This window comes from Macaca mulatta, chromosome 2 (assembly GCF_049350105.2).
Source record: "Macaca mulatta isolate MMU2019108-1 chromosome 2, T2T-MMU8v2.0, whole genome shotgun sequence".
Classification (NCBI taxonomy): Eukaryota; Metazoa; Chordata; class Mammalia; order Primates; family Cercopithecidae; genus Macaca; species Macaca mulatta.
Window position 1 is genome coordinate 88028973 of NC_133407.1, and position 72089 is coordinate 88101061.

General features: G+C 36.4%; 2 pseudogenes; one reads left to right on the plus strand and one right to left on the minus strand.

Moving 5' to 3' along the window:
* Positions 1-4640: 4640 nt before the first annotated feature.
* LOC144339560 (18S ribosomal RNA) lies at positions 4641-5103 on the plus strand (annotated as a pseudogene).
* An 8626-nt stretch (positions 5104-13729) lies between these two features.
* LOC100425311 (etoposide-induced protein 2.4 homolog pseudogene) lies at positions 13730-33334 on the minus strand (annotated as a pseudogene).
* Between the last annotated feature and the right edge of the window lie 38755 nt (positions 33335-72089).

The following is a 72089-nucleotide window of genomic DNA, read 5'->3' on the forward strand; positions in this document are numbered from 1 at the left end:
TCCACCCCGACTACCCTCTGCTATAGAAGGCCCAACTCCAGTCTCAGCCCTACTCCATTCCAGCACCATAGTCGTCGCTGGGGTATTCTTGCTTATTCGCTTCCATCCTCTAATAGAAGCTAATACATTAATTCAAAATCTTACATTATGCCTAGGGGCTATTACTACCCTTTTATAGCCATCTGTGCCCTCACACAAAACGACATTAAAAAAATTGTAGCCTTCTCCACCTCAAGCCAACTGGGTCTAATAATGGTCACCATTGGCATTAACCAACCATACTTAGCATTCCTACACATCTGCACCCATGCCTTCTTCAAAGCCATACTTTTTATATGCTCCGGATCCATTATCCACAACCTAAACAACGAACAAGACATTCGAAAAATAGGAGGCCTATTCAAAACAATACCCCTCACCTCAACTTCCCTAACCATCGGCAACCTAGCACTCATAGGAATACCCTTCCTCACAGGCTTCTATTCCAAAGACCTCATTATCGAAGCCGCAAATACATCGTACACCAACGCCTGAGCCCTATTTATTACTCTCATTGCTACCTCCCTAACAAGCGCCTACAGTACTCGAACTATCCTCCTTACCCTAACAGGACAACCTCGCTTCCCAGCTCTAACAAACATTAACGAAAACAACCCTGCTCTACTAAACCCAATTAAACGCCTCACAATAGGCAGTATAATCACAGGATTCCTTATTACCAATAGCATTCCCCCCATCTCACCCCCCCAACCAACAATACCTCTCTACTTAAAACTCTCAGCCCTATGCGCAACTGCCCTAGGCTTCCTGACAGCCCTGGACCTCACCCTTATAGCAAACAAACTAAAAATAAAAAACCCATCACAAACATTTAAATTTTCCAACATACTAGGATATTTTCCCACCACAATTCACCGCATAATCCCCTATCAAAATTTACTTATAAGCCAAAACTTAGCCCTCCTTATATTAGACTCGACATGACTAGAGAAATCTATACCTAAAATAATTTCACAAATACATATCACTGCTTCCATAACTGTAACCACCCAAAAAGGCATAATCAAACTCTACTCTCTCTCTTTCCTCATCCCCCTTACCCTAGCCCTATTCCTAATAATATAATCTATTGCCCCGAACAATCTCAATCACAACGTATACACCAACAAATAACGTCCAACCAGCAACTACCACTAATCAACGCCCATAATCATACAGGGCACCCGCACCAATAGAATCACCTCGAATTAGCCCTGATCCCTCTCCCTCAAAAATCACCCAATCACCAGTATCACTAAGACTAACCACCACTACTACCGCCTCATCCAAACTTAAAACCCATAGAACTAACACCACCTCCATCATTAACCCCACTAAAAGGCCCCCCAGAACCTCAAATCCCGAACCCCAGGTCTCAGGATACTCTTCAATAGCCATTGCCGTAGTATAACCAAAAACAACCATCATACCCCCCAGATAAACCAAAAACATTATTAAGCCCATATAAGCCCCCCCACAATTTAAAACGATCACACAACCAACTACACCACTAACAATTAACGCTAAACCCCCGTAAATAGGAGAAGGCTTGGAAGAAAAACCCACAAACCCCATAACTAATAATACACTCAATGTAAACAAAACATATATCATTGCTTCCATATGGACTCCAACCATAACTGATGATATGAAAAACCATCGTTGTACTTCAACTATAAAAGCACTAATGTTTCCAATACGCAAATCCAACCCAATCATAAAAGTAATTATTCGTTCCCTCATTGATTTACCCACCCCACCTAACCTTTCCATATGATGAAACTTTGGCTCGCTTCTCACAGCCTGCCTAATTTTACAAATCATCACAGGCCTATTCTTAGCAATACACTACTCACCAGACACCTCCTCTGCCTTCTCCTCAATTGCACATATCACCCGAGACGTAAACTACGGCTGGACCACTCGCTACCTCCACGCCAATGGTGCCTCTATACTCTTTATCTGCCTCTTCCTACACATAGGCCGAGGCCTCTACTATGGCTCATACCTCCTCCTAAAAACCTGAAACATTGGCATTATACTCCTTCTTATAACCATAACAACAGCTTTCATGGGCTATGTCCTCCCATGGGGCCAAATATCATTCTGAGGGGCAACAGTAATCACAAACTTACTATCGGCAATCCCATATATCGGAACTAATCTCGTTCAATGAGTCTGAGGTGGATACGCCATTGATAGCCCCACCCTCACACGATTCTTCACCTTGCACTTTATCCTACCTTTCATCATCGTCGCCCTCACAACCGTACACTTACTATTCCTACACAAAACAGGATCAAACAACCCCTGCGGGATCTCTTCCGACTCGGACAAAATCGCCTTTCACCCCTACTACACAGTCAAAGACATCCTAGGTCTAGTCCTCCTTCTCTTCATCCTAACAATGCTAACATTACTCTCACCTAACCTCCTAAACGACCCAAATAATTACATTCCAGCCGACCCACTAAATACCCCCCCACATATTAAGCCAGAGTGATACTTCCTATTCGCATACACAATCCTACGATCTGTCCCTAATAAACTAGGAGGCGTATTAGCACTCTTCCTATCAATCTTCATCCTAGCAATCATCCCCATACTTCACAAATCCAAACAACAAAGCATAATATTCCGTCCACTCAGCCAGTTCCTATTCTGACTCCTAATTACAATCCTATTGACCCTCACCTGAATTGGAAGCGAACCAATAACCCAACCCCTCATCACTATCAGCCAAGTAGCATCCATAATATACTTTATCACAATTTTAATCCTAATACCACTGGCCTCCCTAATCGAAAACAACCTGCTCAAATGAACTTGCCCTCGTAGTATAAATCAATACACTGGCCTTGTAAACCAGAAATGAAATATTCTTCCTAGGGCAATCAGAAAGAAAGTATCCAACTCCACCGCCAACACCCAAAGCTGGCATTCTAACTTAAACTACTTTCTGTACTCTTATGTTGCATAGACTTCATAATATAACTCTGGCATCAACTCACTTATAATACTACTATGTAATTCGTGCATTACTGCTAGTCAGCATGTCTATTATATAGTACTATATATGCTTGACTGTACATAACACATATTATTACATATCAACCCAACATCTCGAAGAGCATGCTTACAAGCAAGGACTCTAATAGGAACCTCAACAGTAATATGCAATATGGCTTCTCCAAATCCAGCCTGTCCTCCCCACGGATACCAACTAAACCAGTCCATGTAAATCGTTCATAGTACATTAAGTCGTTCATCGGACATAGCACATATCTATTAAATAATCCTCCTCACCACGGATGCCCCCCCTCACTTGGGAATCTCTTACTCACCATCCTCCGTGAAACCAACATCCCGCACAAGAGTACTACTCTCCTCGCTCCGGGCCCATAACTCGTGGGGGTAGCTATACTTGAGCTGTATCCGGCATCTGGTTCTTACCTCAGGGCCATGACAACCAAGATCGCCCACACGTTCCCCTTAAATAAGACATCTCGATGGATCACGGGTCTATCACCCTATTAACCAGTCACGGGAGCTTTCCATGCATTTGGTATCTTTTATCTCTGGTCCGCACGCAACCCCATTGCAGAATGCTGACTCCCACCACATCCCGTCCTGAATGCGCCTGTCTTTGATTCCTAGTACATGCAGTCATTGATCGCACCTACGTTCAATATCCTAGTTCCACGCAAACCTTAGCAAGGTGTTATTTAATCCATGCTTGTAGGACATACCAATAATCATCTTAGCAACGCAACCACCACCGCGTCATAAACCACAGTAACATCTCATCAAACCCCCCAACCCCCATCTCTGACCTTCATCCAAAACCCACTCTTGCCAAACCCCAAAAACAAAAGTCTTAATATATCCGATCAGAGCTTGTATTTTCATCTTTTAGGTGTGCACGACTCCAACTGCCACCCCCTCAACTAATAAGTATTTACTTCACTAAACACTCTCAACACCAACCCATAACAAATTCTCTCCACACAACCCGAAAGAAATCACCTCACAATTATACCAACACCTCTGTTTATGTAGCTTAAACCCACCCAAAGCAAGACACTGAAAATGCCTAGATGGGTTTGCACACCCCATAAACAAATAGGCTTGGTCCTGGCCTTTCTATTAGCTCTTAGCAAGATTACACATGCAAGCATCCTCGCCCCGGTGAAGACGCCCTATAAATCATCATGACCAAGAGGAGCAAGCATCAAGCACGCACACGCAGCTCAAAACGCTTTGCCTGGCCACACCCCCACGGGAGACAGCAGTGACAAATATTTAGCAATAAACGAAAGTTTAACTAAGCTATGCTATATTTAGGGTTGGTTAATTTCGTGCCAGCCACCGCGGTCATACGATTGACCCTAGCTAATAGAGATCGGCGTAGAGGGTGTTTAAGATCTGACACAATAAAGCTAAACTCCATCTAAACTGTAAAACCCTAGCTAATGTAAAATAAACTACGAAAGTGGCTTTAAAGCTTCTGAACATACAATAGCCAAGACCCAAACTGGGATTAGACACCCCACTATGCTTGGCCCTAAACCTCGGTAGTTAGACAACAAAACTACTCGCCAGAACACTACAAGCAACGGCTTAAAACTCAAAGGACTTGACGGTGCTTTACATCCCCCTAGAGGAGCCTGTTCCATAATCGATAAACCCCGATCCACCCCACCCTCTCTTGCTCAGCCTATATACCGCCATCTTCAGCAAACCCTGATAAAGGCCGCAAAGTGAGCGCAAACGCCCCCCCGCCGCAAAAACGTTAGGTCAAGGTGTAGCCCATGAGACGGTAAAAAATGGGCTACATTTTCTGTATCAGAAAATTTCACGAAAACTCTTATGAAATCTGAGAGTCCAAGGAGGATTTAGCAGTAAATTAAGAATAGAGTGCTTAATTGAACCAGGCCATAAAGCGCGCACACACCGCCCGTCACTCCCCTCAAATATATTTAAGGAATATCTTAACTAAACGCCCTAATATTTATATAGAGGGGATAAGTCGTAACATGGTAAGTGTACTGGAAGGTGCACTTGGATAAATCAAGGCATAGCTTAATATAAAGCACCTGGCTTACACCCAGAAAATCTCAATACCACTTGATTGCCTTGAGCCAATACTAGCCCTAAGCACAACCAACACTAATACCAAACCAACATAAACCAAACCATTCACCTACACAAAGTATAGGCGATAGAAATTTTAATCTGGTGCTATAGATATAGTACCGTAAGGGAAAGATAGAAAACCACACAAGCACAAAACAGCAAGGACTAACTCCTGTACCTTTCGCATAATGGATTAGCTAGAAACAATTTCACAAAGAGAACTACAAGCCAAATTCCCCGAAACCAGACGAGCTACCCAAAAACAGCTAAAAGAGCGCACCCGTCTATGTGGCAAAATAGTGGGAAGATTTTTGGGTAGAGGTGACAAGCCTACCGAGCCTGGTGATAGCTGGTTATCCAAGACAGAATCTTAGTTCAACCTTAAGCTTACCTATAGAACTACCTAATCCCCCTGTAAGCTTAATTGCTAGTCTAAAGAGGGACAGCTCTTTAGACACTAGGAAAAAACCTTACGGAGAGAGTAAAACCCTCGATTACCATAGTTGGCTTAAAAGCAGCCATCAATTAAGAAAGCGTTCAAGCTCAACACCAACCCCCTCAAAAATACCAAACACATAACTGAACTCCTCACACCGCATTGGATTAATCTATCACCATATAGAAGCAATAATGCTAGTATAAGTAACATGAATACTTTCTCCCCTGCATAAGCCTAAATCGGACCGAAAGCCTCACCGATACTTAACAGCCAGGCATAGCAAGCACAAACAAGCCCATGCTACCTTCACTGTTAACCCAACACAGGCATGCCCCAAGGAAAGGTTAAAAAAGTAAAAGGAACTCGGCAAACTCAAACCCCGCCTGTTTACCAAAAACATCACCTCTAGCATTACTAGTATTAGAGGTACTGCCTGCCCGGTGACACACGTTTAACGGCCGTGGTACCCTGACCGTGCAAAGGTAGCATAATCACTTGTTCTTTAAATAGGGACTCGCATGAAAGGCACCACGAGGGTTTAACTGTCTCTTACTTTTAACCAGTGAAATTGACCTGTCCGTGAAGAGACGGACATAAGATAATAAGACGAGAAGACCCTATGGAGCTTTAATCTATTAATGCAATCAAAAACCACACAAACCCACGGACCTTTAAACTACTACACCTGCATTAAAAATTTTGGTTGGGGTGACCTCGGAGCACAACAAAACCTCCGAACAACACATGCTAAGACCACACAAGTCAAAGCGAACTAAGATTCATAATTGATCCAATAATTTGATCAACGGAACAAGTTACCCTAGGGATAACAGTGCAATTCTATTCTAGAGTCCATATCGACAATAGAGTTTACGACCTCGATGTTGGATCAGGACATCCTAATGGTGCAGCAGCTATCAAGGGTTCGTTTGTTCAACGATTAAAGTCCTACGTGATCTGAGTTCAGACCGGAGCAATCCAGGTCGGTTTCTATCTATTGTACACTTCTCCCTGTACGAAAGGACAAGAGAAATAAGGCCCACTTCATAAAGCGCCCTCATTACATAAATGACCTAGTCTCAATTTAGCAAAGTACCTCACATTCCACCCGATAACAGGGTTTGTTAAGATGGCAGAGCCCGGTAATTGCATAAAACTTAAAACTTTATTAATCAGAGGTTCAACTCCTCTTCTTAACACCATGACCACAATAAACCTCTTACTTCTAATTATACCTACATTAGCTGCCATAGCATTCCTCACACTCGTTGAACGAAAATTACTAGGCTGCATACAACTACGAAAGGGGCCCAATGTTGTAGGCCCATACGGACTGCTACAACCCTTCGCTGATGCAATAAAACTTTTCACTAAAGAACCCCTAAAACCCTCAACATCTACCACCATCCTCTATATTATCGCACCCGCTCTAGCCTTCTTCATTACCCTTCTCCTATGAACCCCCCTCCCCATACCCAATGCTCTAATCAACTTAAACCTAGGACTCCTATTCACCCTAGCCATGCTTAGCCTAATCGTCTACTCCATCCTATGATCAGGATGGGCATCAAACTCAAACTATGCCCTAATCGGAGCCCTACGAGCCGTCGCCCAAACAATTTCATACGAAGTCACCCTCACTATTATCCTATTATCAGTTCTACTAATAAGCGGCTCATTTAACCTCAATACACTCATTACAACGCAAGAACACCTATGACTCCTCCTACCGTCATGACCCCTAGCCATAATATGATTTACTTCCACACTAGCAGAAACAAATCGAACCCCTTTTGATCTCATAGAGGGCGAATCAGAACTAGTATCAGGCTTTAACATTGAATACGCTGCAGGTCCATTCGCCCTGTTCTTCATAGCCGAATACATAAACATCATCATAATAAACGCCCTAACAACCACAATTTTCCTAGGCACATTCTACCCCATCCATTCACCAGAGCTATTCACAACATGCTTCACCACCAAAACACTCCTCCTAACTTCCCTATTCCTATGAATCCGAGCAACATACCCTCGGTTCCGTTACGACCAACTTATACACCTACTATGAAAAAACTTCCTCCCACTCACACTAGCACTACTCATATGATCTACCTCAACACCCATCGCAATCTCCAGCATTTCCCCTCAAACCTAGAAATATGTCTGACAAAAGAGTTACTTTGATAGAGTAAATAATAGAGGCCTCAACCCTCTTATTTCTAGGATTGTAGGTATCGAACCTACCCCTGAGAATCCAAACTTCTCCGTGCTACCTCATACACTCTATCCTAAAGTAAGGTCAGCTAAACAAGCTATCGGGCCCATACCCCGAAAATGTTGGTCATATCCTTCCCGTACTAATTAACCCACTAGCTCAACTCATTATCTACACCACAATAATTACAGGCACACTTATCACAACACTAAGCTCACACTGATTCCTCGCCTGAGCAGGCCTAGAAATAAACATATTAGCCTTCGTCCCAATTCTAATAAAAAAAACAAACCTCCGCTCTACAGAAGCTGCTATCAAATACTTCCTAACACAATCCACCGCATCTATAATTCTCATAATAGCAATCATCTCTAACAACCTGTTATCGGGATGCTGAACAACAACAAATCACATTAACCAACCCCCATCCCTAATAATAACAACCGCCCTTGCCATAAAGCTGGGGATAGCCCCCTTCCACTTCTGAGTCCCAGAAGTCACCCAAGGGACACCCCTAACTTCCGGCCTACTCCTCCTGACGTGACAAAAACTGGCCCCCATCTCAATCATATACCAAATTCACCCATCAATCAACACCCACGTCCTCCTAACCATTTCTACCCTGTCCATCGCAGTGGGCAGTTGAGGAGGTCTAAACCAAATACAACTACGCAAAATCCTAGGATACTCCTCAATCACACACATAGGTTGAATAATAATAACACTAGCATACAACCCAACTATTACAATCCTTTATTTAACTATATACATTATCCTAACAACCACCATATTCCTGACCCTTAACCTAAACTCAAGCACCACAACTCTCATACTATCCCGCACCTGAAATAAATCAACCCACCTAGCACCACTAACAGCACCCATTCTCATATCTCTAGGAGGCTTGCCCCCTCTAACTGGCTTTCTACCCAAATGAATTATCATCCAAGAACTCACAATAAACAACAACTTCCTTATCCCCTCCATTATAACTATCATAACCCTACTTAACCTATACTTCTACATACGCCTAATCTACACCACCACCCTAACACTACTCCCCACATCCAACAACACGAAAATAACATGACAACTTGAAAACACAAAACCCACACTCCTTATCCCCCCACTCATCATTACCTCTACCCTCTTACTACCAATCTCTCCCCTAATCCTAGCCACCCACTAGAAATTTAGGTTAAACAAGACCAAGAGCCTTCAAAGCCCTCAGTAAGTAAAAACACTTAATTTCTGAGACACATAAGGACTGCAAACACCTACTCTGCATCAATTGAACGCAAATCAACTACTTTAATTAAGCTAAGCCCTTGCTAGATCAATGGGATTCAAACCCACAAAAACTTAGTTAACAGCTAAGCACCCTAATCGACTGGCTTTGACCCACTTCTCCCGCCACAGGAAAAAAAGGCGGGAGAAGCCCCGGCAGAAACTCTAAAACTGCTCCTTTGAATTTGCAATTCAACATGAAAATCACCTCGGGGCTGGTAAAAGGGGGATTAGACCCCCATCTTTAGGTTTACAGCCTAATACTTACTCAGCCATTTTACCACTTTTTCCACTCCACTTATGCTCATCAACCGTTGACTTTTTTCAACAAACCATAAAGACATTGGAACTCTATATTTACTATTTGGTGCATGAGCTGGAGTCATGGGTACAGCCCTAAGCCTTCTCATTCGGGTTGAACTAGGTCAACCTGGCAGCCTACTAGGTAACGACCACATCTATAACGTTATTGTAACAGCCCATGCATTCATTATAATTTTCTTTACAGTCATACCTATTATAATTGGGGGCTTCAGGAACTGACTAGTGCCCCTAATAATCGGCGCACCCGACATAGCATTCCCCCGCCTAAATAATATAAGCTTCTGACTCCTCCCCCCTTCTTTCCTACTATTAATGGCATCAGCCGTAGTAGAAGCTGGCGTTGGAACAGGTTGAACGGTATATCCCCCCCTAGCAGGAAACTTCTCCCACCCAGGAGCTTCCGTAGATTTAATTATCTTCTCCCTCCATCTAGCAGGTATTTCCTCTATCTTAGGAGCTATCAACTTCATTACCACTATCATCAACATAAAACCACCCGCAATATCCCAATACCAAACCCCTTTATTTGTCTGATCAATCTTAATCACGGCAGTCCTTCTACTCCTCTCTCTACCAGTCTTAGCCGCTGGCATTACCATATTGCTAACAGATCGCAACCTCAACACTACTTTCTTTGATCCTGTTGGAGGAGGAGATCCCATCCTATATCAGCACCTATTTTGATTCTTTGGTCACCCCGAGGTCTACATCCTCATTCTTCCTGGTTTTGGAATAATCTCCCACATTGTAGCTTACTACTCTGGAAAAAAAGAACCGTTTGGGTATATAGGTATAGTTTGAGCCATAATATCAATTGGGTTTTTAGGTTTCATTGTATGGGCCCATATTTAATATAATTAAATATTATATTTAAGGTTGCATATTTAATATAATTAATAAAGATATTCATTGTAGTGCAGCTGAAATGATGCAGAGACAAGATGAAGGAAGAGAAAAACCAAGATTCTGGAAGGATCATCCATATTGCCAGGAATGTTGATTATAGGTAAGAGTCAAAATGCAGAAGTGAACAAGGGAAGGCAGTAAATAATAAAGTTAAAAGGAATGGCTGCCAAAAATCCTAGTGAGGAGATGGCAAGGAGGGAAGATGGTTGAAGGTTGCATATTTAATATAATTAATAAGGATATTCATTGTAGTACAGCTGAAATGATGTAGAGACAAGATGAAGGAAGAGAAAAACCAAGATTCTGGAAGGATCATCCATATTGCCAAAGATGTTGATTATAGGTAAAAGTCAAAATGCAGAAGTGAACAAAAGTCAAAATGCAGAAGTGAACAAGGGAAGGCAGTAAATAATAAAGTTAAAAGGAATGGCTGCCAAAAACCCTAGAGTTTGGAGACAAAAAGGGAAATAAATTGCTTAAAATAAGCAAAAATGATCAGGGAGGATTTGTATCTCAATGCTGGGACCTAAGGTGTGCAGATGGTGAGAGGAGAAAAAGAAAGCAAGTAAGCAAGCTTTATGTGAGAGGGCTTGATCAGGGCTGAGTGGACTAACGTGGGGCAGGAGAGGAAGCTTCAGAGATATGGTTAAGAACATAAAGGACATTGCTGTTGATAGTGATCATTGGCCACCAGAAGAAAAACTCAGAAAAGGAGGAAGCAATTGAAATTGGGTCAGGCAAATGTATGCACAGAGTGATAAGGGACTGTGTGGAAGGGCCTTTACGCTTGGTTTGTTGTAGTAAGTAAACAGGAATATGATCCATGAAGGAGTTAATCCTCTCAACATCTTAGGGAAAGCTGGCTCACCAATTTCAACTGAAAGTGCAGGGCCACAGACAACTTATGCAAGTCTTGTGGGTATAAATGTGCTAAGTTTAACATTAAGGAGCTCATTCTGATGGCTTTGTAGGGTTGTTCCTAGTAGAATATAGAATAGATTCAGCAAAAAAATCACCATAGTTATTACGTGCAGGACTCCTCAAGAGTGGCCTCATGTGAGTTCAGAAACAAACACAGTATCTAGCAGAGAGTGATACTCAATAAACACTTGTTGAATGAAGAAAAGTCATATATATTCTTCAACTTTAACCTCCTAGTTGAAATCTGCTGGCTCTAAACCATTTACTCCAGCTCTTCTTCCAAAGCCATTGGCCAGCACTGTCCAAGTGCGCCACTGTTGGCCTGGCTGCCACGATCACTCTGCGGTGACTCTACAGTCCCTGAGTTCTAAGGCAGGAATGGAGAGAATGACTCTGTCTTTGCCCCTCCTGTCTGAAACAGCCCTGGTTTCCTTAGCCTTCTCAAGATCCTTCTTCAATCCATGCACTGTAACATCATTCTATGCTCTAATCGGAGGGACATTATATTCTCAGCCATTTCCTTCTTCCCTTCCCCTTACAACTTTCTCTTCTGCATGCTCTCACTCTCAGCTCCTGTTCTTTCTAGTACCATCTTTTCTTTCAACATCAAATGATGCAAATAAACAGTTTGGAAATCACTTGCCAAATACATCTGTTTCTTGGTTAGATGCATGAGAGTTTATCAAGAACTTGTTATTTGATCAAAATATCTAAAAAGAAAAGTGCCTCCTCTCTCATTCTTCTGTTTTCTTCTATCTAGTGTATATGATAGGGGACAGAAACAAGTTATTGCTATACATTATTTCTTTTTGGGGGGAAGGGGAAAACAGCTCACATTTAATTGGGACATTTTAAAATTGTACAAGTTTTTTTTTTTTTTTTCTTTTTTTTTTTTTTTTTTGAGACAGAGTCTCACTCTGTCACCCAGGCTGGAGTACAGTGGCGCCATCTCTATCCCCTGAGTTCAAACGATTCTCATGTCTCAGCCAGCCTCCTGAGTAGCTGAGATTACAGGCATGCACCACCACAACCAGCTAATTTATTTTATTTTTAATAGAGATGGGGTTTCATCATGTTGCCCAGGCTGGTGTCAAACTCCTGGCCACAAGCGATCCACCCACCTCAGCTTCCTAAAGTCCTGGGATTACAGGTGTGAGCCACTGCATCCAGCCGAATACTTTGCAAGTATTTTGATACCTGCCCCCCATATTTAGTCTCTTAAAATGACAGGAAAACACCAACCAATCACAGGTTTAACAAGTTTACCCTTTCCATTTCCATTTGTAACACCTAGTATTCCTTTGAAATATGAAATAGACCTGGCAGTGGCCAAGAGTAACTTTCTGCCTCCTACCCTAAACAGAGTTGAAAAACTCAGGTCCTCTAGTGCTGTGTTGCAGTGGCACTTGTCCAGAATTGGTACCTCCCCATAGTTGGCGGACTTAAAATGTAACAGTGAAAACAGATTTTTTCCCCTTCACGGGAAAGGAAAACAAACAAACAAGCAAACAAACAAAAAACACTGTTTAAAATCCAGCAGATTTGGCTGTGAGGTCCTTCCTCCTGTCCCATCTCTTCAGGATTTTTTTTTTCCATTGGAGCAAGAGAGATGAAAACCTAACCTGAGTTACAAGATAAACGAAACAAGACTGCAGTGACCAGAAGCAACTGGGATTGTCCTTTACCTTCCACACCCAATGTATGTGCTTCACAGCAAAATGACAAAAATAACAAATCCACAAAATACAACAGCTAGAATTACAAGATCGATTCATCCAAGGGTGGTAGAAGGCAGGAAGGAAAGGTAGAAGGGTAAACATCACAGGGAGAAAACCAAAATATTCAAGTCAGTCCAGGCATAGGCATTTGCAAATGATAGAAAATAGCTGCAGAAAAACCTGTGGTCTGTGGTCCTTTCACACTCAACGGTGGTGTTAAAAATCCACACACTGGGCTGGGCACAGTGGCTCACGCCTATAATCCCAGCACTTTAAGAGGCCAAGGTGGGCAGATCACCTGAGGTCAGGAGTTCGAGACTAGCCTGGCTAACATGGTGAAACCCTCTCTGTACCAAAAATACAAAAATTAGCTAGGCGTGGTGGCAGGCACCTGCAATCCCAACTACTCGGGAGGCTAAGGCAGGAGAATCGCTTGAATCTGGGAGGCAGAGGTTGCAATGAGCCGAGGTAGTGCCGCTGCACTCCAGACTGGATGACAGGGCAAGACTCCATTTCAAGAAATAAATAAGTAAATAAATAAATAAATCCACACACTGGTGCCAGGAAGATCCTGCCTTACAGGCACCAGAGACAAACATTCCAGTTCCTCAGAGAGAAAGGAACAAGCAGAGGGCCCTTGGCAGAGTGGGTCCTGACTTCCCTTGCAGGGGTAGGTGAACAGGGAAGAGAGCTGCCACAACCTTCTGCAATCTTGCCCATCTCCTTTGGATGGCAGGAGACTCAGCGGCCTGCAGCAGCCTTCAGTTTGGCAGGAGATAGAGGTGGTGATGGGAACTTCTCTGCAGAATTTGAGTTGCTCAAGAAAGACTGCAGGTAGACTGCCTTGTGGAAGAGTCTGTTGCTTAACAAGGCCACCAAGGAGAAGAGGCACAACTGGAAGAGGCTGATAATATATGAGGGCTGCATTGCTGTGAGAAAAGCCAAGGGCAAACCAATCCAAAGCAGTAAGGACAATTCCTTTCTGTGTTAGACAACCGCTGATGCATTTCAATTCCTTTATTGAACCAAGGATATTCGAAGCAGTACAGAGAGAGAGAAGTGACATGTGCAAGAGGCTAACCAGCTGACCAACAAAATGTATGGGAAGGAGATTCACAAACATTCCCTGAATCAGGAAAAGAGCCTACAGCAAAAGGGTGAAGACCATGTCATCAAAAGGGTGAAGACCATGTCATCAAAAGGGTGAAGACCATGTCAGCAATTCCCACTAGGGAATGGGTGAGGCTTTCTCCCTAATACCTCAAAAGCCAGGTCAACTGTATCCTGACATCAAATGGCATTCACAGCTTTGCAAAGCACAAACCAGTGGATAACCCAAAGAGCACTGAAAATTGTCGTGAGGAAGAATTCCAGCCATAAGCAAACATCTCCATGTAATGATCAATAAATCAGTCAATAAATCGGGCTGTTACTGACTGAAGCACAGGAATAAATATCCCATAAAACAAGAGGAGATTGAAGCCCATTCCAAGGGCAACACTGTAAAATTCTCCTAACAATACGTGGCTCACTCTCTTGCTTCTGCTCTATACTCTGGGCTCTTTTCTGTGCTAGGAGGCTACTTGACCTTCTGGGCACAGTAGTCCCGGCCCTGGGAGCACCCTGGCAGGGCTGGCAGTCAGGGTTGGAGGAGCTTATTAGGGCAATGGTGGCAAGGGGACCAGCCAGAGACCCGGTGGTGAAGCGGCAAGTCCTTCATGATGAAAGATTTGGGGGCACTTCTCTCTCCTCTGTGTATTTGATAATATGGGTGGTGAAGAGATGGCTGACTGACTGTCAAACCATTCTCCAGGACCTTGACAGGGGAATCAAAGACTCCATTTGGGGTGTTTTTACCATCTCAAAACTAGATGCTCGAATCCAGCAATAGGGAGAGGCGCAATGTCGAAGAAAGGCAAGTAGTGTCCTAGCCCAGAGAAGGGCCCAGGTATGCATTATTTCTTAAGGCAATTGCATAGCAGAGATTTTATTAGGATTTGGAATGTATTCACCTATTTTTGCAACATTACCGTATTTTACTATTCTGATAGCGATGCCTACCTAGAGGAGTTGTTGGGGTGAAATACATGAGCCAAATTAAAACATATTTCTTAACTAATGATCAGATCTAGATAAACTTAATGTGGTAGGAATTTTTAACTTTGTAGTAATTTACTTCAACTCTTAAGTAATTCATAGAGGTGAGGTGTTTATACAGTAAATTATACAAATGAACATTTTTAAAATGAAATAAAATAGAATCTGATGAAAACTAATCCTTAGATATCAACAAAATATATTTTTATTATTTGCAAAACCAATTTTTTAAATTAAATGCCTGATACAATTTATGCTATGATATGAAAAGAAAATTTGGTTCCTTGTTTTTTCCTAGAACTATAATCATTATTAAATTCATATAAATTATTTAACAATAAAGAACATAGAAGATTAGAAATATCATTTTAATCTAATAATTCAATGAGGTTGTAAAAACATAAAATCTTATGTATTGGGAGAAGTCATTTAACTTTCTATGTCTTTTCTTTCCTATTCAAGTTAATACTATTGACATATTCACAAGGTTGTTGAAAGGTATGAGCAACATAAAAATTGTAAAGTAGTTTAGAAATACGAAGTGCTATGTAAGTGCTTGAAGATGGCTATGCTTCTGTGAAGAAAGTCCAAATTTCTATTTATTTTATCAGTACAAAATGAAACAGTCTCCTATTACTTGAGTGTTATGACAGAGAAATCAAATGCAAATTCTTTACATAATGAAGAAATAGTTGACTTAAAATGAATGATGACATGAAATTTACATATTTCAGCTTTTACCTGACCTTTTCATATTATCTAAAATCTTTCCCTACAATAAATGGCTACTTAGTCATCTAGAAAATCAAATTTAGTTAGGCCAAATACTTTGTAATAAAACTGCCCCATAAACTAAACTGTCCTCCGAAGAAACTATTCATGAAAAGAAATATGAGTTGAAATATTGTCCTTGGGGGAATAATTTAAACTTATCCAGATAATTATTATATTGATCTTTGCAAAAAACCCTTTAGTCAGTTGGCCCAGAGTGTGGCCCTAGCTGACTCCTTTAATGCTGAGCCTCAGCTTCCACAATTTCAAAAGCAAGGAGAGGGGTAAAACCTGCCCTAAATCTCACAAGGTAATTGGAATGTGATTAGATATGTGGGTGTTTAACATATTTCATATATGTTTACATGTAAAGAATAAAGATGCTGAAAAACTATGGCTCTCGCTGCTTTATTATTTTGACTTTGAATCTCTCAGGAAAAGCAAAATATCAAGTTGTTAAATTTACCTTACTTGCTCCCTCTCTCCGGAGACAAAAATTCAAAATAGAGAAATTCAATTAACAAACATATTTTAATTATTCTTCATTTACTTTTTTAAAGAAAAAAACAAAGAATTAACTAGTAGACATAGATTCATATAATAAAACATTAAAGCCTAGTGAGAGCCTATCAACTTTGATGATATGTTGCAAACTGTGCAAACATTATATTTAGTTTTTAACTAGTTTGTCTCTACTGAAGTTTAGTCACATACATTGGCACCCCAAGTCCTGTTTGACTTTGCCACCCTTAATCATACCCGTAAGTGCTAGATGTGGGTATTTATGAACTGACAAAGGAAATTTGAATTTTTGGTATATATCTCAGTAGCCAACTTAATGAATGTATATTTCCTGAGTGAGCATTCTTTAGAAAATTGAATTCAATTTATTCAAACAATATAAAGGGATAGAAAACAAAGAAAAAATAATCCTAGGACTGTGGATTTAAAAGCAACCACTGTTAAGTTGGTGTGTGTGTGTATATATATACACACACATATATATGTATATGTGTGTGTGTGTTCATATATGTGGGTAGTATATAATAAACACAATAGTGTATTATTTTATTTGTACAAAAATTAGATTATCTTATAGGTGTTGCTCTGTAACTTACTTTTTTCATTTAACTGCTCATAAATCTGTCTTTCTATCATCTACCTATTTGTCTTCATGAGCATCTTTTACAATTACTCTTCCAATCCAAACTTCTACAGTGGGGTGTAGTAAGAAACAGTAGACAGCAAATCTATGAATGTCAATTCTCAAAGCCCAGGACAAGAAACGGACATCAGGAAAGTTTGTCATCAGATAGCAAGACCCAAACCAGCAAGCTCAAGTTTGGGGGAACACTGTGGTCCAGTGAAGAGAGTATGGTAATAATAAGAGCAGCTCAGCGATAGATGATCAAGACAGTTTGTGTGTGTGTGTGTGTGTGTGTGTGTGTGTGTGTGGTGTGTGTTTTATTAAACATAGAAAATTGGGTAGAAACCTAATTATCAAAATTCAAATCTGAGGCTGTATGCAAAGCAGGTTGGGGAAGAAAGACATCCAGATTCAGGAACAAGGAAGAACTCTAACAGAGAAAATTGACATTCTCCTCTTTCCTCAGATATATTAAGCTCTTCCTCACGCAAAGCTTTCAAATATGCTTTTTCTTCTGTCTAAATATATTCCTCCTGCCATTTCTTACTTGACTTCTCATTCTCCATCATATACTTTTCTCTGAGGAGTCTTCCAGGTTTCTGTAAGCTAAATTAGGTCCCCCTAACATCCTTTATTACCAGTTAGCTTTTGATGCATAACAAAATAACCCAAATTTAGTAGCTTAAATAAAAACTATTTATTTCACTCACAATTCCATGTATCAGTATTTTGGCCTGGGTTCTGGTGTATGGTTCTTCTGCTAGTCTCAGCTGGGCTCACTCCTATCTCTAAGGTCAGACACAGGTTCTGAGATCAATTGGCCATTTGACTTAGACCTGGCTGGTCCTGAATGCCCTGATTCACATATTTGGGGTTTGGCTATCTGGAAAATGGAACTTCTTAATTCTTCTCTATAGTCTCGTGGTGGTTTCAAATTCAACATATGGCAAAAGAGAAATCCTCAATATGCAAATACTTTGCTTGCATCATATTTGCTAAAGACTTATTGGCCAAAGTAAGGTATATGATTCACCTAAGTGAAAATTAGACTTTATCTCTATATGATATAATCTGCAATGTACTATTATAAGAGCATGAATACAGAAAGAGGAAGTATTTGTGGCTATTTCTACAATCTACTAAACACTATCTCATAATATCCTAAAATTTTTCCTCAAAGTACTAATATTTATACTTTATTTGCCTAATTATTTTTAACTTATGTTTCTACTACTGGACTATAAGACAATGAATATTACATGAACAGAAACCATTTCTATTTTTCCCAAAACTATTTTAAGTGCCAAGCCAAGAGTCCGCTTGATAGCAAGTCGTTTGTAATTAGTTATTGAATAGATGCATAAATGAATCAGAATTAGGGCATAAAATTAGGGTTTGAAATCTAGCATTGGTATCCCAGTCATGAATCTCAGACTGCTGCATCACAGATGTCTATTTCTTAAGATTATTTGGTTTACATAAGAAAAAAATGCATTCATTCTTATTTAATCCATTTGTATTTCATTTACAGTGGAATATGAATCGTAACTGATCGGTAAAGGAATATGTAACGAATAGATTTGTAAGAACTATAATGTCAAACATCTTTTTTTAGTCAAACATCACTGTTTAGGCTATAACACTAAGGGAGGAGACCACCCCTCATATTGTCTTATGGCCAATTTCTGCCTCCAAAGAAAGAAGTAAAAACTAAAAGGCAGAAATGAAATCCAGAGGCAGACAGCCCGGCACCACACCCTGGGCCTGGTAGTTAAAGATCAACCCCTGACCCAATTGGTTCTGTTATCTTATAGATTACAGACATTGTATAGAAATGCACTGTGAAAATCCCTATCTTGTTTTGTTCCGATCTAATTACCGGTGCAAACAACCCCCAGTCACGTACCCTCTGCTTGCTCAATCAATCACGACCCTCTCACATGCATCCCCTTAGAGTTGTGAGCCCTTAAAAGGGACAGAAATTGGTTACTTGGGAAGCTCGGCTCTTGAGACTGAAGTCTTGCCGATGCCCCCGGCCGAATAAACCCCTTCCTTCTGTAACTCGGTGTCTGAGGAGTTTTGTCTGCCATTCGTCCTGCTACAACACAATCATGGGCTACTGGAGCAACAAGTTTGAAATAATCGTACAGATACGACAACAATAAAATTAGGTTTTCCCTACTAAAATCGTCATTTATACTTGCCTTTAAAATACTTTATTAATCCCTTTTTATTTTATCATCATCAGATCTAGTAATGAAGTTTCTGTTATATTAACACTGTAGGCTCCATTTATTAGCCCACTGAGATTTTTTGAGATGAAACTTCTAATTTTGAATATCTTGTCTGGTTTTAATAGCTGGATTATTTTAACAATGACTTGTTTCCTACCTCATAATATTTTTAATAAGAATTGGGTATGTGGATGTTTCTAAGATATTAGTTCCATTTCTTTTTAAAAAATTCTATTTCAAAATAACAGTAGATTCTCCTATGACCTACCCATATAGGGCATCTACTCAAATGGGTGACTTCTTTATATGCACTAATAGTCCTGTGCTCTCAGTTATTTCTCAGGACAACTGTAATCCATATAACCAACATCACCTTAACCAACAAGAAAATAGAATTCAGTTAAAATCTCATTTGTCAGTAATCTTTTCTGTTACCCTATCTCAAATATATTTTTATGATTTGAAGATGAACCACTATAGTGCCAGTATTTTTACCAGAGGCCTACCTAATAGCTCTAAAATACAGTTTGCTTTTGATAGTCTTAGTACAAGTATATATTTATAAAAACCTCTTGAGTATTTGAGACACTGAGTTCTCCTTTTCAGTTTTGTTTTGAGAAACAATCATTGTCCGTAGCCAAACTGCTTTACCTGCAGTTTTATTTTATTTTATTCACACCTCTATTTGGATGTAAATATGACTAATATTAAAATGTTTTTATAAATTCTGGTGAACATAGATGCAAAAATAAAATACTAGCAAACTAAATCCAACAGCATGTTAAAAAGATAATACACCATGTTCAAGTGGACTTTATGCAAGAGATGCAAGGATGGTTCAATATATGCAAAACAATAAATGTGATACATCACCAATACCCTATGATCATCCCAATAGATGCAGAGAAAGCATTTGATGAAATTCAGCATCCATTTTAATAAAAACCCTCAACAAATCAGGCATAGAAGGAACATACATACATCAAAATAATGAAGGTCATATATGGAAAATCCACAGCCAATGTTAAACTAAACAGGGAAAAGCTGAAGGCATTCATTCTAAAAACTGGAACAAAAAAAGGATGCCTGCTTTCACCACTGTATGCTACCTAGTACTGGAAATTCTAGCCAAAACAATCAAGGAAAAAAAAAAAACGAGTCTTCCAATTTGGAAAAGAGAAAGTAAAATTACTTTTGTTGGCTGATAATATGAGATAACATTTGGAAAACCCTAAAGACTCCACAAGAAAACTCTCAGATTTGATAAATGAATACAGTAAAGTTTCAGAATACAAAATCAATGTAGAAAAATCAGTAGCATTTCTAAAAACAAATAATAATCTTGCTGAGAAAGAAATCAAGAAGGCAATCACATTTACATTTGCTACAAAATAAAAATAACATATCTATGAATATTATGATTATACTTAACTCAGGAGGTAAAAGATCTCTACAAAGGAAACTATAAAACAATGATGAAAGAAATTGTGGATTACACAAACAAATGAAAAAGCATCCCATGCTCATGGATGACTCAAAGTCATTAAAATAACCATACTGCCCTCAAAAATCCTCAGATTCAATGCCATCTCCATCAAAATAGGAATGTAGTTTTCACAGAATTAGAAAAAACAATCCTAACATTCATAAGGAACCAAAAAAGAGTCTGAATAGACAAAGCTAAAAGAACAAAGCCAGAAGCATCACATTATCTGACTTCATTTATACTACATGGCTGTAGTAACCCAAACAGCATGGTACTGATATAAAAATAGACACACAGATCAGTGGAACAGAATAAAGAAGCCATAACTAAAGGCACATATTTACAGCCAACTCATATTTGACAAAGTTGACAAGAACACACGACAGAAAGCACACTGTTTTCAATAAATAGTGAAAATTAGATTGCCATATACAGATGCGTAAAACTGGACCCCTATCTCTCAGTATACACAAAAATCAACTCAAGATAAAGACTTACATGTAAGTTTTTGACTAATAAATTTAACTTTCAAAACACTAGAAGGAAACTTGGAGAAAACTGTTCTGGACATCAGTCTAGGCAAAGAATTCATGACTAATACTTCAAAAGCACAAGTAACAAAAACAAAAATAAGCAAATGGTTCTTAATCAAATTAAAAAGCTTTACAGACAAAGAAATAATCAATAGAGTGAAAAAAATCTGCAGAATGGAAGAAAATATTTGTAAACCACACATCTGAATAAGGAGATACCCAGAATTTACAAGGAACTTGATCAACTCAATAATAACAAAAATAACTCCATTAAAAAACAGGCAAAGACATTAATGGACATTCAATAAAAGACATACAGGTGACCAACAAGCATATGAAAAAAATGATTAACCTTACTAATCATCAGAGAAATGTAAGTCAAAGCCACAATAAGATATCGTCTTACACCAGTCAGAATGGCTATTATGTAAAAGACAAAAAGTAAATTTTGACAAGGATGTTGAGAAAAGGTAACACTTATTCACAGGTGGTAAGAATGTAAATAGGACAACTGCTGTGGAAAACAAGTGTTATGGAGATTTCTTAAAGGACTAAAAATAGAACTACCATTTTATCCAGCAATTCCACCTTGGGTATCTACCCAAAGGAAAATAAATCATTATATCAAAAAGACACCCACACTCATATGCTTATTGCAGCACTATTCACAATAACAAAGATATTGGCTAAAGAAAATGTGATATATATTTATGAACACAATAGAATGCTATTGAGCCATAAACAAGAATGAAATTATATCTTTTGCAGCTACGTGGATAGAAATGGAGGCCGTTATCTTAAGTGAAACAACTCAAAGAAAGTCAAATACCACATGTTCTTATTTATAAATGAGAACTAAATAATGTGGATACATGGACATAGAGTGAGGAAAGATGGACACTGGAGACTCAGAAAGATGGTCGATAAGGGGGACAGATGAGAAATTATTCAATGTACATTATTGGGGGTTGGATACACTAAAAACCCCAACTTCACCACTACACAATATATTCATGTAACAAAATAATACTTGTATCCCATAAATGTACACACATAAGGTAAAATAGAATAGGAAACATCAAAGTACAAACTGCTCAATTTATCCATTCAATTAATGTGCTCCTTTCTAGATGACACTATCTTTTAAGTTGTTTAATTATCAAAACAAATTGAAGTGCATTTTGTTCATGCAGTGTATCTGATTTTCAATACAATTTACATCGGATGAGAATTATATACACCAAATACAATGAAGACAAAAGTTTGAAATATATATTATCCTGGCTTTTTGGTTAACCAGAAAACATGCTGATACAGCTTGGTATGAAAGGGCTGTAAATACCAGGACCTTACAATAGAATGGAGTCTCCACCCAGTGCCCAGTTACTTTGCTCTGGATTTCAAGTCTTTTTACTTGTTTTTATTTGTTTGTGATTCTTCTTTGAATAAGAGGGATAGACAAAAAATGATATGCTTAATGATGGAGGCAGGGCTTAATTTCAGTTTGGAGTAAGGAGAACATACAAGGAGGAGACTCCACAAGAAAAAAAAAGAGAGAGAGAGAAAGAGAATAGGTTCAGAATTTCTGGAAAAGACATGAACTAGTCTAGTCAACATAAATGAATTAAGATACTTTAATACTTTTTCCAAGGACAAGAAAATTAGGAATGAATTGACTCTGCTGCATACAGGAGGTGAAGAGTAGGAGATGGGGAAAGGATAACTTTATTCATCAAAGAGAGGGGAGAAACAAGTCTAGTAAAGGGGTCCCTATCAATGGGGCCAAGTGATTATGGCCAAGAACAAGAGGAAGTGAGATTAGATTGACTTTAGAGAGAGAATGGGAATGAGATCTTTCAGGGACTCTATTCTAACAAGACTCAGACTTCTCTGTGAGCTAGGAAGTCATTGGAAAGTTCTTCCCAGTGATGTGATTTATCTATCATTGGAAAGTTCTTCCCAGTGATGTGATTTATCTACATTTCTAAAAGAAAAATTCTAACTGATGGTGTGAGAATAAGTTGTTTAAAAATAAAATTATAAGACCATGACTCAAGAAACAGAACAGGGTTACAAATATACCAACTAAACTTCTGCCTCCTTTTTCAAATGTTTATGATCATTTTATTTTTCAAGACACAGTTTTTGCTTTTGTCGCCCATGCTGGAGTGCAATGGCATGATCTCAGCTCCCTGCAACCTCAGTCTCCTGGGTTCAATAGATTCTCCTGCCTCAATCTCCTTAGTTGCTGGAATTACAGGTGCCCACCACCACGCCCAGCGAATTTTTGCATTTTTAGTAGAGACAGGGTTTCACCATATTAGGCAGGCCGGTCTCAAATGCCTGACCTTAGGTAATCCGCCTGCCTCGGCCTCCTAAAGTACTGCCCTTGACATACTGCTACAAAACCTTTATCAGAAGGCCACCACTGGTGCTGTTACTGTATTGCCTTGATTCCCACTCTAAAGCTATCCTCATATAGACTGATAACACCAGCTGTCCTTGGGACACACTTACAGACATGCTGTAAAGCTATTACTGCTTGCCTAAGGCCTGCTCAATGACTTTTAGATTGATTGGGAAGGAAGGGAAAAAGGAAGGAAAGAATGAAGGAAGGAAGGAAGGAAGGAAGGAAGGAAGGAAGGAAGGAAGGAAGAAACGAACTAATGAAGAAAGAAAAAATGACAAAGGGAGGGAAAAGGGGCAACATGTGATAGTTGCAGATTAGTTCATCAATTATACAGAAAAATATACAAAATACGAGAAAATATAAGAAATATTTATTTTATACCATTTATAATAGTTAAACCAATTTAACCATTTAAATGTTCTTTAAATTTATAGCTCAATATTATTAGAATATTAAAAATAAATTGTTTTATTTATATTTAACTCTAATTTACAAATGGTCAAAAATATTTATTTGATTTTTAGTCAATGAAAGTTATACCCTTTATAGTAGTAGTGAATTAAGACTTGATAATTGAAGTGACTCATTTCTTTAAGAAATGAGGAACAGATGGCGATCTATCAGCTTGTTTCCCCTCCACCCAAGATACGGAAATGGCTTCTGTTCAAGAAGAGCTGGCAACGATGTCTCCAAATGCAGGGTGACTGGTCATGACGCCGGCCAGTGACCCAAGGGAGAACCCTGTCTGTGTTCTTAGGGAGAGGTGCTGCAACAGACTCTGGGCCAGAGCTGGCAGGAGCATGTTTTCTCAGGTGTGTCTGTTTCAAGGACTCACCACCCATCAAATCAGAATCTGATCTGCCTCAGGAACAAACCCTGTCATTCACCACAGGCTTCCACTGGTTCACTAAGTGGTGTGTGTCCTTCTTCTTCAAAATTGTAGGGTGGTACCCCAGACCCATCTTACCTCACTATGTTCATAGCATCATGGCTTTCATTCTTGATTCAGGCTCTTCCTTAGTCACAGCAGACCACCTGAAGTCTCTCCAGCTGCAGCTTCACTGGAAAGGCCCCAAGTCTGCACCAAACTAGCAAGCCAGCAGTCCCAGAAACAGCAACAGGAGGAGGCCAAAGAGCTTTACTCAGTGTTTTTATCACCATTTTTAAAACAACAGCTGCAGCAAAAACTATTGCTTCTAACAGTGATATGAATAATAATTATACTCACAATCATGATAAATGACAAGAATTATAACTGTTGACATTTAGTTTATATATAGATTTATTATTTATAATGTTCTACAATTTACTTTCAGTAATTTGTATTTGTTAATTTGCCATAAACATCATGACCCCAAAACACTTCGCCCGATGAATGAATCTCACCTATGGACTCGTGACTACCTAACTGCCACTACAACCCTTTCACAACTCCACCCCCAGGTCTAGGATATGGGCAACCTTCTGAGATGATGTCATAGCTTGACACACATATGATCTGTTGAGATCTTAGATCTTAGAGCTCTGCTCTGGTAAAATCAAAGGACAAATTCAAGACACACTCAGCTGTTCAGCTACACTGCAGAAGGAGGAAATGTTTTTTCAACAGATCTATATTTATGTCACTTGCTTTCAGAGTACGAGGTTGTTTCAGGCACAGTATTTTGATTTAGTCTGTGTTGAAAATCATAAATAGCCTACAAATACCAAAAAGGAATGAAAAGAATTTGCCGACATGTGGAGTACATGATACATGTTTTCAAATTTCTCCTGTGGTGAGAAATGAAAAATATAATGTTAGGTCTTGATTTTCTAAACTCAATGCTCTGCCATTTCCCCAAATTACTCCAAGTCCTTCCAAGACACTTCAGAAGCATTCTCTGGGGGGGATTATTCCCAGTGCTGAAGAGTACTAAATGGATGAGAACCTCACAGGAATCCTGCTTCTATTGTGGAAGTGTCACTCTCCAGGACCTCGCAGGACTAGGGAAGCTCTATGAGTCCTGTGGTCTATGGAGGTACCAGGGCTTTGGAGTCAAGGAGAGTTCGTTCTGAGTCCCAGCACAGCCACTTAGTGGCTGTGGGGCTTTGGACAAATTCCTTGACCTAGAATAGTTATGTAAAGTGTCTGAATAAAAATACATAGTGATACTGATTGCAAAAACAGCAGCAATTCTTCATTCCTCCTTGTGTACATACATGCCCTTAGCCATGTACTTTTATAGCTCCTCCCAATACAGAATTTGTTTCCCAAAACTTCAATCTCATTGGTCTTATTTGCTCTGGCCAATAGAAAGCTATGAAAATGACAGTGTACCTGTTTGGGATCTAGAGACAAAAGTTCTTCAATGTGCCTGCTTTTTCTTTCAGAATTCTGCCATCTCCACAGGAACAAACCAATGTCAACCTCCCGGAGCATGAGACACCATGGGGAGGAAAATCATAGTGCCTCAGTTGACAGCCAGCTCACCGCTAGAAGCAGAGCTACATATTCAACGGGCAGCTGTCCACATATGCCTGAAGGAGCCCAGCTGGGACCAGAAGAATGACCCAGCTGAGTCCAGCCGAAATAGCTGGTCAGCTCAATCATGAGCTAACAAATTTGGGGGTTTTTGTTTATGCTGTAACAGCTAACTAATACATATACCCAGTGCAGATAGGCTGTCAGGATTGAATGACAGACTAATTACTGTTTACATGGCAAACAGAAGGCACCCTGTAGGTACTGATATTCTTCCCCCTTATTTAAAGTTGTATCTCTTGTCAGATGGTGTTGTTATACAGAAATGCACGTAGACATGTAGGCATGGGATGGGTGCTTAACCTCACCTGGTCCTCATGCCACAGAAAGAACCACAGTCTGACCATTAGGACCAGGGCCAAATTACAAAATAAGAAGTTTGTCTTTAATCTATTTCCTCCACATCTAAATTCCAGAGGTCAAGGCTGTGGATAAATCTGAAGGCCTGGGCTCCCTTCTGTGGGGCCTTATGTTGCTAGTTCACTGTCTGAACTTTGAAAGGGAGGTTAGGTCACCCTGAAGCATTAGGTGGGAGAAAGTGTTCTACCTGTGGACATCTCCCTTCTCTCTCTCTCTGCCCACTGTCTCTCCCACCCTTAGGCCTGAGGATAGATATTGGCTGGAAGAGGATGTTCCCTTCTTTCCTCTGGCAGAAAAAGGAAATTAGGTCCTTCATGTCCCTGAAGTCAGAAGAGTCAAAGCCCCCAGAGCTTCCCTTCAGTGTGGCAACCGCTGGCCACATGGGGCTACTGAGCACCGGCAGTGTGGCTGGTCTGCATTTGTGAAGTGACAGGAAGCTTCAAATACAGAGTGACTTTTAAAGATTTAGTACCAAAAAATCCTTTATCAATAATATAACATCAATTCCATATTTACACATTTTGGATATATTGGGTTAAAGTATGAGAATTTTTTAAAAAAGAAATGAGAAAAGAGTGAGTACTGCTTTTATACAGAAGTATGATCCTTCATATATTGAGCTGGGTTTTGTAGCATAACTGAAGGCAAATTGATAAAACCACACTGTGTTATTCCTGTAGATGCCCTGAGTAATGAAGGATTGAAATCATCAACACTTTGGTGGCACTTACAACAAGATGGCTTGTCCATATATAATTTCATTGGTTGGCAATTTCTTAACTTTTTAAAAAATGCTGCTCAACTGTGACCTGGCTTCATATGCTCAATTATATTTAGAAGCAAAATCAAGCTGAACTCATAGTAACCAAACCCCACTTGCTCTGAAAATTTCGCCAAAAGTCAAATCTAATGTAGTCATGATCTCCTGCCTGACCTGACCGTCATAGTTTACTCTTTCAGGGTTCTTAATATCACTTGGTTGTATAAACTTATAAGCTTATTTAAAGACACACTGATGCCTTAGGTAAATATATTTTTCTGAAAGTACTTCATCTATTTTAATGATAAGAATGTAATCTACGGCCAAAGAGAATTAAAGATTAACAAGACTCTTCCTTCATGTCTTTGATTCAAGTTCTTTCATCATGTGAGATGTTTCCACGGGGATTTTTCTATTTGTCCCTCTTAAACATGCCATGTAGTAATTTCTGCATCCAAATTTTAGTGAAAATTGTGCAGTATAAATTTAGGAAAAAAGAAAGGAAGAAATAGAGGAAAGAAGATGGGGTGAGGAGAGTGAGCTAGAGAATTTAAAGAGAAATTTAAATACTGATAATGTTTTGGTGATCATGATATACATTATCATGTTTATTCTCTGAAATATTTATCTGGAAAGTATACCATTTCTTATTCCACTATTAGAGATAAAATGTGCAACTCTGTGTGTTTTCTAAAAATATCTGTTTAATATATACGAGACCAACCAAATTCTTTCTATTAATAATTGGCTTAAATGCATTTCTAAAATGTGCATGTATTTGAACCTGTTGGCATTTATTTCAGTAAAAAACTTAAGAAATTTCAGGTGCATCAGCCATTCACCTAAATTTGTAGTTCTGGAATAGCTGTTGGATTTTCAAACATGTTTCCTTCTGTTATTCCTAAATAGCTTATAATTTTTCCATTGACTCACCATTTATCTATCTTGCAGCAGAGAAATTTTTGTAGACAAAAGCTTTTAGTAAACAGCCAAAAAAGTTTCACCATCGCTCTGTTGCTATTGAGGCAGGATGTGAATAGGCTTTTTCTTAAAGGTTCGGTTGGAAACTCACAATCACAAATTCCATTCATTACAGGCAATCAGTGTGTCCTTTGCTGCCACTCTGCATCGTCTGCTCAATCAGAGCATTGGTTGATAGCAGTAGGCAGCAAAGCTGCCCGGGCTTAAGCTGATAGCAAGAAAATGAAATGAAGTGTTCGTGGCAATTATCAGAACAAGCCAGGATTAGGGGAAAAAATATAGCCAGAATGAAAAGATAAACATTTCTGTGATTTGAAATACCTAGCCAGTTAAAGCTAAAATTGCAGGTAGGTTTTTGTTTATTTTAGTTTTGCTCTGAAATATTCAGAATATTGACTCGATATTCATGTTCATTTTATTAATGAAGATTTACATTTGTATAATAATATGATGGGAAATGAAGTTTTGTGCGACATTTGAATTTTAAGGAAACTTAAAGTGACCAAACAGTGGACAACAACATTCTGTATATAAGAGCATTTGAGTAGTTAAAAAAAAATCATTAAAAGATAGTCTGTATTCACTGCACACCCTAGGACAGCAACATGACATTGTGCTAATTATTCAAAGTTAAAGTAAGAAGACCTGTATTCTGATTCTGAATCTGGCACTTGCAAAACTCATATGATCACTGATAAATCATGATATATATTTTAATCTTAGCATTTACATCTTGAAAATGAGACTTAAAAATGAATACTACACTATTTATTTTACACAGAAGTGAGAAGATTAAATGGTAAAATGTGAGTGAAAGAGACTAAAATATTTTAAGGTTCCACACACACTATGGTAAACTCTAAGGTATAAACCCTTTTTTTATGCCATCTTTACTATCCATAGTAAAACTCATATGGCAAATCACTACCTACAAACATAATTTTGGAAAGAAACATTGTAATTACCTAACTATAATATAAAGATTAAGTAAAGGTAAAATAATTAAATAATATCTGTTTCAGTACATAAATGTTAGAAAACAACATTTCTAGAAAATGTTATAAATGACCATATGTGTATACAACTCTGTGTAAGATTACTGAGAAAGGCCAGGCACAGTGGCTTATGCCTGTAATTCCAGCACTTTGGGAGGCCGAGGCGGGTGGATCACCTGAGGTCAGGAGTTCAAGACCAGACTGATCAACATGGCGAAACCCCATCTATACTAAAAGATACAAAAATTAGCCGGACTTGATGGCGTGTGCCTGTAATCCCAGCTACCCAGAAGGCTGAAGCAGGAGAATCGTTGGAACCCAGGAGGCAGAGGCTGCAGTGACCTGAGTTCGTGCCACTGCACTCCAGCCTGGGTGACAGAGCAAGACTCCATCTCAAAAAAAAAAAAAAAAAAGTTACTTAGAAAATTATAGTTACAAATGCAGACTGTCACAGAGAAGTTGTATAGGTTATTCCAAAATCACAGGCAGTGCTGTTTGCATTGATGTAATTTTATAAAATGATGAAAGATCCTTGTAAACTTTTAAACCAAGAAAATATATCCCTCTCTTTATTTGCAGGTGTTCAGCATTCCTAAAATTCCACATGCATCAAATGGAATAAAAATAAGTTGAATTTATTTGTAATGTAACATAAGTCTCTGGACTAAAATGTAACATAACAAATGTGGCATAAAAATAAGTTAACTTTGTCATGTAACATAAGACCCTAGGCTAAAATGGTTTTAAACAGGCTTTTCATTACATAAAAATTAGCTGGGACATTCCAAATTTGTTCAGGGTATGACATAATTCGGTATTGGGCAGGTGTATTGAAATTGTTGTGGGTTTTCTAATATATCGGACCACCATCGAGTGAAGGCCAATATTCAATCATTTGATAATAAAAATATACTTATTTTGCAAATACCTTCTCTGTATATAACCACTTCCATTGAAAATTATGGGTCTTTAGACCAATAAAAATATCCAAATTACTGTTTTCCCCAAGAATAAGTCTAATTGTATAGAAACCTATCAATCATGTTTTTCTAATGATAGATGGTTCATTTTACTCCACATTTGATTGAAATGCCAGTTAAATGCGTGTAGAAAATTCATTAAATCTTCTTTTTTATTTTTGGCCGTCAACCATCATAAACTCCCAATTTTATAGAATCATCCAACTCTGTAGTACCTCAGATTCTCCAGATTCAATTTGTTCTTCGTGTAACTCACTATCCTCACAAATTCGTCCTGTATAATTATTATATGATGTATGTCAGTGAATGCGCCTCCCCTGACCCTGCATTCTCTGGTATTCCTGTTTCTAATCAACACCTGTTAACAACTTTACTACTATTTATATTAGAACTATCTTCTCCATGTCCATTTAGACTGTACATGTGCAGGTTCTCACCACACTTCAAATACACTTTTGCAATAGTTTCTTCCTAAATGGTGATTGTTTCAAATATTTGTCTAAGAATGCCATCGTCTTCTTTAATCTTTTCCATTTCAGGATAGAGTCATTTTGTATTGCTAGGCATTCAAATGACTCCAAGATCAGGTATTTTGTCCACACTCTATATAGATATTTGCCAGGATTCCTCTTGCATTCTAATTCTTTTTGATAAAAGAAGGAAGAGGAGGAGGAGAAGAAGGAGGAGAAGGAGGGAGTAGGGAGAAGGGAGGAGGGATTAGGGAGAAGGGAGGAGGGAGGAGGAGGAGAAGAAGGAGGAGAAGAAAGAGAAAGAGAAGGAAATGCAGCAGCAGCAGCTTACAATTCCTGGCATAATTTTCGTTTGTTTATACTTCTGTACCTTCGCTCAAAATGCTGTTTATGTGAAAATATCTACCTAAATCTCATTTATACTCTATTTTAGATTTGCCTCTAATGAAGATAAATTCATCTTTCATAGCACAGAGGTCTTAGTCCATTCGGGTTACCATAAAGAATACCATAGACTAGGTGTCTTATAAACAGCAGAAATTTATCTGTCACAATTAAGGAGGGTGGGAAGTCTAAAAACATGGGGATGATAGATTCAGTATCTTGTGAGGGCTGGGCGCACTTTTTGGTTCACAGATGGTCATCTTTTTGCTGTGTCCTCACACGGCTGAAGGGATGCGGCAACTTTCTGGGATATCTTTTATAAGGGCACTCATCTCATTCGTGAAAGCTCAACCTTTATGATCTAGTCACCACCGAAAGGCCTCATCTCCAAACAGTGTCACATTGGGAGTAGGTTTTAACATAAAAATTTGGCGGAGTCACACAAGTTCTTTGGTTCCCCAATGCATATAAAAGTTATGTTTAAACTATAATGTAGCCTATTACGTGTGCAATAGCAGTATGTCTAAAAAAAAGTACTTAGTTAAATTTATAAATAATTTATTGCTAAAAATGCTGGCAATCATCTGAGCCTCCAGTGAGTTGTAATCTTTTGGCTGGTAGAGGGTGTTGCCTCTATGCTGATGCCTACTCACTGATCAGGGTGGTGGTGACTTAAGATTGAGGTGACTGTAGCAGTGCCTTAAAATAAGACAACGATGAAGTTTGCTGCATCAATTGACTCTTCGTTTCACAAAAGATTGCTCTCTAGCATGTGGTGCTGTTTGACAGTCTTTTGTTAACATTTATTTTATTTATTTATTTATTTGAGATGGAGTCTTGCTCTCTTACCAGACTGGAGTGCAGTGGTGCGATCTCGGCTCACTGCAACCTCTGACTCCCAGGTTTAAGCAATTCCCTTTTCTCAGCCTCCCGAGTAGCTAGGATTACAGGCAAGCACCATCATGCCTGGCTATTTTTTTTTTCTTTTGTATTTTAGTACAGACGGAGTTTCATCACGTTGGCCAGGATGGTCTCGATCTCCTGACATCATGATCCACCTGCCTCAGCCTCCCAAAGTGCTGGGATTGCAGGCATGAGCCACCGTGCCTAGCCTGTTTGACAGCCTTTTACCCACAGTAGAACTTGTCTGAAAATTGTAGTCAATCCTCTCAAACTCTGCCACTGCTTATCAATTAAGTTTATGTGATATTCTAAATCCATTATTATAATTTCAACAATGTTCACAGCATCTTCACCAAGAGTAGTTTCTATCTCATGAAATCAGTTGATTGCTTATTCATAAGAAACAATTCCTCATCTATTCCGGTTCTATCTTGAGACTGTAGCAATTCGGTCACTTCAAGTTCCACTAGTTCTCTTGTTATTTCCATGACATCTGCAGTTACTTCTCTCTTGAACATTTAAAAGTCATCCATGACGGTCAGAATCAACTTCTTTCAAACTCCTGTTAATGTTGATATTTTGACTTCCTTTCATAAATCATGAATGTTCTTAATGGTATATGGAATGGTGAATCCTCTTCAGAAAGTTTTCAGTTCCTTTTGCCCAGATACATCAGAGGAAGCACTATCTATGGCAGCTCCAGTTTTACAAAATGTATTTCTTCAATAATGAGACTGGAAAGTTGAAATTACTCTTTGATCCATGGGCTATAGAATGGATATTGTGTTAATAGGCATCAAAATAACATCAATTTCCTTGTGTATCTCCTTCAGGGCTCTTGGGTGGCTAGGTGTACTGTCAATGAGCAGTAATATTTTGAAATGAATCCTTTTTCTGAGCAGTGAGTCTCAACAATGTGCTTAAAATATTCAGTAAACCATGCTGTAAACAGGTGTGCTCTCATCCTGGCTTTGTCAGGTCCAGGATTTGGGGAATAGTAAATGAGGACAGGCTTCCACTTAAAGTCTCTGGCTACATTAGCACGGAACACAAGAGTCAGCCTGTCCTTTGAAACTTCAAAGCTAGGCATTGACTTCTCTCTATCTATGAAAGGCCTATATGACACTTTCTTCCAATGAAGGCTATTTATTTTACATTGAAAACCTGTTTAGTGTAGCCACCTTCATCAACAATCTTAGCTAAATATTCTGCATAACTTGCTGCAACTTCTATGTCAACACTTGCTGCTTCACCTTGAACTTTTAAGTTATGGAAATTCTCTGATGGCTTCAAACTTTTCTTCTGCAGCTTCATCAACTCTTTCAGTCTTCATAGAATTGAGGGTTAGAATCCAGATTATTTTTGACTTAAGGAAATGCTATGACTGGCTTTTTCTTCTATTCAGTCTACTGAAACTTTCTTCATATCATTAATGAGACAATTTTTCTTTCTTATCATTCATGTGTTCACTGGAGGAGCACTTTTAATTTCCTCCAAGAACCATTTCTTTGTGTTCATAACTTAGTGAGGAAAATATGCCAAAAACTGAGAGAGGCTAAAAACTAGGCCTCTTGTGCCAAGAGGCTTATATCTTGCTTACCAAGTTTAACCATTTCTAGCTTTTAATTTGAAGTGAGAAATGTGTAACTCTTTCTTTCACTTGAGCACCAAGAAGACATTGTAGGGATACTATTTGACCTAGTTTCAGTATTGTGTCTCAGGGAATAGATGGGAAGGGAGCTGGGAGTAGGGATGGTTGCTGGAGCAGTCAAAATACACATAAAATTTATAGATTAAATTTGCTGTCTTATCAATAAATTTCTGTCTTTTGGGGAGGTTAGTGATGCCCCAAGACAATTGCAATAGTATAAAAATTACCATAACAGACACAATAATAACGAAACAGTCTTAAATATTGAGACAATTACTAAATGTGACACATAGACATGAAGTGAGCATGCGCTATTGGAAAATGGCACTGATAGACCTCCTTGATGCAAAGTTACAAGAAACCTCCTGTGTATAAAAAATGTGATACCTGAAGTGCAATAAAATGAACACAATAACATGAAATTTGCCTCTGCTTTTTTACTCATGCATTTTCTCCTTTGTTTTAACTTGTTAAAGGCTAATCAATAGTTATTTCTTACTCATCCCAATCAATTTTTTAAATCTATTTTAACAACCTGTAAAGTCTAACATAGAATGCAATTAGTAAATAGTTATTAAAATATATAAATGAATTTAAGCTGGTATGATATAAGTTGGCAGGCCTTAAGATCTAGCAAAAGTATTTAGCTTTCGTTTTTTTTTATTTTTTGCTAAAACATAACTTGAGACTCACCAAGAAGCCAGAATGGTTTGCAGAGTACATGCAACTTCTCCAGGGTTTAAAATTTGACTGATGTCAATTGTATAATCTTAACATTTCTTAAGAGTGATCTGATAACACTAAAATCTCTAAAGAGCAAAAACGAGGTGCCTTTTCAATAAAGGTTGCCACATATTAAATAGTTTGGGTCCTGTTTATATATTTATTTATTTATGCTTAATCTGATTAAGTAATGCTTTGATAGTTCAGCAGAAACCGTTTGTTCTTATTTAACTTTTTTTAAAAATCAAATAATTATTGTATATGAATACAGCCTCAGGGAAAACAGCAATAGATTTTTGAGACAAAAAGTTATCTTTGTACTATATAGCTACTGTGACATAAAATGGGCTGTCAGGATTTGCCAAGGGCACTGTAGAAGGGTAGTGAGTCTATCAAGTCAAGATTTCCTCAATTCTCACTGAATTCAAATCACATCTAAAGCTATTGCATTATGGTACATTATGGAAACCAAATAATTATTTTAACTACAATTAGTAACTGTCAGATACATTAAATATTCATGAAAAATAATTACAGTTTTTATAAATTTGAAATTAACTAATTTAAAGGTGGAAAGGAAGTAATCTTTTTATTCTTCATCATAAAAGATTATGGCTGACATGCCTATAAGAAAAGACAAGTTCATACAAGAAAAGCATAATAATTTTATTATGTGCACACATGTTCATGGAAGTTATACAGAACATGAAAATTCAAAGAAAGGACCAGTGGGTTGATGCCTAAATACCCGCTTTATTGGAAGGGGATTTGAAGAGGGGGGTGTAAATAAGTGGACTAGGCAATTGCTTGTAAATGATTCTCTTTGGGAATTGAATTGGGACCTGAGAACATGTAACCATTTGAGACAGAGTTCATCTGGGCTTTAGGTTTCCTGTTTAATTTTCAACCTCTTTCTCTTGGATGTAAATTTTAATTTTATCTAGTTTATGAAAGTTCATGGAAGGGATCAAAAACAATTGTGTTTCTCTTTAAAGTTTCTGGTTTCTAGGTAGATAAGGGAGCTTCAGAATGGCCTTATCCTGTGTTTTAGGAGATACAAAGGATTGAGAGACTTGTAGGGTAGTCAAAGAGACCTTCAGACTGCTTCTTTATTTCAGTCAGTCAAAGCACAATATTGGGTATATTGTTTTCTGAGTCCCAACACTCTATATATTGTCATCATCTCTGAATGAGAGAGTAATGGGGTCACTATTTGTTATAAACTTTCTTGAATTTAGACTGATTTTTAAATTCTCTGTAAGAAAATTGGGCCTTTAAAATAAAAACATGTTAGTCTTGTTTGATTTGATATATATGTTTAATTATATCCTAGATTACATATATTTATTTATAAGCATACATTTATTAATTATATGATATATATTTATACACCATATACAGATATTATGTATATTATACATTTATATAGTTTTGTGTGTGTGTGTGTGTGTGTGTGTGTGTGTATATATGCAACTATCTAGTTGCCTAGCTAGCTATAATTTTTGAGAATTCCCTGGACTTTAGAGGAAAGGATTACTAATTTGCTTATTATTTTAGTTAGACATGTCAGTTTGAATTTTTTGAAACTTAGTACGTGCACTAATTTAGTATTATAATTACATGAAAAAGAGGAAGAAGAGTGGGATACAGAAGAGAAGGAGGAGAAAAAAAATAAGAAGGGAGAGAAAATTTGGAGAGGCTAAGGCAGGTGGATCACCTGAGGTCAGGAGTTTGAGACCAGCCTGATTAACATGAAGAAACCCCATCTCTACTAAAAATACAAAATTAGCTGGGTGTGGTGGCATGTGCCTGTAATCCCAGCTACTTGGGAGGCTGACTCAGGAGAATCGCTTTAACCCTGGAGGTGGAGATTGTGATGAGCCAAGATTGCGCCATTGCACTCCAGCCTGGGCAATAAGAGTGAAACTGTGTCTCAAAAAATAAATAAAAAAGGAAGACAAAGGGCAAATGAGGAAAAGAAATGTAAGAAAGTGTGGGTATAGGGATGAAATGAACTTGAAAAGAGAAAGGAATAGAAAATATAAAATGCAAGGGAACAGGCTTGACTTGAATTGCTACCTGAGAGTTCACTTTATCATTATTCACCAAACTGTACATGTGTATTGGAAAAAACAAAACAAAACAAAACAAAAAAGAAAAACAGAAAGTATTAAAGACAAAAAAGAAGAGGAGGAATTGAGAAAAGATGATCTACTCAATAAGAGTTATAATAATTAGGTCTCCATATAAGAAATAAGATTAGTCTGCTTTTTTACATCTCATATACAACATATAAATTCCAGATGTTTTAAAGATCAAAATGACTAAAAACAAACTCTCAAACATTTAAAAGCTCCTATAAAAGAATGTTTTACAGCTTTAAAGTAGGAAAAAAAAATATTTAAAAAACAAACACATGTAAGCATTCATAAGAAAAAAGGAAATTATTTCATTAAAGTCAAATAAAAAATGAAAATCTCCACAGGACAAAACATCACAAGACAATTTAGAACACAAGTACCAGACCAAGAAAACAGATTTGCAACATATGTAACAGCCAACAAATTTAGATTATTCATTCGCTTTTATACCTTCTTCCTTCTAGAAAGAGAGCTCTCCAAACTTTTAGCTATACACACGACCTCCCAGCTGGAGATGCTCTCTCTCAGGCTTCGAGGCACCCACATGGGCCTTGTGACCAAGCCCTGGCCAATAGGAGGAGTGTTGACTGTGCACTCTGAATAGAATCTTCGAAGTGGAAATGACTTACCTTCATTTTCCTCCTTACACTTTCTATTGGCTAGAAATGATAAACAGCCTTGATGCCAGAGACAGAAGCCATGTCTTGAAGATTACAAAGCCATCTTGTCTTCAACTCTGGACTGCTTTGTGGGAGAGAATAAACTTCTTCCTCATTTGAGTCATTGTTTTTTCGCATCACTGTGATAGCAGGTCAAATGTAGCTCTTCTCTAACTAAAATTATTAACACTGTATCACAGAAGCGTAAACTGATATGAAGAAACTTATATCAAGAATATATCAAACAAAAAGTGGCAAAGTGAAATATAGTGGTGTTTCTGCCTTAAAAGCCTGTGTTCTTCACACCTTAATCCTAGGCAGGGAAAGTCTGGCCCAAGGGCATAAATTCTCGAATGTGACTGTAAAGGACAGTCTCAAAGTGATTGCTAATTAAAACCTAGAGCACATGAAAATTCTAATTAGGAAATATTTGTCTCCTTTATATATTTGTTTTAAAAGATTTCAGACATTGTTCTAGGAACAATGGGAGGGGTCCTTTTTGGGATTTAATGTGGCTCATAGGTGATGAGACTACAAAGTATCCTTCTCAGTCATTCCACCACATCCACACCAACAGGAACAGAAAATATTTTCTTTTTCTTTTTCTTTTTTTTTTTTTTTTGTTTTTTGAGACGGAGGCTCGCTCTGTTGCCCAGGCTGGAGTGCAGTGGTGCGATCTTCACTCACTGCAAGCTCCGTCTCCCAGGTTCAGGCCATTGTCCTGCCTCAGCCTCCCGTGTAGCTGGGATTACAGGCGCCCGCCACCGCGCCGGGCTAATTTTCGTATTTTTAGTAGAGACGGGGTTTCACCATGTTAGCCAAGATAGTCTCGATCTCCTGACCTCGTGATCCGCCCGTCTCGGCCTCCCAAAGTGCTGGGATTACAGGCGTGAGCCACCGCGCCCGGCCATTTGGAAATTTAGCCCTTACAAGTCACAGTTAAATTTCCTCTCTCTCAGCCTATAGCACATAAAGTATTACTAGTGCATTAGGAAAGAGACTGATAGAATCAGTTTAATTGTCTCAGTGATCTAATGAGGAAAGCATCAGGCAGTGAGTTTGCCAACCAACATTCCAAACAACAGTGACTGCAATATTTTTCCACATGGAAGTAGAAATATAATAAATCTAGGTCAAAAAGAGCGATTTGGTTACCAAGCAGTGATTTGGAACCAATGCAGCAATTTTCTCTCAATCTGAAAAGGAAAAGTATTTTGTTCTTGCAGCTGATTCAATTAAAATAAAACACACGAACACATTACATTTTTTTTTTCCTTGATGCCAGAGGTGCAGAAAGACTGAAGAGATGCTTAACAGGGCAATATTTCGGTCATAAAAGCTAATCTGCTTTGTCAGTGAGGTGTTTAAGGGAAAATTCAACACCACCAAGCACGTTAGTGTGGCCCGGATGCACAGCAGATTCTAGAAGCACAATGCTAACAGGAGCTTTCATAAGAAGGTGATCCTTTTACTTTCAGAATAACTATCATCAAATAAAGACAAAGTAGTTGAGAGGAAAGCAAACTGTTAAGAAGGAAAATTGAGCACTTCAGTTTGCCAAGAAATATATTTATAAACATGCTGAGCAAAATAAAAATTAATGCTATGATTTTGATACCTTTCATGTAAATTACATCTGAATACTAATATGTGTATGTACATGTATATGACTATGTATATATTTACATCTATACACAATCATATATATATATACGTTCATTTAAGGAAGTTTGGGTTAGTTGGGAATATGGATACTTATATCAGAGAACAAATTCATTATATGTTTTATTAAGTGTGCTTTGGTAGAATTCTAAATATTTTTAAAAATTATAATTTTGAGAATGAGAAAAATTAATATGCAAGAAAGATTGTGAAGTCTAACAGCTTTTTGAAGGTGTAATTGAAATAAAACTAACTGTATATATTGAAAATGTGTAATATGATAAGATGCAATGTATGTATGCACCTGTGAGAACATCTTTTTTTTTTTTTTTTTTTGAGATGGAGTCTTGCTCTGTTGCCCAGACTGGAGTACAATGGCACAATCTCGGCTCACTGCAACCTCTGCCACCCAGGTTCAAGCAATTCTCCTACTTTAGCATCCTAAATTGCTGGGATTACAGACATGCACCACCACACCTGGCTGATTTTTGTATTTTTAGTAGAGACAGGGTTTCACCATGTTGATCAGGCCGGTCTCAAACTCCTGACCTCATGATTCACCCACCTTGGCCTCCCAAAGTGCTGGGATTACAGGCGTGAGTCACCACGCCCAGTCTATTTAATATGTTCTTAACTCCCAAAGTGTTCTTGTGCCCCTTTAGTGTTTCTCATTCCTCCCTCTCCTTATTCTAGCCACCCTTAGACAGCCACTGATTATCTATCTATGTCAATTAACTTATATTTTCTATAATTTTCTATTATTTTATTTTATTTTATTTATTTTTGAGACGGAGTCTCTCTGTCGCGCAGGCTGGAGTGCAGTGGCATTATCTTGGCTCACTGCAAGCTCTGCCTCCCAGGTTCACGCCATTCTCCTGCCTCAGCTTCCCGAGTAGCTGGGACTACAGGTGCCCACCACCATGCCTGGCTAATTTTTTTGGATTTTTAGTAGAGATGGGGTTTTACCATGTAGCCAGGACGGTCTTGGTCTCCTGACATTGTGATGCGCCCACCTCGGCCTCCCAAAATGCTGGGATTACAGGCGTAAGCCACCGCTCCCAGCCTATAATTTTATATTGATGGAAACTATCTCAACATTATAAGAGCTATTTATGACAAACGCACAGCCAATATCATACCGAATGGGTAAAAACTGAAAGCACTCCCTGTGAAAACCAGCACAAGACAGGGATGCCCTCTCCCACCACTCCTATTCAACACAATATTTGAAGTTCTGGCCAGGGCAGTCAGGCAAGAGAAAGAAATTAAGGGTATTCAAATACGAAAAGAGGAAGTCAAATTGTCTCTGTTTGCAGATGACATGACTGTATATTTAGAAAACCCCATCGTCTTAGCCCAAAATCTCCTTAAGCTGCTAAGCAACTTCAGCAAGTCTCAGGATACAAAATCAATGTGCAAAAATCACAAGCATTCCTAAACACCAATAATAGAGAAGCAGAGAGCCAAATCATGAATGAACTCCCATTCACAATTGCTCAAAGAGAATAAAATACTTAGGAATACAACTTACAAGGTATATGAAGGACCTCTTCAAGGAGAACTACAAACCACTGCCCAAGGAAATAAGAGAGGACACAAACAAATGGAAAAACATTCCACCCTCATGGATAAGAAGAATCAATATAATGAAAATGGCCATACTGCCCAAAGTAATTTATGGATTCAATGCTATCCTCCTCAAGCTACCATTGACTTTTTTATGGAATTAGAAAAAAAAAAAAAACTATTTTAAATATCGTATGGAACCAAAAAAGAACCCCAAAGAGCCAAGACAATCCTAAGCAAAACAAAGAAAGCTGAAGGCATCACACTACCCACCTTCAACCTATACTACAAGGTTATAGTAACCAAAACAGCATGGTACTGGTATCAAAACAGATATGTAGACCAATAGAACAGAACAGAGTCTTCAGAAATAATACCATACATCTACAGCCATCTGATCTTTGACAAACCTGAAAAGAAAAGCAATGGGGAAAGGATTCCCTATTTAATAAATTGTGCTGGGAAAACTTGCTAGCCATATGCAGAAAACTGAAACTAGACCACTTCCTTAAACCTTATGCAAAAATTAACTCAAAATGGATTAAAGACTTAAATGTAAGACTGAAAATCATAAAAATCCTAGAAGAAAAACTAGACAATACCATTCAGGACATAGCCATGGGCAAAGACTTCATGACTAAAACACCAAAAGCAATGGCAACAAAAGACAAAATTGACAAATAGGATCTAATTAAACTAAAGAGCTTCTGCATAGCAAAAGAAACTATCATCAGAGTAAACAAGAAACCTACAGAATGGTAGAAAATTTTTGCAATCTATCCATCTAGCAAAGGGCTAATATCCGGAATCTATAAAGAACTTAAACAAATTTACAAGAAAAAAAAATCAAAAAGTGGGTGAAGGATATGAACAGACATTTCTCAAAAGAAGACATTTATGCAGCCAACAAACATATGAAAAAGAATCTCATCATCACTGGTTGTTAGAGAAATGCAAATCAAAACCACAATGAGATACCATCTCACGCCAGTTAGAATGGTGATCATTAAAAAGTGAAGAAACAACAGATGCTGGAGAGGATGTGTAGAAATAGGAATGCTTTTTCATGTTAGTGGGAGTGCAAATTAGTTCAACCATTGTGGAAGGCAGTGTGGTGATTCCTCAAGGATCTAGAATGAGAAATACCATTTGACCCAGCAATCCCATTATGAGGTATATACTCAAAGGATTATAAATCATTCTGCTATAAAGACACATGCACACGTATGTTTATTGTGGTACTGTTCATGATAGCAAAGACTTGGAACCAATGCAAATGCCCATCAATGATAGACTGGATAAAGAAAATGTGGCACATATACACCATGGAATACTATGCAACCATGAAAAAGGATGAGTTCATGTCCTTAAAAGGATGAGTTCATGTCCTTTGCAGGGACATGTGTGCAGTTGGAAATCATCATTCTCAGCAAACTAACACAATAACAGAAAACCAAACACTGCATGTTTTCACATTTAAGTGGGAATTGAACCATGAGAAGGCATGGGCACAGGAAGGGGAACATGATACACCAGGGCCTATTGGGGAATAGGAGACTAGGGGAGCAATAGCATTAGGAGAAATACCTAATGTAGATGATGAGTTGATGGGTGCAGCAAACTACCATGGCACGTATATACCTATGTAACAAACCTGCATGTTGTGCACATGTACCCCAAAAATATTTTTATTTTCATATATTGATCTTTTATCTTACATCCTTACTAAATTCACTGTAATTCTAATTGCTCTTTTGTAGACACCATTGTGTTTGTATATAGGCAATTATTTCATTTGCAAATAAATTGTTTTGTTTCTTTCTTTCTAATCTGAATGGTTTCATTCTTGCCTGTTGCACTGACTGGAACTGCAAATGAAATGTTGAATAGTAGTTGTGAGAGCAGAAATGCTTGCATTTTTTATCTTAAGAGAAAAGCATTCATTTTTTTCACCATTAAGTATGATGTTAGCTATAGGTTTTACACAGATATCTTTTATCAAGATAAGAGAGTTCTCTTCTATTTCTTCTTTGCCGAAATCTTCTTTCATGAATAGATACCAGACTTTTTAAAATGGTTTTTCTGCATCTATTGAGATTATTATAAGATTTTATTTTTAATATATTATTTGGTGAATTGCATTCATTGATTTTGGAATGTTAAACCATGTATTGCTGGAATACATTTCACTTATTCTCATGATGTACCATCTTTCTATATCTTTTTGTGTTTAATTTGTTAATGTTTAAATTTTTTGGATATATATTCATGAAGATAAGTGTTCTATAATTTTCTTTTCTGATAATGCCTTCTTCTGATTTTGGTATCAAAATACTACTGACCTCATAGAATGATTTAAGAAAATTCCGTTGTGGTCAGTTTTCTGGAAGAGCATGTACAGAGTTGGTATTATTTCTTCCATTGATATTTAGTAGACTGTCCCATTGAAGCCTTCTGGGACTAGTGTTTTCCTTTGTGGAAGGCTTTTAACTGCAAACTCAATTTAAAAAAAAAAAATGGGGATATTTGGGCTAGTTATTTCTTCTTGAGTCAACATTAGTATCTTGTGATCTTCAAGGAAATTGCTCATTTAAATCTAAGTTACAGAATATACTTCTACAAAATTGTTGACAATATTACCATATTTTTTTGGTTAATATTCATGGAATCTGTAGTGATGGTGCCTCCTTCATTCTGTATATTGCTTTTTGTGTCTTTCTTTTAAGTTTTACCTGATTAATCTGGCTAGAAATTTATCAACCATGTTAATCTTCTCAAATACTTACTTGTTTATTTTATTAATTTTCCTCTTTCTATGTGTCTGTCTCTCTGTCTAGCTTTCGCCCTCTTTGATCTTTATGATTTTTTTCTACTGGTTTGTATTTTATTTACTGTAATTTTCTGCTTTCCTAAGACAATCAATTTGAGAATTTTCTTTTTTAAACCAGTCATAAATCCTACAAATTTTGATGTACTTTATTTTTATTTTAATTCAGTCCAATGTACTTTCTATGTTTTTCTTTAGATGTGTTCTATTTAGTTTCCAAATACATGTTTGGCAATTTTCAAAATGTGTTTTTCTTATTTATTTCTAATTTCATCCTGTTTTTATCAGAGAAAATACATTGTATTATGCAACGCATTTTACATTCATTGATACTTCTTCTGCAGCCAAGAATATGTTTTATGTTAGTAAATGTTCATTGCGCACTACAAAAGAATTTTTAGTCTGCTTTCGTTGGGAAAAGCATCCAAGCCTTCTGTGTCTGTAGTTAATTTCTACTGACTGTTACTACCAATTTGTGGTAACATCAACACCGCCCACTTTCCTGACATCTGGCTGCTTTTAAGATTCTCTTTATGACTGGTTTTGAGCAATTTGAGTATAGTGTGGCTTGGGTCATTTTTTTGTTTCATTTTTCTCATGCTTTGGGGTCATTGAGTTTTTTATCTATTGGACTTTATATCAAATTGGAGATAGTTTGATATATATTTAGTTATTTATGTACCAATTCCCACTTTTGGGGTCTTCGATTGTGTGTGTATTAGGTCGTTGGGGTTTCCTACAGTTCATTGATGCTCTTTTCATTTTTTAAAATTATTTTTCTCTATGTTACATTTTGTTTACTTCTGTTGTTGTGTCTCCAAGTTTATTAATCTTTTCTTTTGCAATGTTTAGTTTGTCATTTATTCCATCAGTGTATTTTTTTTTAATTTTAGACAATATAATATTCATTTCTAAGAGTTCAGATTGGATCTTTTTTTTGGAGATCTAATTTGTTTTCTTAACTTTTTGAAAATATGGAATACAGTTAATATAATTGCTTTAATATCCTAGTCTGCTAATTTCAACATGTTTCAGCTCTCTATCAATTCTCAAATTATTGATTAAGGTATTGATTATTCCCTCCTTCTGAGCTGTGTTTTTACTGCTTCTTTGCGTACTGGTTAATCTTTAATTGCATGCATGACAGATGATTAAGTTACTTGGATGGAGTTATACTTACAGATCTTGTTTTATTTTTTGTTTGACAAATTGGAAGCAGTGTTTGATTTCGCATAATTATTTACCACTACTGAGGAATGGTAATTCTGAGTGTTCTACTTAATGCTCCATAAATTATGAGTTTTTCTGGTCTGGTTGGTTCTATTTTTGTCACTGTACAATCCTGGGCACTATCCCTTTTGATCTTTTCAGTTGGTTATTTTTCTGTGCTTGGGTAGTTTCCTCATACGTATGCAGTAATCAATACTCTACGGAATACTGAATAGAGATGCTCTGTGGATTGCCAGCATTCTTTTTCCTTGTAGCTCTCTTGTCTTGGTTACTTGGTCCTGAAAATCTAGACACTTTGCTCTCCCTGTACTCTCAGCTCTGTCTTAACTCCTGGTATCCACTGGGATCAGCATAGACTCTGTCTTTCAGGACCAAAGCTTGGAACATTCCAGGCAGTAAGCTGAGACTATTGTAGGGCATATTACCATCAATAAATAGAAGAGTTGAAAGAGCAAAACATTTAGTATAAGATTTTACCTACAGAGACAAATGTCTAGCCCTTTTTACAGATAATGACATGTTAAATACCCAAAGGTAGGTGACAGATTCCCAAAGTTTTCACTTATTAAATTATATTTCCAGTTTTCTCAAATGTAACTCATTGGAGTGTTTTCAAATAAATTACCCTTCTGAACTCTTTTTGCTAGGTTTTAAGATTTTGTCAAAAGTTTTGTTATTTATTGTTTTGTTTGTTTAACATTGGTCAAAGAGCTCAATGTTATATGTGTCACAGATAAAGTGGTATTGATAACATTACCAAAGTAAAATGAATAGATCAAATTTGTTTAGTCTTGAATCACTATAAATTTATTAAGAGTATTAACATCAATCATTCTTTAACTGATTTTCTCCAGTTACTTAAACTTATAACATATTTTAGCAATAGTTTACTTTTTAGGTAACTCTTTTTTTCATTGATACTCTCCAAAAGTGTATGCTCCTTGACATGTGAAAAAAAAATTGTCATACTGTTTTTGACCTAACATATTTAATACTAACTGTAAAAACCATTTTCATGGGTTTCTACTTGTATTAGTCCATCTTTACTCTGCTATGAAGAATGCCTGAGACTGGCTAATTTATTTTAAAAAGAGATTTAATTGATTCACATTTCTGAATGGCTGTGAAGGCCTCAGGAAACATAAAATCATGGTGGAAGATGAAGGGGAAGCAAGGCATGTCTTACATGCTGGCAAGAGAGAGAGAGAAAAGAAAATTGCCACACATTTAAACCATGAAATATCATGAGAACTCACTCACTATCACAAGAATGGCATAAAGGAAAGCACCCTCATCATCCAGTCACCTCCCACTAGGTCCCTGCCTCAGCACATGGGGGTTACAAGTCAAGATGAAATTTGGGTGGGGACAAAGAGTCAAACCATATGATTCCGCCCCGGTGCTTCCCAAATCTCATGTCCCTCTGACATTTCAAAACACAATTATGCCTTCCTAATAGTCAAAGTCTTAACTAATTCCAGAATTAACCCAAAAGTCTAAAACTCACAGTTCTACATGACTGTGGAGGCCTCAGAAAACTTACAATCTGGCAGAAGGCAAAGGGGAAGCAAGGCACATCTTACATGGTGGCAGGAGAGAGAAGGGAGAGCACCAGACACTTATCAAACAACCCAATCTCTTGAGAACTTACTATCATGAGAACAGCATAAAGGAAACCACCCCTATTATCCAATCCCTCTAAGTCCCTCCCTTGATACATGAGGAGTACAATTCAAGATGAAATTTGGATGGGGACAAAGACTCAAACCATATCACTGCTATAACACTACGTTAGATACAGTTGCTATGAATTGACAGAAACAGATCTATATTGAGTCAGAAGCATCTCTCTATTCAAGAAGGTCAAAATTTAGCAAGAGGGTTTCAGTTTTACTAACGATGGGCTCTGTGAGACAAATCTGCAGTTCTTACTGAGAATATAGAAAATTAAAATCCAAGTTGAAACAATTGGGGGTAACTTAGAATGACTTTAGGAAAACTTTTCCATTAAACCCTGCAGGCTGTAAAAGGAATATGCTCAGATGACAGCCTCATTGAGTTATTAGTGCAGCAACCAAGTGTGTCTCTATGTGATACCATCACTCTTCCTATCAAAAGTGGGGACACAAAATAGTAGCAACAACAGAAATCTGATTGTGAGAGGGACTGTAAATATTCTTTAAAAGTGTTTTATTTGAGGCAGCAGAGATCAGATCTCAAGGTATTGAAATATACTCTCAGAAGTATAATTTATTTTATGCCAAATATAGATTTTTAACAAACATTTTATAAGATTCAATAACAATGTTAGGAAGAAAAATTTCAATTGAAGGGAGAAAATAAAATGAATATAAAATGGCTTTTTTCTTGACTAGTAAGTGGAGCATTACATAATTCATCAGAAGAGCCACTTTTATAATCCACATAAATGAGTTTTATGATGATAGCAAATCAGAAATATGTGAGAAATATTATAATCTGAGTCAAAATAATTTTACCATTAATGTCTCGTTTAGTTTACTGATAACAATTTATTGTACTATTGGCTCACAGAGTCGGGAAACATATGCCAGTCAATAAACATTATGAAGAGTAAAAGAAACTCAGTTAGAAGTCACTGGAGAATAGTTCTTTGTTTTCTTGAGATGAGTATAAAATGCAATATAATAAATCTTATAAGGGAAGGGAAAGAACATAAATGAAAAAAAATTATATTTTACCAAATAGCCTTTGATAAGTTTCAGAATGAGGCTTTTTAAAGTAATAATATTATTATTGATTTGAAAGTTTACCATTTAGAACAGGCCAGATGATACCAGAAGAAAACTGCTGAGAAATAATGAAAGCAGAATAGTGACCACAGTCATTGTTTTTACTTACTAATTTATTCATTATTCTTTAAGTTTTCCTATTGTTTTTATTATTTTCTTGACAATAGTAATTGAGTTGCTGTCATTGGCTATAAAATTAGAAGATGCTTTGAAAGGATAATAAACATATAAATTATATTTTGGGAGACAGAGGCTGGAAGTTACAATACAGAGAAGGAAAAAAGAAATTGGGGTTGAAATAATCAAAATTGATGAAGTTTACCTGGCATTTTCTTTGCTATTATGACAAATTTTTTATTTATACCTTAATATTAAAGTTGATTTCAGAGTTGTATTCAGGCCTAGTTTGTCTATCCTTAGTTCTAGTACCTTCTATTAGTGTCTTGAATAAAAAGGCAGAGAATACATAGCAGATCAACTGAAGACTCTCCTGTATATGTTAAATATTTTGATATTGACAATTACATTTTGAAAACTAAGACAATATAAGCACCGGTTATCGTGTTTGAACTCAGACTGTTTCAATTTACTGATTTGTTAAATGAAACAATTGATCATCTCTTTGTCCCTTACTCTCTCCACCTCTGCAAATTGTTTCAAATTAATACCTACTACTGATTTTTTTTTTCTTTTCTCAAGTAGATAACTCCAAGTAAAATTTATTGCCTGCTCTTGGCATCATTCATCTGTTGCTTACCTACACCTTCTTTCTTGCCTTGCCCTGATCATTTACCACATCATGTACCACACTATTAGGTTAGGATCACAAAGCAATGCAGTTATTTGATGAAAGACTTAAATTATCAACATTTTAACAACACATTGTCAATTCACACATCTGTTCTGAACACAAGTGCTGCAATCCACTGGGTACAGGTTGGCTGGGTGAACTGTGCATTTGTGAATACCTGAATAACATATTTGATGAGGAGGATCTATATTGACCTTCTTTTTAATTCTATTTTAGGTTCTGAAATTGCAAGCAACTAAGAGTAGAGATAGAAGAATGGCATTGGTCTTTGGGCAATAAATGCTAACTCTTTTTTCTTAAGTTCATAAACAGATGCGTTGAAGAAAATAGTTATCACAGCCATTTTCTAGGGGAAAGAAGACAAATACAACCAAAAATATAGCTTCCTGAGGGAGGCATGCACCATCATTCTTAGAGATAACTACTTCATATTTTGAAGGTAGGAGCCAAGTTCTTCATTAAATTATTCAATAATATTCATCCTTCTAGTAATAGGAATATAGTAATAGAAACATATAAAGTCCCGGAATTCGAGGGGCTTATATTCTAATGTTAGAGACAGATATTAAATAAAAAGAACAGTAAAAATATGTAAGAATTTGGGTAATAGTAAGTGCTATGGAGAAAATCAAAGTTGGGAAAAGGAATAGAAATTGTTGATGTGAGAAGACGATATTTTACATAGAGAAATACAATTAATGAAGACAAACCCATGCAGATACCATGGAAGCACACTTCAGAAAAAGATAATAGAAAATACCTTGAGACGTTAGGGTGTCTGGCATGTGTTTGGGACAGAAATGAGGCCAGTAGAGCTAAAATGGAATGAACAAGGGAGAGAACAGAAGGAAAATTTAATAGGTACAAAAGTGTCAACTACGGAGAGTTTTAAAGGCCACAGTGGATTTAGCCCTTTACTGTGAATAGTATCAGAAGCCATTAGATGGTTTTGTGCAGAGGAAAACATGATCAGGCTTAACTGAGTGCGGTGGTTCATGCCTGTAGTCCCAGCACTTTGGGTGGCCGAGGTGAGAGGATTGCCTGAAGCACAGGAGTCCAAGACAGCCTGGACAACATGGCAAAACCCCGTCTCTACTCCAAAAAAAAAAAAAAAAAATTAGCTGGGCAGGGTGTTGTGTGCCTGTAGTCCCAGCTATTTAGGAGGCTGAGGTGGGAGGATCGCCTAACCCTCGGAGGCAGAAGTTGTCATGCGCCAAGATGGCTCAACTGGACTCCAGCCTGGGAGACAGAGTGAGACCTGTCACACACACAAACAAATAAAAAATAAAACAGCAACAACAAAGTATGATCAGGCTCACTCTTCGAAAAGGTTACACTGGCTATTTAACTGAAAGTAGACTGTAGGATGCACGACAGAATTGGGAATATCAATTAGTAGGCTATTGCAAAAATCTAAGAAAGAGGTAAGAACAGCTTGGACTCATGTAGCAACATGAGAAGCAATGGAAAAGAGATTGGGATTTGCACGTATGTTAAAGATAGAGTCAACACAATTCTCTGATGGATTGGGCATGGAGCATGTACAAAATAAAACAATCAACAATGGCATTCAATTATTTTGCCTACACATAAAAAGAAAAATTGAGTTGTCATCAACTGAGATGGGAAATATTGAGAAAGAAGCAGTTTGTAGGGGAAGAGATAAGGAAATATCGGCAATAATAATTTTGCAAGATTGAGCGGATTCAGCAAGAAAGAATGGGAGGAAATTGAAATGGTGGAATAGACTACTTTAAAGAGTTTTGCAGTAAAAGTAAAAGGAGGGATGTGACCACAACTGAAGGTGGAAATGTAGTTGAAGTTTTGTTTGGTTATGTTTCCAGATGGGGAATGTGACTGAATATCTGTTAGAAAAGCAGTTGTTTAGCAAAGAGTTAGAAATGATGTAGATTAAAATATGTGAAAATTGTTGAAACAACATGGCTAAGTTCTTGGGATAATAAAATTGCTATGATACATAGTCGATATGTTTATTTTTATTATGATTGCTGTTGTTATTTTTTGAGATGGAGTCTCACTCTTTCACTCAGGCTGAAAGGAAGTGGTGCCATCTCGGCTCACTGCAACCTCTGCCACCCAGGTTCAGGTGATTCTTCTACGTCAGCCTCCTGAGTATTTCGGATTACAGGCATGCACTTCTATGCCTGACTAATTTTTGTATTTTTAGTAGAAACAGGATTTTTCCATGTTGGCCAGGCTGGTCTCAAACTCCTGACCTCAGGTGATCTGCCTGTCTCCGCCTCCCACACTGCTGGGATTATAGACATTAGCCCATATTTTGACTTACGGAACCTATTTAATGTCAGGCCAGAAATCATTCAGGTTAAGCTTGATCATGCTGCAGTAACAAAACAAAATTGTAGCATTCTATCACAAAATTAATTTATGTTTTACTTTGTCCATTGGGAGTTGACAATGGCTATTACTCATGTAGTTACTCAGGAAACTAGGTTATCAGAGGTCCTATCTCAAACACGTTTCCACAATCAGTTTGAAGAGATTGACGCAGCATTTCACACTGGCATCTTCTTCCAAGAAACAACACACATTGGTTAAATTGAAAGTACAATTCTATCATGAGCCCCAGGAAAAGAAAATTGGAAATATTTAACAACCTTAAATGACTACCACAGTTGGTTAATGTGAAGCAAGTATGCATTCTTATACTAAATATGTCAGTGTGAGTTTTGTAAAGCTTAAGAGCGAACAGGAACTATAATAAAAAGTAAACTCTGTAATCTTATCAGGTAGTGGAGTATACTTTGATAAATAGATTGCAATAATCCAGTTAAGCAACAAATTTTATCTCTGGATAAATCTTTCCCATTTACCTCTGTATCTCTCAATCTGCAGATCAGCAGTGATGATTTCAGAGGCATGGAAATTTAATGTAATTTTGGAATCTTTAATTTTTATGAAAATATTTTAAATTATGTTTGATTCTGTTTATTATCTGACTTGTACGCATGGAGTACAGTTGTATTCATTCTATAGACGTGCATGATAAACTAGCACAAAACATAGCAACTTAATAGAATATACATTTATTACTTCATAATTTCTTCTAGTTGAGTCTGGCATGAGTCAGTTGCTTTCGGGTTTCTCACAAGGCTGCAATCAAGGTGCTTACTGAAGCTGTAGTTTCATCTGAAGACTCAACTGGAGAAGGACCCACTCCTAGGTTCTCTCACATGGTTTTTGGTATAATTTAGTCCCTCAAGGGTTGTTGAATTGAATGCCCCAACTCCCTTTGGGAATTGGCCAGAGACTTCCCTCAGTTCCTTAACACTTAGGTCACATCAGATTGCTTCATCAGAGCAGTAGAAAGAGAAGAGAAAGAGGAATACAAAACTCTCAGTCTTTTATAACTAAATCTTGAAAGTTACACCCAGTTACTTTTGCTCTATTCTATTTGTTAGAAGCAGGTCACTAGGTCCAGCCCACACTCAAAGGAAAAGTATTATACAAGGCCATAGATGCTAGGAGATAGAAATCATCAAGAGCCATTTTAGAAGGTTATCTACAATAATGACCAACACAATTTTCAAAGATTTTACTATTCAAAAGTTTACTCATAATTTAAAGTACTCCAGTGAGCCAAGGCAACAGGAGAGGGAGATTTTGAATAATTAAAAGATAAAAGCCAGAAATAAACAAAAAACTTGTGAACAAAAATAATTGATTTTTAAATATTACTCACTGTATTAATTAGAAAGCCATTTTTTGACCTGGTATAAAGACAAAATTTGATATCATACTGTATCTAAAAACTAAAATTTTCTAATATAAAATATTTTTTTGAGACACAGTCTCACTCTGTTGCCCAGGCTAGAGTACAGTGGCACAATCTCTGCTCACTTCAACCTTCGCCTCCCAGGTTCAAGCGATTCTCCTGCCTCAGCCTCCCAAGTAGCTGGGATTACAGGTGCATGCCATCCCGCCAGGCTGATTTTTATGTTTTTGGTAGCGATAGGGTTTCACCATGTCGGCCAGGCTGGTCTCAAACTTGTGACCTCATGTGATCCACTGGCCTAGGCCTCCCAAGTAGCTGGGATTACAGGCATGAGCCACCGCAACCGACCTAAAAGAAAATTTTAAATTAATAGTTTATAAGTGTAAAAAGCTCTTTTCCTGATTTCTTTACACTTTAATGAGATAATATGGTGATCTCATTCCAAGGCAAATTTATTCCTGATCTAAGAAAATGAAGCGTGAATACCCATTATGCTTCTACGCTATCAGTTGCTGTGTATTCTTTTAATGACAGTGCATGATCTTTGTAGTTTTTCTAAAAAGGTATTTTTTTAAAAAGTAAAATGTTACCTGAGGCAAGACCAGGTTTTAATAAATAGGTATACAAAAAAAAAGTTTACTGAACAATGATGGCGTCCTCTTTAGTAACTATTGTGTTATTTACTGGTATATTTTTTCATCTAGAAAACATTGATTGAACGCGTGCTATGGGATAATAGCAACAAGACTATTCTTAGCTTGGGATAATAGTAGCAAGGATAGGCTTTCATTAATAGGGGCTGTGCTTTTTCAGAAAAGAAAATAAGGAAACAATGGTGGTAAAATGTGATGAATGTCCTGATACTGAAAATCCATATGCTATGGGAACAAACAGCAGAATCACCCCATTTCTCAATCTAATTACAGGGTCAATATAGTCCAAAGGGCTGGATCAGAGATTATATAGCCAAGGAGTATTATAGAGGATGCTAACAAAATAGACATTGCCCAACATAGCAGCCCACTTTAATCTACATATAGTCTTAATTATAATATTTTTCATCGAAATGAAATACTACATTTTACTCATCATAAAGGTGTTTCTTTGGACTACATTGACTAATACTTAGGAATACTACATAATGACTTTGGTTAATCTCTGCTCATGTGTTTGAAATTAAACAGCAGTAACAGTGGGGCATCTGGTAATTTTTTTAATTTATGATATAATAAAGCATAGGCAAGCATTTAAACTTGTGAGCTTTAACTAACATTCTAATTCCAAACATTTTTGAATTTATGTGTTGCCAGTACTAAAATTATTAATACTTGATTCCTTTGAACTTCAGTCACTTCAGTAATCATTTCTCCTTTCTTAGAAAAATACCCATCGAAGCATACTTAGAAGTTGGCAATTGATCTCTTGTTGTTCTCAATGAGAACATGGTTCAACAGTTGATTTCCTGTGAAGTATAACATTTTCTTTCAAGCAGTGGTCCATAGCTGTTTCTGCTATTTCTTTAGCATCAGCATATTGTTTAACCTTGAGGTTAGCTGTTATGAGAGACTGCATCACTGTGTAAATGCTGTTTTGCAATGCAGAGGTAATATAAAAATATCTTTCTCTAAAGATTACATTAAGTTTCAGTAAAAATTACAATACTATTTTGTACCTCTCCTTTGAGCTCTGTGAATGATCTTATTGGATTCTATAATTTATTGCTAAAATCAGGCAATCATGAATGCAGATGCTATGGCTTTTAATCAAAGAATCATAATACAATAAAAAATCTGACCGGCATATATGCTTTTTTATGTCAGGTGCAGGTGGGAGGAAGAAGGAGTATCTCTGAAGTGTCTGGCACAAAGTAGAGATCAATAAATATGGAGAGAATATTTAGTTAAATGAAATGATTCACATAATTAATATCAGAGGCACTGTTCTTCATTCTGGAAAAGAAGGACATTACATACTTTATAGGAGATAAAAATCGTGATTACATTACACAAGATGTAGGAACATCCACAATCTGAAAACCCAATTTGTTTCAAGGGAAATTTTCTAAACGTTTCACTAGGAATCCCTTACTTCTTCTGATGAAGAACAACAGAGACAAATAAAAACATAGCAGAAAAAATTCTAGCTGTACAAAGCTAACTCTCGATAAATTAACCAAAGATGTTGGTGGACACAGTTAAGGAACTCTATGAGAAATGGGAGTTGCTATTAAGCAAGTGGTCTAGGTAAAATTCAAAAGTTGTATTTATCAGACATGTGGAAACTTGGTATGGCATCTATGCTGTCCAGGGTGCTGAGAGTTGTGAAAGAAAGTGCAGTTAGACGATGGGGACCTCTGGAACTAGGGGAAAGGTTATTGTAGAAGTCTTAGAAAACAGCCTACTTTTCTCTTAGACAGTCTCTCCATCTTATTGACTATCTCTCTTTATATCTGGCCTTCTTTGTATGTCTGTTTTTTTCTGTCAACTTTCTCCTTATTACACATTTTCTCATTCTTCTTTCAGACTTTTTTCAATCTGTTTCTCATTTTTTCTATTTCTCCAACCAGAATTTGGCTCAAAATGGACATTAGTTATATTTACTGAATAAAAATTCACCTTAATGTCTAAATTCTAAAACCAAATAGTTGCATCTCTTTCATTCAAAAACTCTCTTCCTAAAGTTAGTTACATTTATTTTTGTTTGTGTTTGTGGTTTTCCAGTGATTTTCTTCTGAAAGTCAGCAGACCCTGAATACACACACAGAATTTTTTATGTTTTTCTCTCAGAAGCTAAGAGTAAGGCATAAAATAAAACCTTTTAGATAATCTTTGCATCTTGACTTTAGTGGTTATTACTGTCACTAGACACATAATCTCCCCTCTTTGCTTTAGGAAAAAAATATATATAGTCAAAGAAAAAAAGTGAATTAAAAAGGTCTTAATATACATCCTAGCTGACCCATTGGCTTACAGAGGACTTTTCTACTTCTACTTATATTATCTATACAGGTATGTTTGGCAGGATACCCTGCATGTGCACAGGGAGACGGGCTGAAATGTGTATAGTAATTTGGTGTGCCCCCAAATTATTGTCTGCCCTGAACCCCAGAACCTGATCTTATTTGGAAATAGGATCTTTGCAGATGTAATTTAAGTTTAAGTGAGGTTATACTGGATTGTGCAATTCCAAAGTCCAAAGACTGATGTCTATATAAAAAGAAGGAGCACACAGAGGAGAAACCCATGTGAAGACAAAGGCAAAGAATGGAGTGGTGCATCTACAAGCCAAGGAATGGCGAGGATTGCCAGGAGCTAGGAAGAGGCAAGAAGGGATTCTTTCCTAGAGTTTTCATGGGGAAAATCGGCCTGCTGACTATTGCATTCAAACTTCTAGCCTTCAGAAGTAAAAGAAAATAAATTTCTGTTTTTTTAAGCAAAGAGGCTTGTGATATTTTGCTATAACAGCCCTACGAATCTAATGCAATGTGTTCTGCAAGCTTATGTTATGCTTTGGAATCTATAGAAATGGCTCATTATAATCCTGCTACCTAGAAAATATAAATTTATGAGGTAGTTTTTTTAACTTCTCAAGTTTACACAGATGAGTAAGCTGAAATTTAATCAGTCAATAATATTTACTACATATTTCAATGAGTTATGAATATTCCTTTACACATTGTTGCTGCCAACTAAACTATGACTTCTCCATGAAATGAAGTGTATTACTTTATATACCCAGGGCCAATCAATATGAGTTTAAAGATAAATAAGAAGGCATATGAAGAGTAACCAGGGAGGCAAAACAAGCAGGAGACAGATAGGAGAGTGAAGGGGAGAAAAAAGGGGAATAAAAGAAGGAAAATATTTGTGGTAAGAACTTTAGTGTTGGCATCATTTGACTTGAGGATTGTCAAAACCATCCTGAAACCTTAAGGCATGTAGAGGACAGTCTTCCCACTATGATGAACTAAAGACCAGCAGTGAGTAGAGATATGGAATTGTATTAAGAATAAATATTACTGACCACTCATCATGTGCAAGGTACTGTCAAGTATTCACCAGAAATAACTATGCTTAAACCTTGTAACAAACTTTTGAGGCCAGTGTAGATGCTGTTACTACTGTTCTCACAGTGTGTCAACATGTGTCCAAAATCTCAATTGTAGAAAATGGCAAGATGTTTTAAACCCAGAACAATGGTGATTCACAGCATTTTTTTATCCCTTCTATTATGTCTCTGATTATTTATTTATTTGTTTGTTTTTATTTTGAGAGATGGGGCCTCACTCTGTCACTCAGGCTGGAGGGCAGCAGCACAATTATAGCTCACTGCAGCGTCTATTTCCTGGGTTCAATTTAGATTCTCCCACCTCAGCCTCCCGAGTTTTGGAAATACAGGTATGTACTAGCACACTGCCTTCTATTATATCTCTTGATGTGTCCTTAAGAAGGACTCCGTATTTTGTTTCTATGGTCCTCTTACTGATCTCTTGGTTTTGACCTCCTTTGGTGCTCCCATGCCTTCTTCTAGGAAGTCTTTTTAATTGTAAAATTTTCTCCCAGCTTTTCAATTCATTGGTTTCTCATTCTCACTGGCAGCAGGATAGCTTTCCTTACCATTGGCATCAAATGTGAACAGGGATTTGACTGTAGCCTAATTCAGCCCATGTCTGCAGACACAGCATGTCATTTCCTTCCCAATTCTGACGCTTGCAACTGACAAGGACACCAATATTAAAACAGTAGCAGCAATGCCAGCCACTCAACATCAAAAAATTATCATAATAATTGGAATCAATTTTTTCATTCTAACATTAGTTTTCTGTAAAGAAATCTTTTAACAAGTATAAACACTTTAAGGGTTTTTTTCCTCACACTTAACTCTTCTGAAGACCATAGACAATTTATCTACATCAAAAAGCATTAAATGGTAAATTCAGAAATGAAAGTTAATTTTAAATATGTGCTAACAAAACACTGTATATTTTTTGATGATACTTAAATTGTATATTAACCACATCATCTTGGAAAATAATAAGACCACTATATTCAGCCTGAAACCATATTAGAATAAAAGATTCTTCAAGGTTAAAACACCACAGTCCATGAACTAAACAGTGTAATACAAAATTGTGCAGCATTTCTTTTTAAAAAATAGATTATACTCAACCTTATTTACTTGAGCAAATTGTTTTTAATCTTTTATGTAGTGTTTTAAGCTCAAGTGGTATAATGAGATACTGGCTGTAAGTCACAGTAGTCACTATTATCTCTGAATGTGTTTTTCAGGAACAACTTTAAATTTTCCAAGCGTAAGTGTAAAACCAGTTTAAGTTTTGAAGATGACTGAACACTTTGGAAGCAGAGATGTTACTTTTCAGCATGATTGGATCCAAGTCAAACAGTTTCCAGGAAGTTTATGATGATCATCCTTTCTTTTTAAGCAGCTCCTATGGTTAATCAGTATATCAAGAGAGATTGTATTTCTACTTAAAGTTTAGTTATGTAACTAGCATAATGGACAGAGCTCAGACAAACTATCCTATGAAAATTTTAAATAGAAGTAAATTAGAAGAAAATGTTTACTGCTTATTTGCATTTTCAGAGGGCATATAGTATAGTTTTTGACGCATCACTTATTATGAGGCTTAATAAATTAGTTTCTGTATAATTAACTCTCAAATCAAGAAAATGTACCCAGTTTTGCCGATGAGAAGTCTAAATAGTGCTATCCTTTCCTTAAAATTGACCAGGACTCTACTTTTCTTCATTCTTAGTTTCAGGAATGCCTATTTTTTTCAAAAATGATATCTTTCAATTAATTAAGGCTCTTGAAAAGAGTTGAGAATTAATGACAATACCTCTATGGAATAATATATTTTTATCGTTAAATATTTTTATAGATAAAGCTTTTTATTGATGAATCTTTAAGATTAGATATTTTGCAGGAACACTTTCAAAACAGTAGTATTTATTGGTAAAATTAAAATGTGAGACATGGTTTGTCTTCTAGATAGAAAAGAGTACTCAAAAAATAACTTAGACTACATTAAAATTAAGGGCACTTGTTTATCAAAAGATGTCATTAATATATGAAAAATGAAGCCAAAGAGTGGGAAAAAATTGCATGTAATAAGAATACACAGCAAAGCACTTGTACTTGAGTATAAGAAGGATTCCTCCAAGTCAATAAGAGAAAGGATGACACAATAAAAATAAGAGACAGAAAATTTGAAAAAGCACTTCTTAAAAGAGGGCATACAAATGAATAGTAAACTTAAGAAAATATACTCATCAGCTGTGAGGAAGATAAAAATTGAAAACACAATATCATACATAAATACCAGAAAGACAGACAATTTCAAATCTTGGTAAGCTGACAGAACACATACAATGCCGTTGGGAATATACATTAGTACAGTGATTTTCAGTTTCCAGTAAAGCATACCAAATGATTCAGCAATTATACTCCTAGGTGTATACGGGTAAAATAAATGTATTCATATATGCAAAAAAAATTCAAGATTGTCCTTCATGATACTCCAAAGTTTCTGGCAACTCAAATGCACTTCAAGAGTATAATGGGTAAACCTTGTTTCATTTCAATAATGAAATATTATACAGTTATGAGTATGAAAAAAGCTATTGCTACACCTAAAATATGGATGAACTTTATAAACATATTGCGTGAAAGAATCCAGGCACAAAAAATAACCTACTCTATATGTATGTGTACTGTTAATGTTCCGTATTTTGATCTGGTGCTGGTTAAATGAGTGTGTTTGCATTGTTACAACTAATGGAGCTTAGGATTTAGATACTTCTCTGCAATAAATTTACAATTCAATAAAAATTTAGTGTAAAAATAAAAGCAAATGGAAAGAAGGAAACATTTCCTGCAACAAAAATGCAGTAGCAATGGTTTTACAAGGAGAATAATAAGTGTAGTAAAAAAATTATTTTAGGGTAGATGTTAAGAAATATTGGCATTATTCACAATAATAAAGTCAATCCCACTCTTGGCAGAGGGCACAAATTTATTTTTAAGTATTATTTAGTGTGACGGGCAGTAAAGAGGCAGAATATCTTCATGGAAGGTCATACCTTGGGAGCCAAGCATATCTAAGACAGAATTCTAATTCTAAACTCACTATATTATTTTCAACAAAGAAACATTTAGACATGAATGAATTAAGAACAATAATATCTACCCCAAAGACTGTGGTGAGGATGACAGATGATACAAGAAAAATTTAGCTTTCAATGACTGTCACATAGTATGTTCTCAATGTATGACAGCTTAAATACCGACACCTTAGACATATCATCTTACATGTATTCAAATCAAAATCCATGATCAAAAACAAAAATATACAAGTGGTTCTATAGGAGCAGGTAGTTTTTTAAAAAAATAAAGAAATGATGGATGGTTTATCATTAAACTATAATATCAAATGAAAACATTTTTTGTAGTTGTCAGAAAATTTTGGCTACCTAGGTATCAATGAATTATGAGAAAAAGTGTTATAAATAACAATACGAAAAGTCATTTTACTTATTTATCTAGTTTACCATGAATATAAACTATTTTCTTACAGATTTCAAACCACTACAGAAAAATATATTACTAAAATAACTACTAAAATATCATTGAATCAATTTTATTGCATATTGCAATGTTAACCATTTCATATAAGCACATTTTTCAAACCAAGCACTAAAAAGCTACTTATTTTATTCACCTTGAGGGAGAGGTAGTGATTTATTGTGGACACATGCAATATGTTATGAATGCATTTCTGAAAATTCATGTGTAGTGTAACTCCATGCAAAGCAAAGCAAAGTGTTTTTTTTTCTTTTTTTGTTTGCTTTTTATTTTGCCAATGAGAAACTAGAGTTAATGTTATCATTCATTCACATGGACAATGGTAAGAGGTTTTGATTTCTCCGTTTCTTGTTGGTTAGCTGGTTACTATCAAATGCCCAAGGACAATTCTCATTAGAGCCAAACCTTTTCACATGAGAGTAACTAGTTTTCATTTAAAATAAAATTAGTGACATTTGTAAATATAGATTAAAATATAACCATATGTAAACTAATAAGAGACATTAAACCAGAAAATAGAAAAACTGGCACCTAGAAAGAAAACATAGATGGAAATTTTAAAATTGAGATAGTATTGTTTGTTAAATCATTAGGATAACTACCACTATATATTCAGACCAACTAAGATCAGAAAAAAGAACATGTGAAATGCTGAGAGGAATCTCTCTTACACTTAAATGTGTTTCAAGGAGAGAGAGAGAAAAAATAAGCTAAGCTTCTAAAATGAAATTACAAGACATGGGATTAGCAATTTATTAAAATTTACACCCTTGATTTTACTCTGAGGAAAAAAAAAACAGTATTTTTTTAAACAAGGGCATGAGACAGATTTCAGATTGAGATTTATACTACCATTCTGTTCTCACTGAAAAGTATTGATAGACAAAAATTAGATACAAATTTAAGGCTTTTCCATTTAATCTGGGCAAAAATACAATGTTTATTATCTGAAATAAAATTGATCAGTTTATTTTTATTTATAATATAAAGCGTTTTCCAAAAATCTACTCTTTTGAGTGTTCAAAATAATACAGGAATTTTTCTCTATGCCTAGGAATTATGGCAAAGCAAAGCAAAAGTTTAATTCTGCTGAACTAAAGAGGAAACTGATTTTTTAATGTATGAAAATACTTAATTTTTTCAAGTTTTATATTTTTGTTACTTTGCAATGGTAGTTTTACTTTTTCTAATTTTTTTTTTTAAACTAGCCTTCTTTTATCAAGGTAAAACTATTCAAAGAAGTACAACAGATTTTTTTAACATCAGAAAAACAAATTCATATGATACACTCAAAACATTCAAAAATTACAATCCAGAAAGAAGTAGTCTCCCTGAAATAGACAAAAAAAGCCTTTGTTTTTGTCATCTTCACTCCTCATATATATGTATTTCATATTATTTACATAAAATATAATCACAGACTGACAGATGATTATTATTAGTTTGCCTCCCAGAGCTCATCAAGTGCATTTACTCAGTCTTCTTAGTATGTTTCTTTTTAACATTATCTGAGGCATCATCTATAAGATTTGAGGCCAGTGAACCGGAGTCATTGAAAGGTAATTTTGTTTTGCTTTTCTTTTCAGGTGAAAACTGTTGGTGCCAGCCAAACAGTATCCAACTCAATGTATCCTTAAAAGAAACAAATGCTATGCTAGAAGTCTCTGTAATCATTATGGCTATCTTTGTGGCCTCAATAAAGATGTTTTAAAGGAACATCAGATTATGCTTTGATATGGCCAGATGCTTGGTGTGCTGGAATATGAGAATATCTGACCCCAGCATTGTTATCTAGGAAGGGTAAGACATCTTCAACCATTCGTTACCTTCTGTTTCCTTTTACCAACTACTCAAAATTTGTGATAATAGTAGCATCTGCACCTTATGCCCATCCAAGAGCTATCATGAAAATCCAGCCTCACTTTTCTTATTATCTATTAACCTGTTTGACTTTGCTATTTTCCAAATTCCAATCACGTTCTTCATTCTCTCAGCCAGGAGTTCAACAGGTAGAAATGAATAACCTTGGGCAAAAAAAATATAATATGCCAGGTGGAAGATGTCAGTAATATGTTAGTGTTGTTCGTAAGAAATCTCAGTGGATGCTCTGTAAGCAGTACACAGACTAAAATTCCCCCACCAAAGCAGTGGAGCATAGCAGTAAACCAGCTGGAAATAAGATTCTTCCATGCCACTGCCACTGCCACTGCTAGCTTATGCTTTAGTGTCATAACTGACACTAGATAGTGGGCGATGTCAAAAACGGGGACTGAGATGTGTGGCAGAAGGTCAGAGCCAGGTCATCTCATGACGATGACCCAGAATGGTGGTGCCCCAAGCAGTGGTGACGGGTTCTTCTCATGCAGAGTAAAGTGAGTTTTTCAATAAGAAAATAAAATAAGTATGTTAAGAGGTGTCACTCATGATGGTAGGGAGGATATCTCATATTCCCATAGTCTAAAATGACTTAAAAATTATGGAATACAATAAATGTTAAAAGTAAGTAGTTGTAAAATCTCAAAATTTTAAATACTAAGAAATTAAAAAGAAAAAATGACAGAGTAGCAATTACGTCAACAATGACAAGTCTGCTTTCTTAGTGGAAAAGTGGCTATGGACGATAGGTAAATACATGAATGTGCCTCTGTTTCAATACAATTTTATATTCAAAAACAGGAGATGAAATATATTAGGCCCATGGACAATAGTTTACTGACTCCTGCCCTACAGCATTATGGTCACCCAGCTGAAGCTGAACAGCTGCCATTTTTGGGTATTGGTAAATTGGAAGGAAGGATAGAAAATGAAAAAGAAGATATTGTCCACTATCTTAAGGATGATTACCAAAGGTAGCACATGTTACTTCCACACATATTTCATTGGTAAGAATTTCATCATATCTAACTGTAATGAAAGGTAGGAAATATAAAGGTCTTGGGCAGATTTGTGCCTGCCACAATCATATTAATGTTTAAAGAAAGGACAGAATGAATTTTGGTGGAACTATAACAGCATTTTCCACTAGAAGAAAGCCTGATTTTCTGCTCTATGTCTAAGTTCCAGCATTACAGTTGTGTGCTTTACTTAATGTAATATTGTACCCAACTTAACCTCTTGTTTCCTTGATATCCTCTTCCATAAACTGGGGATGATAATGGAACCTATCTCATGGATTTATGGCAAACAATAAATGTTAGCACATTTAAGTGCTTTGAGTGCTTTAAGACAATACCTCAAAATTGCTTTGATATCTTTAGAGGTAATATTAATTCCATTTAATGGATTAATAAATTGAGGCTCCAATATTTCAGTGCCTTGATTAAGATAATATAGTTAAAAGGTAGAAAATCAGAAATTAAACCAGGCTTTATTAATTTCATGCTTTCACTATACCACACACTGAGCACTGAACACAGAAAACGATGCCACTCAAACAAAAATGTGTGCAGAGATGCCAAATGGAATACTTAACAGGCAGAAGATATTGCACTATATTTGCATGTTGATTGGATTGATCAGCTAGGAAGGCAACTTTTGGTGATAGAAAGACAGGGAGAGGGTAATTGCAGAGGCAAAAACTTGCATAGACAAGGTGGGTTAGGGTTTAGTACATAAGTAGAAGGCTTGACGATAGTTAGGAGAACAAATTTCCAAAGTAACAATCACATGGCATCTATGACTTCTTTCAGCAATGTTTTGTAGTTCTTTTTATAGAGATCTTTCACTTCTTTAGTTAGATGCTTTTGTAATTATTTTTGTGGCTATTTTAAATGAGATTGTGTTCTTGACTTAGCTGTCAGCTTGAACATCATTGAGGTATAGTATAGAAATGCTACTGATTTTTTTTTTTTTTTTTTTTTTTTTTTTTTTTGAGATGTAGTCTCACTCTGTCACCTAGGCTGAAATGCAGTGGCATAATCTCAGCTCACTACAACCTCCGCCTCCAGGGTTCAAGCAATTGTTTTGCCTCAGCCTCCTGAGTAGCTGGGACTATAGGCGTGAACCACCACATCTAGCTAATTTTTGTATTTTTAGTAGATACAGGGTTTCATTATATTGGCCAGGCTGGTCTCAAACTCTTGACTCATGATCCACTCCCCTCAGCTTCTCAAAGTTCTGGGATTACAGATGTGAGCCACTTACCCAGCCACTGAGTTTTATATGTTAACTGTACTCAGAATGTTTACCAAATTCAAGCCCCTAATGGAATCTTTAGGGTTTTCTAAATAGAGAATCATACCATCAGTGAAGAAAGTTTTACTTCTTTTCCTATTTGGACACCTTTTATTTTGTAGTCTTGCCTGATTGCTCTGGCCAGGACTTCCAGTACTACATTGAACAGGAGTGGTAAAAGTGGGCATTCTTGTCTTATGCCAGTTCTCAAGGGGAATTAATTGTTCGAGATTTTGCCTATTCAATATGATGTTGCCTGTGGGTTTGTCATAAATTGCTCTTTTAAGTCTGAAGTATGTTCCTTTGATACCTAGTTTGTTAAAGGGTTTTTATCCTGAAAGGTTTTTAGATTTCACTGAAAGCTTTTTCCACATCTCAGAGAAATGGAAAAACATTCCATGCTTATGAATTGAAGAATAAATACCATTAAAATAGCCATAATGATGAAACAGAGAGAGAGTATTCATGTTTTTATAGGAATAGAATTGAATCTGTAGATAGCAGTTGGAAAGCAATCTACAAATTTAATGTTATTCTTATCAAACTGTGTACATCATATTTTCATAGAATTAGAAAACACTATTCTAAAATTTATATGGAGACAAAAAACAAATAACAACATTAAAAAGTGTGCAAAATATATGAACAGACACTTCTCAAAAGAAGACATACAAGCAGCAACCCAAAATGACCCTGAACAGCCAAAGCAATCCTAGGCAAAATGAGCACAATCAGAGACATCACATTACCTGACTTCAAACTATACTATAAAGCTACTGTAACCAAAACAGTATAATACTGGTACAAAAACACACACACGTAACAATGGAGCAGAAATTAATCTTCATCCAAAGCCATCTCACCTTTGACAATGTTGACAAAAATAGGCAATAGGAAAAGGACTCCATATTCAATAAATGGTTCTGGGTTAGCTGGCTAGTCATATGCAAAATAATGAAACTGAACACTTACTTTTTACAATATACAAAAATTAACTCAAGATTGATTAAATATTTGAATGTAAGACCTCAAATTATATGAATCCCAGAAGAAAACCTAGGAAACTCCACTCTGGATATTGGCTTTGGAAATAAATTTATGGCTAAGTCCTTAAAAGCAATTGTAACAACAACCACCAAAAGACAAGTGAGACCTAATTACACTAAAGAGCTTCTGCACAACAAAAGAAACTATCAACACGTTAAACAGGCAATCTACAGAATGAGAGAAAATATTTGCAAACTGTGTATCTGACAAAGATCTGATATCCAGAATAGTTTAAGGAACTTAAACTATTCAACAGCAAAAAACAAATAACATCATTAAAAAGTGGGCAAAAGATAGAACAAACCCTTCTCAAAAGAAGACATGGGTGCAGTGGCTCACACCTGTAATCCCAGTACTTTGGGAGGCCAAGGCAGGCAAATCACCTGAGGCTGGGAGTTCGAAACCAGCCTTACTAACATGGAGAAACCCCATCTCTACTAAAAATACAAAGCCAGGTGTGGTGGCGCATGCCCGTAATCCCAGCCACTTGGGAGGCTGAGGCAGGAGAATCACTTGAATCGGGGAGACAGAGGTTGTGTTGAGCCAAGATCACAACATTGCACTCCAGCCTGGGTAACAAGAGCAAAATTCTGTCTCAAAAATAAAAAAATAAAATAAATTAAAAAATACAAGCAGCCAAAAAACATATGAAAAAGTACTGAACATCACTAATCACCAGAGAAATGGAAATCACAACCACAATGAGATACCATTTCATACCAGTGAGAATAGCTAATATTAAAAAGTTAAAAAATAATAGATGGTGGTGAGGCTGCAGAGAAAAAGGGAGTGCTTATAAGAATGTGAATTAATGAATTAAGAACAATAATATCTACCCCAAAGACTGGTATGGATGACAGATGATATATGAAAAATTTAACTTTCAATGCCTGTCACATAGTACGTTCTCAATGTATGACAGCTTAAATATAGATACCTTAGACATATCATCTTACGTGTATTCAAATCAAAATCCATGATCAAATACAAAAACATACAAATGGTTCTACAGGAGCATGTGTGATATGTGCCTGTAGTCCTAACTGCTTGAGAGGCTGAGGCAGGAGGATTGCTTGAGTACTAGATTTCAAGGCTGCAGTGAGCTATGATTGCCCAACCTGGGCAACAGAGTAAGACCTCCATCTCTAATTTTTTTTTTTAAAAGAACTTAAAACAGAACTACCATTCAACCCTGCAATCCCATTAATGGGTGACAGCAAGACTCCGTCTCAATTAAAAAAAAAAAGAAAAAAAGAGAAACCAGGATGTGGTCAAAAAACTATTGGATATCGAAATAAACAAGAATTGTAATAAGAGTAGCATTAAGAGAATAAAGTAAATAAGGTACTTAAATGCTGAGGGAATTAGAAGCAGTGATCAGGGAATTTGTAGATGTCTGCAATGAGGAAGCCTTGCAACCACAAACTGATGGCAAAAGCTACAGTTCTAATTGTGTCCTTTGGAATTGCTTTTTTTTATTTCTCAGTGAATACAAATAATTTACTATGGATAACAACAATTTTCATAATTTAAAACAATAGGCAAGAAGCTCTTTAGAGTTCAGTATTTCCTGTAGTTTAACAAAAGTTACAATAAGAGTAATTAAATCTATCTAATGAAAGAAGATACATCTGAAATTAAGGTAACCGGTTTATCTTCCTTTAAGAAACATTTTGACAATTACAATTAAATTCCTTAAAAATTGTATTGGTCTTAACTAAATTTTAGTCACTATAAAATAAGCATACTATCCCTGCCGTTGCATAGAAATGAAAACAAAAGACTATCTGCAAGGAAGTAAGATTATTTGTAAACATACTGGCAATTAGACCTTGCATCTCCAAACACCAGTTCTTTGTCCCCACAGCTAAGAAATCTGCAACATTTAATGGTTGTGGAGACTAGTGCAAATTCAGTTGGCAAAAATACATAAACATGATGCAGCATTATACAAAGAATGAAAGTGATTGTCAGCAAAATCATACAGGATTTGGAAAACATTAAGCTATCACTTGGGGAAAATGGATTCTGATTTATAATTCCTATGTTTAGTGTTTCAACACATTTAGACTCTGTTTGTATATCACTAAGACATTAGGTGATTTAATTGACCAAGCAGCTGGTTTGACTAAATTTTGAACTGAATTGACTGAGTTTCTAAATTTTCTTAGTCACAGACTTCACAAAACCATAAATGGAAAAAGGATTATTTCTATCTCTATGTATTTAAGCAGCAGAAAGCTTTATGAAATCATGTTAATATAATAAAGCAAGCAGAAGAGGCAAATCTAAGGCTTCTTGACATTTTTTGTGTCATGCAAAGACAGAAAAATAAGAATAGAACCTGGAAGCTTCAGGTCATGAGCACAGTAAATCCTAGTTGACATAATTGAAACAGAATGGGATTTATTACCCCAGCCATGTAAATTGGTGAAAGGTCATGGTCAAACATGGATCATGTAGAGTTAAAGGATATCAAGGATCTGGCTTTGCTGTTCCATTACATACCATGAAGCAGAACTGTAATGCATTATTGAAAGTAAATATTATTTTATCAAGCTGGAAAGACTTTAGGACAAGAGATTTTGGAGTCCATCCTTTCAAATTGTGGCTTTTTCAGGCTCCTTGACATTCTTGATAGTGTTAGCCTCTTTCATAGATTGCTTCTCTTAATAAAGAGTAGAGTAGCAATTCAAAGAAAAGTGATTAAACTCTGCTTTTAACTTAAATATTTTAAACAGTTTTATTGATGCATAAACCATATATCACATGGTTCATCTATTTAAAGTGTATAGTTGAATGATTTTTAGTATATACACAGAGTTGTGTAATAATCATAACAAATTAATTTCAAAATATTTGTCAACCCCACAATAAACCAGGTACCCATTAGCAGTCTCTCACTATTCCTCCCTATCCTCCACCCTAGATAACTGCTAATCTACATCCTTTCTCTATAAGTTTGTATATTCTGGCCATTTCATCGAAATTCAATCATACAATATGTGATTTTTTTGTGTCAGGTTTCTTTAATGTAGAATGATGTTTTCAAGGTTTATTCATGTTTTAGCATATACTAAAACTTCATTCTGTTTTTTATTTTGTTTTGTTTTGCTTTGGTTCTGTTTTTTTCCTTAACCAAATTTTGTTGTATAGAGATTCCACACTTTATTCATTCTTTCATCAGTTCCTAGATATTTTATTGTCTTCCATTGTTGCCTAACATGAACAATGCTGCTATAAACATTTATCTAAAAGTTTTTGTTTGGAAATATGTTTTCATTTCACTTGAATGTATATACTTAGCATTGGAATTTCTTTGTCCTGTGGTATCTTAGTTCACTAGGGGTGCTGTAACAAAATATCATTCACGGAGTAGTTTATAAACAAGAGAAATTTATTTATCACAGTTCAGGAGTCTAGGAAGTCCAATATCAAGGTGCTGGCACATTAGGTATCTGGTGAAGGTCTGTTTCCTGGTTCATAGACAGTGATTTTTCAATGATTCCTCACATGGTGAAAGGGGCAAGAACCCTGGGGCTTCTTTTACAAGGTCACTAATCCCATTCATGAGTACTGAGCCCTCATGACCAGCCAAAATCCCCTCCTCAACTCCCTGCTAATGCCATCACAGTGGTGATTAGATTTCAACACATGCATTTTGAAAGACATTAACATTCAGAACATTGCATATGATAACTCTATGTTTAACATTTAGAAGAATTGCAACAAGGTTTTTCAAATTGTTGCAACATTGAGTATTCTCCCAGTTAACATATGAGGGTTCAGATATCACTACATGTTTGCCAATACTTATAATTATATAACATATTGCTTATAGGTACACTAAAAACTGTAAAGTGGTATTTCATTGTCATCTTGACTGAATTTCTCTAACAAGAAATAATGTTGATCATCTTCTCGTGTGCTTATTGACCATTTGTATATCTTGTTTGAAGAAATGTCTGTTCAATTTCTTTGCCCATTTCTTAATTGGATTATTTGTCTTTTTATTGTGGAGTTGTAAGAATTTGTTATATATTCTGGATACTACAATTATAGTCACAGTTATGTGCCACATAATGACTTTTTGGTCAACAATGGGTTGTACGTATGATGGTGGTCCTATAAGACTATAATGGAACTGAAAAATTCCTATCACCTGGTGACATAGCAACCATCGTAACATCATAGATTGATGATTGTTCACCAGTCTGTAGTGATGCTGTTCACTGCCAATTATATAAAACAGGGGTCCCCAAGCCCTGGGTTGCAGACTGGTATAGATTCGTGACACACTAGAAACTGGGCTGCACAGCAGGAGGTGAGCAATGGGATGAGCATTACCACCTGAGCTCCCATCTTCCATCAGATCAGCAGTGGCATTCATGGAAGCATGAACGCTATTGTGAACTGCGCATATGAGGCATCTGGGTTGTGCACTCCTTATGAGAATGTAACTAACACCTGATGATCTGAGGTGGAAGAGCTTCATCCTGAAATCATCCACACCCCAATCCTCACCTCCGCCTCCACCCATGGAAAAATTTTCTTCAACTAAATTGGTCCCTGGTGCCAAAAAGTTTGGGGACTTTTAGTATAAATATAGAGCACATAAAATTATATATAGTGCACAATGCTTGATAGTGATAACAAATGACTGTGTTACTGGTTTATGCATTAACTATACCATACTTTTCATCATTATTTTAGAGAGTATTTCTTCTATTTTTTAAAAAAAGAAGTTTACTGTAAAAGAACTCCAGGAGTATCCTTCAAGAGGTATCCCAGAAGAAGGCATTATCATCATAGAATATGGCAACTTCATGTGTGTTGTTGCCCTGTATACCTTCCAGTGGGACAAGATCTAAAGGTGAAAGACACTGATATTGATCATCTTGACCTTGTGTAGGCCTAAGCTAAAGTGTGTATTAATGTCTTAGTTTCTAACAGAATTGTTTAAATATAAGAATAAATAAATAATTAAAAAATAAAAATATATAAAATAAAGATACAAGGAAGAAAATTGTTTCATACAGCTATACAATATATTTGCATTTTAAGACGTGTTATTACAAGAGTCAAAAAGTTTTAAAAATTAAAAATTTTATAATATAAAAAATTATAGTAACCTCAGGTTAATCTATTATTGAAGAAATAAAATAGTTTAATAAACAGTATAGCTTGTGTAGAGTGCTTATCAAATCTACAGTAGTATATATGAATGTCCTAGGTCTTCCTATTCACTCCCCACTCACTGACTCACTAGAGCAATTTCCAGTCCAGTAACCTCCATTCATGGTAAGTGTCCTACACCAGTGAACCATTTTTTAATGTTTTCTTATTTTTACTATACCATTCTTGCATTTAGATATGTTTAGTTACATATATACTTATCATTGTGTTACAATTGCCTACAGTATTCAGCACAGTAGCATGCTGTACAGGTTTGTAGCCTAGGAGCAATAGGCTACACCATATAGTCTGCGTGTAGTCAGCTATACCATCAAAGTTTGTGTAAGTATATTCTATTGTGTTTTCATGACAAAGTCACCTAGTAACACATTTCTCCGACTATATTCTCCTCATTAAATGAAGCAAAACTGTACTTGATTTAAAAAATATTTTATCCCATTCTGTGAGTTGTTTTTACATTTTTTACAGTGTTCTTTAAATTACAAATGTTTTAATTTTAATTTTGATGAAGTTCAATTTATCTATTTATTCTTTTGCTGCTTATACTTTCTGTGTCATATCTAACTAATTATTGCCTAATTCAAAGTCCCAATAATTCACTCTTGTGTTTCCATCTAAGAATTGTATACTTTAGTGTAAGCTCATACACTTAGGTTTCGGATCCATTTGGAGTGAGTTTTCACACATGAAGTGAGGTAGAAACCTGATATTGTTTGGTTGTGTCCCTACCCAAATCTCATCTTGAATTGCATTTCAAATTTTAATCCCCATGTGTCGAGGGAGGAACCTGGTGGGAAGTGTTTGTATCATGAGGGAAGTTTTCACGTGCTCTTCTCATGATAGTGAGTGAGTTCTCACAAGATCTGGTTGTCTGATTAAGTGTCTGGTGCTTCCCTGTTCTCTCTCTCTCTCCAGCTGCCTTTCAGATGTGCCTTGCTTCCCCTTTGCCTTCTGCTATGATTGTAAGTTACCTGAGGCATCCCCAGCCATGTGGACCTGTGAGTCAATTAAACTTTCTTTCTTTATAAATTACCCAGTCTCAGGTTGTCTCTTTACAGCAGTGCAGGAATGGACTAATGCAAAATCTAAGTTTAAAATTCTGCACGTGAATTTCCAATTGTCTCAGCACAATTTGTTGAAAAGCCTATTTAATTGTTTTATGAACATTTTTTATTGAAAAACAATTCATCATAATATGGATTTTTATAATAGTATGAAATAGACTCTCAATTCTATGTCATTGATCTGTAGATCTGTGAAATAAGAAAGTGTGAGTTCTTCAAATTTGTTCATATTCAAAATTCTTTTGGCTATTCTGGGATTTTGATTTTTCCATATGAATTTTAGGATCAGCTGATTAATTCCCTTATGTCAGTCATATAACAATTTGATAAGATTTTCAATGAATTTATAGATTAATTTGGAAACTATTATCATCTTAACAAAATTAAGTGCTTCCATCTATGATCATGTGATGTCTTTCCATTTGTTTAGGTGTTGTTTAATCTCTTTCAACAATGTTTTATAGTTTTCAGTGTACAAGTTTTACACTTCTTTGTTAAATTTATTCTTAGGTATTTTACTCTATTTTATGCAAATAAAACAGAATTATTTTCTTAATTTCATTTTCAAATTTTTTATTGTTGGTATATAAAAGTATAACTAATTGTTTAGATATTTGCTTTGAGGCAGTAAGCTTTCTGAACATATTTATTATTTCTAATATTTTTTAGTGAGTTGATTAGTATTTTCTATGTACATCATTATGCCATCTGTAAAGAGAGATCATTTTACTTCCTCGTTTCCAATCTGATGGCTTGTATTTACTTTTCTTGCTTAATTGTGAGGCTGGAAGCTCTAACACAATGTTGAATACAATGGCAAGAACAGAAATCACTATCTTCTTTCAAATCTTAGGTGGAAACACCCAATCTTTTTTTTTTTTTTTTTGTAAATGGCCTTTATTAGATAGAGAAATTTACCTCTCTTCTAGTTTAATGGGTCCTTTTTTTGTTTTTTGATTATAAAAAGTTTTAGAATCTGTCAATGCTTTTTGTGTATCTGTCTGTACAATCATATTGTTTTTGTTCCTTACTTTGTTTATATAGTGTACAACATTGATTAGGGTTTGGATGTTAAATTAATCCTGCATTCCTGGGATAAATTCAATTTGATCATTATATATGATTCTATTTAACGTGTAGTTTCGGTTGTGAAGGAGTTAAGAACATGCCATTCAAAATACACTACTTT